Source organism: Mytilus californianus, unplaced genomic scaffold (assembly GCF_021869535.1).
Source record: "Mytilus californianus isolate M0D057914Y unplaced genomic scaffold, xbMytCali1.0.p SCAF_1, whole genome shotgun sequence".
Lineage (NCBI taxonomy): Eukaryota > Metazoa > Mollusca > Bivalvia > Mytilida > Mytilidae > Mytilus > Mytilus californianus.
In genome coordinates, this window is record NW_026262581.1 from 50778653 (window position 1) to 50833674 (window position 55022).

At 32.5% G+C, this 55022-nt stretch overlaps 1 protein-coding gene across 1 annotated transcript; it reads left to right on the forward strand.

Annotated features, from left to right (window-relative positions):
* Positions 1-8613: 8613 nt before the first annotated feature.
* LOC127722718 (uncharacterized) lies at positions 8614-41667 on the forward strand. Its single transcript, XM_052229343.1, has 6 exons — positions 8614-8712; positions 13386-13422; positions 13749-14081; positions 30192-30542; positions 31389-31445; positions 41534-41667. The coding sequence occupies exons 2-6, from the start codon at positions 13386-13388 to the stop codon at positions 41665-41667; spliced, it is 912 nt and encodes a 303-aa protein (XP_052085303.1). The 5' UTR covers positions 8614-8712.
* Positions 41668-55022: the final 13355 nt, after the last annotated feature.

Here is a 55022-nt window from a genome sequence, read left to right on the forward strand (position 1 = left end):
TTTTAAAATAAATAGATATAAGAAGATGTGGTATGAGTGCCAATGAGACAACTCTCCATCCAAGTCAAAATTTATTAAAGTAAACCATTATAGGTCAAAGTAAGGTCTTCAACACGGTGCCTTTGCTCACACCGAACAGCAAGCTATAAAGGGCCCCAAAAATTACTAGTGTAAAACCATTCAAACGGGAAAACCAACGGTCTAATCTATATAAAAAACGAGAAACGAGAAACACCCACGAACCACACCAACAAACGACAACCACTAAACATCAGATTCCTGATCCAGGACAGGTGCAAACAACCGCAGCGGGCCTAAACGCCTCAATGGCACCAAACCCTTACCCTCATCCGAAACAATAGTGTAACATCACAACACAGAAAGACACACTACAAAATATCAACCGAAATGGCTCAACCCAACCAAAAGAAAAATTAACACCAGTGAACACACACCGAACAAACAAATTTGATCTATGATACAATGTAAATACAAAATAAATAAACTAAGGGAAGAATAATTACAGTAACATGTTATACCGCTGTGAAATGTTAAATGTATGTTCATTGATGTATATGAAATAGACTTCTTAATTGTAATACACTGGTAGCAAAGAGGTTTCGTCGATGTTTTAGATATCAGTCATACTTACAACTAGATTCAATTCCCAGTGAAGACACAAACAAATTAAAAAAAGGCAAATTAAACAATTTATTCCACTAGTGATCAGAAATCGGTAAATTAGCTGATTAAAGCTTAATGAAACTAAGTACACAAAAGAAACAATTGAATATTATTTGGTGAGTCCATTTCAGCGACAGATTTAGGAAGCGTTGATTCAAGAAAAAAGAAACCACAGTAAATGAATAGGCTGACGTCACGGCAATTGTTAAAGTGTGTATTTGAGATTAGCAAACAAAGCCATACAACGAGAAAGGCACATAACTCCAACAATTGATGATTTAATATTTGACCTTTGTGGATTTAAAATATTTTTCAAAATGGACCTTTGAAATTGGTATCATCTGTTAGAACTTACACCAGAGTCATTTGTTTTTTAACATTGGTAAAATACGGTTGCCTTTATCAACATGTCGAACAAAGAAGATTCAAAAGACTTAGTTTTTCTCTCACAAAATACGCTTACTACAGCATTATAAGGTATTGACGGGGTGAGAAATATCTCCGATGATATTATTATGTTTGGAGCATCTAAAGAAGAACATGATAGACGATTTGCAACTTTGTTTCGAAGTATTATTTGACCATCAGAAATACAAATTCAACAAAGTCAGTTTATAATTGTATTGGCATATATTTAGTTCAAAAGGATATAAGCTGACCAAGTAACCATAGTTACTTCAGACACAGATATATCTTTTTGATCAACATATTCATCGTGGTGACAGCAAAAGCTAAGTAGTATCATTTTCAGTCATTGCTTCTTGTAACGCATAATATCTCCTGTAAGACGTTTAAGGCGAAGTGTACGTAATATAACTTCTCCACAGATTTTTTTTATATTTTACATGTGGATTCTGCTTGTAAAATTACACCAGAATATAAAATAAAAAAAGGGGGTAACCGTTTTCGTTTTTCAGAGACAAGCTGTTATAACTAACAGTTTGATACGCCAGAAATACAGAGGATATATAGGGAAAATCATAAAAAACGGCAGATATTTTTAGTTTATCATGATTTTCTAATTCGTTGGTCAACAGATTTTTTTTTTAAATTCGAAATGCGATTCAAAAATAAACGACGAATCCATTGGTGCAAAGAAAGTCCTTAGCAACCGTGCTAGTTTTCAAGTTATATTCTCTTGAAGTTTGATTTTTAGCGGAAAATTATAAACTATTCGGCGACGTTATTGATGTCTGCTGTAACGTCACCACAAATTCTACTCTTTAACGCTAGTATACCCATTGTACTGTACAGTATTGTCATACAAATCGTCAGTGTGTGTAACACATTTTCCTAAGTATTGGAAATGCCAAAACAAATAAAAGCGTAATCGGTTCACATGGTTGATAATGATACAAACTGAAAAATGTTTAAGGATATTTCTGCAGTCAAAATAATGCAAATTGGCAAATAAAATATACTGCAAGTGAAAAAAAGTTACTGCATAGACTTTAACTCCATCTTTTCTTGATTAGACAGGGTTCCACATCTTATTTTGAAATATTTGTATTGTTCTAATAATTTTGAATAAAATATCGAGTTGTCCAGATTAGTACAGAATGATTCTATACATATTTGAAAAATTCGGTTATAATATTGGGATCACTTCTTTTCATCCTCACCATTTCCGGCACTATGCGAGGTATTGCGTACACAACCCATTCTATTTGTCAAGTTTACACACGTGCACGTGGTTCTACAATTTTACTTGAAAATTTCCTGTCTCGATAGCTTTCCCTTTTATTTAACTACACGACAAGGCATTATACATGGTATAATGTTTGCTGGAGATTCATTAACAAAGGAAATAATTTCTTGTACCATTATTTCTTAAATTTCCACATGTACGACTCATAAAAAATAAGAAATCTGCAAATGCATATTATCTTGAGAATGGCTGTAATAAGGTCAAAAGAAGAACCCGTATATGAATTTCAGCAAAATAAAACAGATCGGAGTTTTTTATATAACTTCCCGTTGCATAGATCACTGCTTTTGTTATGCCTTACTTAGCATTGTGTATATTGTAATGCTTAAGCCGTATTGTTAAGTCTAAGTCTTAAGCTTTGTGTATTATAGTTATATGCTTTAAATGTGCTGGTGTCATGCTATAAATGTACTGGTGTCATGATATAAATGTACTGGTGTCGTGATATAAATGTACTGGTGTCATGAAATAAATGTACGTATGTAATGCTATACGAATGTACGTATGTAATGCTATACGAATGTACATATGTAATGATATACGAATCTTCGTATGTAATGCTATACGAATGTACCAAGGGCGATGTTATGAGAATGTAATCATACACTATGATGTTAAAAAATGTTTCTAGTGTAAATTCATTAGATTGTATCCAGTATAATGCTATTGGGCACATTTTTTTCTAGTCTTTACTTTTTGACCATTTTTCTCTAATCTGTAAACCCCATTCATACCCTCATTCACGGTAAACCATTCTTACCCTCATTCACGGTAACCTATTCATACCCTCATACATGGTAATTAAAACAAGAAAAAATATACACATATTACTGTACTATAATAGAAAAAGAAGGATATGGGGTATCCATCCACGACACAAAATCAGTACATGCACAGCAAAAAAACACACAATAAGAAAAGGAACAGCGCTTTTATTGCTGTTCTTTATCTCAAATATGAGTATAGGTTTTTGAAAAATACAATATCATTTTATTAATGATTATATATAAGGCACAGACCATTCATCTTTTGTGGAGGGGGAAGGTTTTTTTTAAAGACAAATCGTTGGTTTCCATAAAAAAAATAAGGGGAAAAATACGACATTCAGTTTTAAAAAAAAGCTGTATGCATTGAAAAAAAATCGTTTGTTGTTTAATAAAGTCCGAAAAAGACTGTTCTGAGAAAGACACATTCCCCAGAAACCGTATACAATGTGAGTGTTTGGTAATTTCTTTCCTGATCAGAAGATTTCTCTTGTTAATCAATCTTGATCCTGTAATATTGTATTAGAAATCAACAAATATATTCGTATTAATTCCAATCAGCATGTAGATGTACATGTAGTTTACATAAATGCTTTTGGATATAGACATTACACAAAGGTGTCAATATTTACACACCCACCGAATAGTTGTCATAAATCACGCATGTTGAAGATTGAACTATCAATATTTTTTTTCAAGAAAATTAGGCCCGTGACCCCCTTTTTATGTATATATATATATTTCAGAAGTATTATTTAACGAAATTATCTCTTCGAATTTTAGACAATTCTATCGTTTTATGTTTCTTCAATAAGGAAAACTTAAGTTTCCCTTATATAAACAAAATAAAATACCCTAAATGTAGTTAATTTCAATGTATTGTTACGAAAAAACAAGGTCCGCGATCCCCAGTTTTTATATTGAAATTTGAAATTACGTTGACCGAAAAGTCTTTTACAGAAGCTTACGAAACATTTATCGCCGAAAATTTTGACACCCCATCTGCCTTATTGAATGAAGTGGATATAAGCAATTATAATAGGCAACCATAAGGCCATCAACCATGAGAAAAATCTCTAACGTTTAGTTCGGTTATAAAAGGTCCCGACATAGTAACATTATTTTCTTCACCCTCTCCCTTCTTCCCTATACCTTATACTCTATAATTCTATAATACTAGTAATCTTCAATATTGAGACTTGAGAAGAAAAAATTACTTCAAAATTGTATTCTCCTCTACTTCTGAATGATACACAAAAGAAAAACACAAGAATGCAAATTTCGCTATCCTTTCGAAATTGGAATTTGATCAAGAAAAAAACTGCATGTTCTATTTTTATCATACATGTGTAGTTTCAGTTTCAACCATGGTTCTAAATTACTTTCCCAAAACATTGCGGACGGAATAGAAGACACCTGTTTATTTTCTGCTCCTTGAGAACTGAGATTTGGATGAGATAGATGATTTACTTATTCTGAGATAAATGTCACAGTGCTAAATTATAAGTTTCTGTGTAATGTTTTGTAGACGGAATCTGATTTTTTTGTTCGTTTTTTTTTCTGTAAGCTTTGTCCTTCCACTTATGTATACATGTTAAAAATGTTTCACTTGTGGTCGATTACCCTTTAGTATCGTTTATACATTTCAAACAAATATAAATTATCCTAAAATTTTCAATTGCTTAAAAAACGGGACATGCCAACGACTTTCTAGTTCAACATACATATTTACATGCAATTTACCGGTAATTATTCGTTACCTTCAAGATTACGCTACACTGACACTGTCAATTTCATTCAAATAATATGGTGGGGTCAATTCTGGATCGATTTTAACGAGTGTGATACGACTAGAAGCAGAATTGTCACTAGTGTATTTGTTCATTTTTAATTTCTGTTGAAATAAATACGAGCGGTATTATGTACCCGCATCTTCGTGAGGCTAAAACAAAAACAGTTGCAAACTAACACACAATAGGATACTAATATCTAAGATTTCTGATTGGGGTCAGCTAATTTCTTTGAAATTTTGACATAGCACAGGAATACTTGTTTGGGTTCATGATAGACCGCACAAAGTCATTAAAATGAAGATTTCTCTTTCATGTGCCCATTTCCCGTTCTTGGAGTAGGGGAGATAACTTGCGTAACTAACGACGCACGTTTTGAATCCCGAATTCCGCTAGAGGCGTGCAATTACGTATACTTCCCCTTAAGATCTTTTCAAGTGTTTCGGTACTAAAACATCCTATGGTTTTAATTATTTGAAATTGAGCACACGATTTCTAAAGTGTTATATCTTTAATCGAAAAAAGAATACATTTGAATGCACTTCAGTTCAAGAGCAGTCTTTTTATATACTGAAATGTAAATCAATTAGAATTATAGATTATCGTTGATCATCTCAACGAGATTGATTTTCTCGCTTGAGCCGGTACGGAGAAAGCGAGAAAAGCAATCGAGTTGAGATGACCAATGATAATCTGTTTATCGCTATTTTACCTATGACGACGTTGTCAATTTAAATGTCAATTTCATTACCAACGGCACGTGCCCCCTTAGTTTCTATCGATAATTTTCATATCACTCTACTGTGCTGAGAAAGGAAATTATCAGTCAGTAAGATCAAAGGAAATTTTCATAAAATAGCGATAAAAAAACATCAAGGTAACAAAAAAGATCAATATCGGGTGCGTCGACAGGATAAGCGTCTCCGGCTATGCATGCATTACCCGCCATGCATATTAACGCTTACTAAAAATATAACAATCGGGTATATGATACAATTGGTAAAATAACAGATCAGTGAGTTGAGATACATCATATCGGTCCATCAATTCGTGATGGTGAGAGGAAATTAAAAAAAAAAGATTATGGTTTATTTTGATCCAAGAAGACAACTGTACTTATTGTAGATGCAAGTTCATTAAGTATTTGCGCTTTGCTTACCAAGGAAGGTAAGGAGAACGCATATGCATGATGCGCGCTTATTGGTGTAGAGAAAAGATATAGTTAGACAGAGCGAGATGGACTAGCCATAGTATTGTTACGGTTTAGGGTGTAAGTTGTAGGTTTGTACATATGACTTTTTCTGGCTACTCAGTAAAACACTCCCTTCTACTTTCACGTTCGTCATTTGCCGTTAGCCAACGCGTATATAAAGACATTTAATGAACATTACTTATAATTTTATTTTTGTTGTATGTAGATATTGTTAGTAAGGTCTCTGAGAATGATATAGAGTTCGTATTCACTGTTGACTAGGGGTCCCTTGACTGAACGACAGTTCCCAACTTCTGTTCACCCTTATTTCACACGTTCCGCCTTCACGTCAGTGACCTCATGATCTGAGATCATCATCCAATCAGCATTACGTAATTTGCTTACATTCACTATAGGGGCACGAGACTTTGGTGGGACAGATGTATAAAAGATAGTGCACACAAATCTTCAGGGAGACAGCGGCCCGCTACCAGGGAGTTCACTACTGATACCAAGAAAATTACCAGAGCAAACCAATCACGCCGCAGTCGATGTAACCCGTAAAATACATGTACCTTTGATATTGTATGCATCCCCGTTGGATAAATAGACCTAACCATCATTGACCTAGATGTGTAATACGTTTACTTCGATGTTGACAAACGATTAACGTACCAAAAAAAGGAGATCTTTTTTATATAGTATATTTTATAACTAGTGTGTTTAGAAGGGTTTTTATGTTATTTATACTTGTAGGAGTATTGGAAGTTTTGTATATTATAAAGCTTAAATAAATCTTGTTATCTGTTGTACATGCAATAAGTCAGTCAATGCTAACGAGTTTCTGAGCTACTATTTTTAAACCAGTGCCTTAGCTGTTTTGCCTTTTTCGCTACCATTACCTTGGCCATTTTGCCAGCTACGCTACCAGATATAAATAGTTTGCAACTCAATACCAGGGTTGACAGATATTAGAATTTACAACAATATAGTCACCAGTGTGTTAACCATTTTTTGAACCTGCATATATACCTTTTACTTTCGGGTCACACCTACCTGTATCGTAACAGTATGGATATTGAAAACTTTAATCTTTACACAAATTTACACTCGTTACAGATCATCACCTATTGCGAAATATCTTTAACAACCCAACGCCAGCGAGAAATACAAAGAATGAGATTAAAACTGATAATCTATGATTTCAACGTTCAGATGGTGACATGATTCACATTTCGACCTAGTTATGCTCCCTGAGTGTTCATCTCAAATAGACCAAATTTAAAATTTGATTAGTACATTTAGATAGAGGTTTAAATCATTTCTCGAGAAACTCACGGAAGAGTAACAAAGGGGCAAACCATTGCATAAATGTCCGGATATAAAAACATACGTATGGTAAAGGAAATCCACTCAATACTGTATTTTTACTATGGCAAAATACTTGATCAGGATTACTTTTTCAATCAAGTATGAAATTTCTTCATGACACTTCATCGTAAAAGTGGCACAGCTTAATGCGTAAAAGGAGTTTCAATGAAAACGAAAAGAACGCTTTATATATATCGTGCGTACGACGTTTTTTTCTTAATTTCCCCGGATTGTTCTCCATAGGAGAGCAAAGGCTTCTTTAATACGTTAAGAGCTATATGAAAATTGTATTATATCTTTGACCAGTTTTTGCATGTTCAACCATAGAAAGCATTTTGGCCATTAAAAAGAATAAAATGACAATATTGTCGCTTATAGACCCTAATTATGATTTTAAAATAACAGAAAATAGTACATATGAAAAATGTTTAGATATTTCTATATAAATCAATAGATGATTGAATTAATGTTTTTATTTCCCGTAAAACTTAAGATACACTGTCAAAGAAACATATCTGAATTTAACTTTAAGGTAAAATTATTACGTTCTGTATGAACAATAAAATTTAAATTAACTTGTAGGTACTGACTTTCAAATCTATAACTTTGATAAATTTACATATTGTATTGTAGTATTACAGTATCAATTGTAATCTTATATTACAGATCATAATTATAACATAACGTACTATCATGTTTTAGTAGGATATTTGTGGCTCAATGTTCGTTATTTGTGTAGGATTTTGTAACCGTTGTCTTTTCAACTTTTACCCCGTAGGCATCGTATTTCTTGTCCTTTTTACGACGTATGATTTCTGGTTGCTTTCTGAAACATGTATTTTTTGTCATCTATTCGTTACAGCTACTGAATCCAAAAGAAATGTGTACCTCACTTATATGTATGTTGTCCTTCTTTTCTCTTTCATACGTGTTAACTAACATTTTCTTCTATTGAATATGCATAGCTGTATATATGTTTTAGATATAAATTTCCTTATTTGTCAAGTGGGTTTCGAGGTGTACGGATTAATCCTCGTTCTCTTGCATATACCTTTGCTTAAAATGAAAATAGGGATTTCCCTCAATTATGCAACCATTGATTGTTTATTTTTAAATAAAGACGTCATTTCTGGTGAGTCGGTATTTGTGAACACAATGGTTTGTCTTTCTTAGTGGATTTGAGCAGAATTGGCACTCTCTACAGTGAGTTAACTCAATTCTATACATGTAAAAACTCACATTATGTTGTGAGTATTTAAAATTGGTACTAAAACCATTCTTTACTTTCTAGAAAACTCAGTTCGTCGTATTTGTACGTTGTATGTCGTGCAGATTTCAGTGAATAAAATGGCGAACCTGTTTCATTCTACTGTTTAAGGTCAAAAACGCAGTCGATCAATTCAAATATGATGAGTTATTTTTTTGTAAAGAGGGGTTAGTTTTGTAAAAGTAATAATTGGTGTCACTTTGAGGATTTTTTTGTACTAATTATTTACTGACTTCAGCTATTATTCGATCCTTTGACATATTGATTCTGGAATCTTGCCAAGGATAAACCTGCACGTCATTGATTTACCTTCTGACATGTTTTCTTTTAATTTGCTAAAAGGCTGGTTGTTATTGTAAGTCACCGTATACGCAGATAATATATAGCAACATAATCACATCACAAGGAAACATCCATTTAAAACTGTTCTGTCACTTTAATCCAAAATTGTAAATAGCTATTTCCCTGTGATACTTTATTATATCACAAGTTTAACATATTTTGGTAGGCTTGTACAAAAAAGTGTAATTTAATTTTTATCTCTGAAATGTATACGTCAGCAAATGCTGCATTAGTTCTAGATAAGTTATATTGATAAAATATTTATTAAAATATAAAAATGCTATTTCAAAAGTTTAATTAATTGAGCATGATTCCACGAATCATCTGTATAATCATCTTCACGTGTTTCGAAACTTTTACTGTGAACGTTCTGGGTAAAGGTGAATACAGAAAATAGCTTCGGACACATAAAATATATACTGTGTTGTTTTCATTTTCTAATACTTATTCGATGGCGAAGTAGTATCAGTTACGTATTTGTCTTTCATATTATGCATTCTATAGATTTCAGATATTTCAATTGGTTCTGTGATGTCACGTGCTGATTGTGTATATTTCGTACATGGTGTGTACAAGAGTTGTAGTTACTGACATTGCCCGATTTTAGACAGCCTCTATTATATATTCAAAGTTAGTAATAGATACTCATGGTCTTTTTTACAAGTATCAGATCATATATAGGATATAAATATTACGAAGTAACCTAATATTGTATATACACGGTCATTAAATTTGTTTTGAGGATTCGAGCTACGATCTCATCCATATAAAATTTACTGACAGTGTATATGGAACGGGGACCCAATTATTTGCCCCATTGAAACGCAATGAAAATCATAGTAAATAAATGGGGTGCTATTCAATTAATAATTTTGATAGCCACCTTGGGACTTCTGGTTCATGTTAGGCATTTGTTTTGGAGTTTTTAAGTACAATCTCAGTGCCTCATGACCGGCATTCCGTTGCACAATTTTGTTTTGATTGACAACAAGGTCAGTCCGCCTACTTCCGGGGAAAAATAAAGGCTAGAATTTAGGAAATTTACTCTATGTACTGACGCCAGATTACATTTAAATCAATCAAAATTTTTACAGAAATTCAAACTAGAAAGCCTACCCCTTCAAATAAATCTACATTTAGTTACAGAACTTGTGTAATAATAACACTACACCACTTTAAATAAAAGTTATAATTTTTTTTTAAGAACTACATTCGTGGGTACCGGACTGGTTGCCGTAACTGGGATCCTATTCCATATATCATTTTATGTCACTAACGACATGTGTAATATATACATGATATAATTTGTCTATCTACATAATAACTATATTATTTTGACCTTTTATACAAAACCGAAAACGAAAACAAAGATGATATGATATTTGATTTGATAACTAAAAGTGAAGAACAAATACATGTTGTGACAATCCTAAGAAGAATACTATTTTGATATTATTATCATAGAACAAATGGAAGGTTTTAAGTTAAGAATATCAATGTATGTATCTTTTTGTAAATCTTCTTTCTGACATATTTGCATAAAAAACATATTATTTGCTTCTTGACCAATTACGAGACATGAATTCCTTATGACTAAAAGTTACGATCCTATTAATTATATTTTGAAATTTCGATAGAGATTATCTTTCTACTGCTTTATAAGTTTGGTAGATTTGATGTGATTTTACAGAGGGGTCTATGTCTTTCGGTCAAAACATAACAAGGTTAGATGACCTTAATCCATTAATTAATGTTCCCCCTTATAATCACGGTTTAGGAGTTCATCCAAAAATAAGTTCTGATGTGGAAATCCCATGAACCGTTAACTTTTTTACTGTTATCACAGTCACATATACGGCACTCCAATGTTGAAGACCCTAGTTTTTGCGAATTAGGGAGAAATAGTCACTTACGATATTTGTGGAACCATACGGAGGGTCATAGCTTTTAAAAACAACACCATTTACTTTTTGACAGCTGTTGAAAAGATGTACAAAACAAATATGAGATACAGCAACAAACGACAACCACTGAATTACAGGTTCATGACAGGAACATGTAGAGCATGGAACCCCACCCCCCCCCCCCCTAAAATGGGACAGTGGTATTACAGTAAATTATATAAATGAACTTTCAAAATCAGTATAAAAAGGCTTGACTCATCAAATCGAAACAAAGCACACACAAATAAAAACAACTTACAAAAAAACTTAAGACACAAAGTAGCGATCTGAGAGTACTCGCGGTTACTGAAAGCTAGTTGAAAGCCAATAACAACTATCCAAAATCATTAATAAAATATCAATCAGTACACATTAAATTGATTTAGTGTAAAGACGTCATAAACAGTCAGAGAAAAATATGATCTCTTGTGCAATGCAAAATATAATTATCGCCAGAATGTAGGACCGTAAATATTATTATTTGCATACATTTGTAGCAATAATACTTAGTTATGTTCTAATTTATTGATAACAAAATGTTAATATTGATGAAAACAATATTCAAAGATCTTATTATAATGTTGAATTTAAGACCTTTTTAGAATAATTAATTAAAGAATCGAAAGGTTTACTCGGATAGTATTTTAATTTATGGGCTCTATAAACAACATCATAACAAATAGGATGTGGTATGTCGTTTTATTTTTGTACAGTCAATCTTCTCAACCAAATCTTTTTTTTATATACGAACGAATTTAGTAGATGAGTTAAGTAATCTAAATATAAGGCTGTTCATATTTGTTTGGCTTTTTTCATAACAGTAGCTGAAATCAACACAATTGGAAAGTCAACTCAAATACGAAGTTTAAGAGCTTAAAAACCGAAAATTCCAAAAGATTGTTCTAAATACGGCCAAGGCAATTTATGTCTGAGGTAGAAAAACCTAAGAATTTCGAATGATTCAACATTTTATAAAAACGGGAAATGCATAAAAAGACTGGAACTATACTGGTTGCATCATTTCGGTAGAATTTTGATTGAAGGATAATATATGTATAGCTACACCTGCATCATGATGTGATCTACATCTTCAAATCGACAGTGATTGGAGATTGAGATGTAAAAATAAAGTCAGAAAATACTAAGGGACCAATCAAGAACTTTAAGTCGATAAAGAAATATATACAATCACCAAATGAGAAACAAATCAGTTAAAAACAACAATCTTCAAAATAAATTACAAAAAATCTAAAACATTTAATAACACGAACCCCGCCAAAAAGCGGCAATGAACTCCAGGAACCAGAAGTCATAACAGTTCTGCTCAATTTATGGCATCCTTCGTGTTACTCTTTTTGATTTTTTGTATATGGCATAACCGATAATAATTAGCATTATACAGTTGGAATTTATTAAATAGGAATTTAGCAAATATATTTTGTATCAGACATTATCAAATTTGTAAACCGTCGGTATATGTGAGGTCTATAAATAATTTAATTAACCAAAGATGAAACTTTGAAATGAACAAAAAACAATTTTACGATCAAACAGATGGAAATGATTTTTCCATTGTCTATTGCCGATGTGTTAGCATCATTTCAACAGTACTTTCACAAATGTTTCACAAGGTATCCGTAAGTTGTTTTAAAAATATATAGGTTCGTAATTTTCAACATTTTGCTGTTTGAACATGTGAAAATAAACATAAAATTTCAAAGGTGAAGTTTATCATCTCCTAAAACATGTGTACCCCAATTTTTGACATGTTTACCTATTATGTCTGTTTGTTTTGCTCACACATAGTTGTCAATATAAAGGAATTCTATGCGACTGTCATACCAGTGAATGTTAAGCTAGCTATGAAACCATGTTTAATCCACTATTTTTAACATAAGGAAATGCCTGTACCAAGTCAGGAATATGACAGTTGTTTTCTATTCTTTTGCTGTGTTTTAGCTTTTTATTCTGCCATTTGATAAGTGAATTTCGGTTTTGAATTTTACTTGGAGTTCGGTATTTTTTTTATTTTACTTTTTTCGTATGAGAGCAGTAACTAATTTTCATTTCGACTTTTACTTGGGTTTATGCTGTGTTTTGATAGTTTCATTTTATATGTGTGTGGTGTTTGGCGGCCATTGGTTATCTTTTCAAATTTGTTTTATTGTCCATGATAATTTATGTCCTTGTTTTTGTTATTATTTTTTATAGACAAACCAAGAACTTGTAGGACTTAATTTGTTGATTCATCTATTTATTCATTCATTTATTTATCTTACTATTTGATATCCATAATTGTAACACATTTATTTTGTGTTTTGTAGATGGCTGAATCAGTTCTTTGCAGACGTACACCTGAAAGTAAGTGCATATTTTTTTTCCGGTAAAGTAAATAAATAGATTGAAAAATAAGAATGCTATCATGTTTGATTTTGTAATAAATGAAAATGTTACAAATCACAAAAGGGGAAAATCAGGGAAAATATAACCGCGAATAATTAAATGGTATTGGAATAGATTTTTTAAAAATTACAAAAACTCATTTGAAGTATTCTAAGTATTCTTAAAATTTGCAATAGTGAATTATTTTTTAAAATTAGTTTTGTAATATCACTTTTAATATCGTTAATTTGTATCTAATTTTGGTCCAAATTGGACACCATATATTTATTTAAATTTCTTTTTAGACAGGTCCCAAACTTCTTCAGGAAACAGATTCAGTCATATAAATGCTGCACTTTTAAAAAAACGACATAATTATGATATGCTGTGTAGTGAAATAGAAAATATTCAAAAAATTATGGAATGTTTGCTGCAAAAAGAAACTATCATAGAAGAAGAATTTAGTGAAGTAATTTCTATAGAAAGAAGAGGGCGACGAGTAGCTAAACTTTTAGAAATATTGTTCACAAGGCCGACTGGACAATGGGAAGAAACATTCCTAGACATTCTTGAAGTCACTGGTCAGAGTAATGTTATCAACAGACTAAAAAAACGTACACCTCCCAGTTCACCGAGTGGTATGTTATATCAATTTTGTTTAAGCTTCGTATATTTAAAACACGTTGACTCTTTTTGTATAAAGATTTTGATTGAACGTCAATAACACAATTACCTAATAACACATGTTAGCAAAATTAGTTATAAGCTACATGTATGTTGTCCACGACAATTTACAAGAGCTAACACCATTATACGGAAAGTAACGACCACTAACGTACAAGCTAAGTGAGCATAAATATGACAGAAACGACCAATTGTTTGATTTAAACACCGGATTCTAAAGTTGGAAGACTATTAAGGGATTCCTTTCAGTTAAAATATATATAAGATCCATTTCGTTAGATCTGGTGATCAATTTATTTGGCAATCGCCAGTTAAAGTCAGCAGTGTTTAAGAACATCAGTTGTTCGACCTGTTAGTCAAATGCATTTTGTTAAACAAGACTTTTTCACTATTTTTGGTCTTTTGGAAATTGTTGTTTGTGCTGTATTTAGACCCCTCTATCAAGAAATTTGTTTTACATGCACACGTATAGAAATTGCGGTTTTTGTCCAATGCAATCATAGGTTTGAACGTTGTTTTCAATTTAAACTTTTATATATTTTTTCGTTTGGGCTTGTATTATATTTTCCTTCGGGTTTATATGATCCGTTTATCCTATTTCGACTCTTTGAAATTCAAGAGTCTATCCTAAATTGAGGTAAATTATATGGCCTTTCAAATACCGTTTCGATCCCTAACATCACTGAAGAGACATTAATTGTCGAAATCCGGATATGGTGTACAACTTTTTGCACCTTATGTGGTATACCATCTTTTCCTCAAGTTTATTGTTTTCTGTTTGGTATTAAATTGATATTAAGATCCATTTCGTTAGATCTGGTGATCAATTTATTTGGCAATCGCCAATGGTAGTCAGCAGGGTTTAAGAACATCAGTTGTTCGACCTGTTAGTCAAATGCGTTTTGTTAAAATAGTCTTTTTCACTTTTTTTGGTCTTTTGGAAATTGTTGTTTGTGCTGTATTTAGACCCCTTTGTCAAGAAATTTGTTTTACATGCACACGTATAAAAATTGTGGTTTTTATCCAACGCAATCATAGGTTTGAACGTTGTTTTCAATTTAGACTTTTATATATTTTTTCGTTTGGGCTTGTATTATATTTTCCTTCGGGTTTATATGATCCGTTCATCTATTTCGACTCTTTAAAATTCAAGAGTCTATCCTAAATTGAGGTAAATTATATGGCATTCCAAATACCGTTTTGATCCCTAACTTCACTGAAGAGACATTAATTGTTGAAATCCGGATATGGTGTACAAATTTTTGCACCTTATATTTGTGGTATACCATCTTTTCCTCAAGTTTTTGTTTTCTGTTTGGTATTAAATTAATATTAAGATCCATTTCGTTAGATCTGGTGATCAATTTATTTGGCAATCGCCAATGGCAGTCAGCAGGGTTTAAGAACATCAGTTGTTCGACCTGTTAGTCAAATGCGTTTTGTTGAAATAGACTTTTTCACTTTTTTTGGGTCTTTTGGAAATTGTTGTTTGTGCTTTAATTAGACCCCTCCCTCTTTCAAGAAATTTGTTTTACATGCACACGTATTAAAAGTGCGGTTTTTATCCAACGCAATCATAGGTTTGAACGTTGTTTTCAATTTAGATTTTTATATATTTTTTCGTTTGGGCTTGTATTATATTTTCCTTCGGGTTTATATGATCCATTCATCCTATTTTGACTCTTTAAAATTCAAGAGTGTATCCTAAATTGAGGTAAATTATATGGCATTCCAAATACCGTTTCGATCCCTAACATCACTGAAGAGACATTAATTGTCGAAATCCAAATATGGTGTACAAATTTTTGCACCTTATGTTTGTGGTATACCATCTTTTCCACAAGTTTATTGTTTTTTTGTTTGGTATTAAATTAATATTAAGATCCATTTCGTTAGATCTGGTGATCAATTTATTTGGCAATCGCCAATGGCAGTCAGCAGGGTTTAAGAACATCAGTTGTTCGACCTGTTAGTCAAATGCGTTTTGTTAAAATAGAAATTTTTAATTTTTTGTGGTCTTTTGGAAATTGTTGTTTGTGCTGTAATTAGACCCCTCTTTCAAGAAATTTGTTTTACATGCACACGTATAAAAATTGCGGTTTTTATCTAACGCAATCATAGGTTTGAACGTTGTTTTCAATTCAAACTTTTTTATATTTTTTCGTTTGGGCTTGTATTATATTTTCCTTCGGGTTTATATGATCCATTCATCCTATTTCGACTCTTTAAAATTCAAGAGTGTACCCTAAATTGAGGTAAATTATATGGCATTCCAAATACCGTTTCGATCCCTAACATCACTGAAGAGACATTAATTGTCGAAATCCGTATATGGTGTACAAATTTTTGCACCTTATGTTTGTGGTATACCATCTTTTCCTCAAGTTTATTGTTTTCTGTTTGGTATTAAATTAATATTAAGATCCATTTCGTTAGATCTGGTGATCAATTTATTTGGCAATCGCCAATGGTAGTCAGCAGGGTTTAAGAACATCAGTTGTTCGACCTGTAAGTCAAATGCGTTTTGTTAAAATAGTCTTTTTCACTTTTTTTGGTCTTTTGGAAATTGTTGTTTGTGCTGTATTTAGACCCCTTTGTCAAGAAATTTGTTTTACATGCACACGTATAAAAAGTGCGGTTTTTATCCAACGCAATCATAGGTTTGAACGTTGTTTTCAATTTAGACTTTTATATATTTTTTCGTTTGGGCTTGTATTATATTTTCCTTCGGGTTTATATGATCCGTTCATCTATTTCGACTCTTTAAAATTCAAGAGTCTATCCTAAATTGAGGTAAATTATATGGCATTCCAAATACCGTTTCGATCCCTAACATCACTAAAGAGACATTAATTGTCGAAATCCGGATATGGTGTACACATTTTTGCACCTTATGTTTGTGGTATACCATCTTTTCCTCAAGTTTATTGTTTTCTGTTTGGTATTAAATTAATATTAAGATCCATTTCGTTAGCTCTGGTGATCAATTTATTTGGCAATCGCCAATGGCAGTCAGCAGGGTTTAAGAACATCAGTTGTTCGACCTGGTAGTCAAATGCGTTTTGTTAAAATAGACTTTTTCACTTTTTTTGGTCTTTTGGAAATTGTTGTTTGTGCTGTAATTAGACCCCTCTTTCAAGAAATTCGTTTTACATGCACACGTATAGAAATTGCGGTTTTTATCCAACGCAATCATAGGTTTGAACGTTGTTTTCAATTAAGACTTTTATATATTTTTTCGTTTGGGCTTGTATTATATTTTCCTTCGGGTTTATATGGTCCATTCATCCTATTTCGACTCTTTAAAATTCAAGAGTCTATCCTAAATTGAGGTAAATTATATGGCATTCCAAATACCGTTTCGATCCCTAACATCACTGAAGAGACATTAATTGTCGAAATCCGGATATGGTGTACAAAGTTTTGCACCTTATGTTTGTGGTATACCATCTTTTCCACAAGTTTATTGTTTTTTGTTTGGTATTAAATTAATATTAAGATCCATTTCGTTAGATCTGGTGATCAATTTATTTGGCAATCGCCAATGGCACTCAGCAGGGTTTAAGAACATCAGTTGTTCGACCTGTTAGTCAAATGCGTTTTGTTAAAATAGACTTTTTCACTTTTTTAGGTCTTTTGGAAATTGTTGTTTGTGCTGTATTTAGACCCCTTTGTCAAGAAATTTGTTTTACATGCACATGTATAAAAATTGCGGTTTTTATCCAACGCAATCATAGGTTTGACCGTTGTTATCAATTTAGACATTTATATATATATATATATATATATATATATTTATATTTATATATAAGTCTAGAGATTTGCACAACGATACTAATATAAGATGGTATTATACGAAGATGTTGTTAATAAATCGTGTTGACAAATATTTCGGCTTAACAAATAGCCTTCTTCGGTGTCAATTATTTTAACAATACTGATAATATGTATAAAAATAGCTCAATAATACAGGTAAGTTTTGGTCTATTGATTTAATCCAAAATCCTGAACATCATAATATAAAACAAAACTCAATACTCAAATATACGTGACTGTGTATATTTACAACCCAAAATGAGTGAACAATAAAACTTAGTATTTTTTATTGATGCCGTTTGGATGATGTACATTTAGTTCCTTTATCCAAAAGCTTTCCCGAACCTGTCGCTGGGCATCACTCCAGTGAATGTTCTGTTCAATCACTAGGATCTTCATGCGGTTAAAGTCATCAAGTGTGTGACCAGACTGTCTGAAATGTTGAGAAACTGGGAGAAGTGGCTTCTTAGAGATATCACTCCTATGGCCATTGAGGCGTTTGTGGAAAGGCTGCTTTGACTCACCAACATATTGGAGGCCACAAACCGAACATTCTAGAATGTAAATAACATTCATACTTTTGCAGTTAACATTGCAAAATATCTTATAGTTATTTTCGGTTGCCTTACTGTGAAAAGTTGATGAGTGATGCATCTGTAGGCAGCATTTGCAGCGTTTTTCATCACACGAACGACATTCTCCAGAAGTACTTCTATTATCAGACACTTCAGCCCGCACCAGCAGGTTACGCAGACTATTGGGTTGCCTAAAAGCTATCATGGGAGGCTCGGGAAAAATCTTGGATAGTTTGGAATTCTTTTCAACTGTTTTCCAATGCTCACGAATGACACCGATGCTGTTTTTGAGAGATGGGTGGTAAGTAAGAACACATGGAGTCCTTTTATTTTTCTTTTTATATTTGTATTCTAACAGTTTACTCCTTGGAATAGTTTCCGCTTTCTGAAAGCCTTTTTGGATAGTTTTGTGTTTGTAGCCCCTTCTCTTCAAGCGGGTTTCGAGTTGACGTAGTTGTTTTTTTGTTGTTTCTGAGTTGGAACATATTCGCTTGACTCTGAGTGCCTGACTGTACGGGATGCTCTTAGTACAATGAGCAGGATGGCAACTTTTAGGGGACAGATATTGGTGAGTGTCAGTAGGTTTAGAATATAGATCAGTGGATATGATGCCATCTGTGAGCGAGCTGGAGGTATCGAGGAAGGTGATTTTGGATTTAGATTTCTCATGAGTAAATTTGATACTTGGATGTATGTTGTTGGCATGAGTGATGAATGTATCTAAATCCTCGTCACTTTTATTCCATTTCATATCCACATCATCTATAAATCTAAACCAGGAAAGCGGTTTTTCGATGGAAGATTCAAGGAGTTGTTTTTCTAATTTGCCCATAAATATGTTGGCATATGATGGAGCCATTTTGGTGCCCATAGCAGTTCCATTAACTTGCAGATAATGGTCTCCATCAAAAGTGAAGTTGTTGTTTTTGAGTACCAGCGTGAGCATTTTGACCAGGCATTCAGTAGGTGGATATTTCACTGGTCGGGAATTCCAAACTTCTTTACATGCATCAATGCCATCTGCATGTGGAATATTCGTGTAGAGGGAGGTGACGTCCATAGAGACAAGTGTCGTGTCGGAGGGGAGTGGATTTATGGCCTGCAATTTTCTAAGATAATCGGTAGTATCTTTGATGTGAGATGGTAAGTCCTCAACATGTTGACGAAGATGGAAGTCAACGAATTCCGATATTTTTTCCGTCGGATGACCGTTCGCTGAAACTATAGGTCTTCCTGGGTTATTGGCCTTATGAATTTTAGGTAAAAGATAAAATCTGCCCGGTTTTGGATTTTCTGGTTTCAGATATTCTAGAGTCTTTTCATCGATGAAACCATCGTTGTGCATTTCTACCAAACTATCAGTTATTTCTCTGCTAAAAGATGTAGTAGGATCAGAGTCTAGTTTTTGGTAGAACCTTGCATCGCCAAGTTGTCGTTCAGCCTCTTGAATATAGGCAGATTTATCCATGACAACCACTGCACTGCCTTTGTCTGCAGGTTTAATGACGATATTGTCGTTAGATCGTAAGTTTTTCAGTGCAGTTCGTTCTTCATTGGTAAGATTGTCAAAAGGTTTATTGTTATTTCTAGTATTTCTAATAATGTCCGACTTAAAATTGTCAATAAATGATTCCAAGGTGGCATTTTTGCTCGGTTTAGGGATCCAAGTACTCTTTTTTATAAATTTGTAGTTGTTTTCGTCTTCTGAAATTTCTGAGTCGCTATCCGAGCATCTGTTGTTGTTCTCCTTCGACGCGAAATATTCCTTAATGCGTAGACTTCTGGCAAAATTGTCAAGGTCTTCCGACAATTTAGTTTCATTGACAGGGGCAGGTAAAGGACAGAAATTTAAGCCTCTCGAGAGAAGAGATGTTTCAGCTTCCGTTAACTGGTGTTTGGAAAGATTGACCACAATGTTGGAGGGCGAATCAGTCTCTAGTGACCTACGTTTAAAGCGCCTTACTCGTTTTCTCTTTTTTTCAGATGGTAAAGAAGGATTGATATGTTCGATGCCATCCCTACGGAATTTTCTTTTCTGCCTTTCACTCAAATTTTGAGATTGTATGGTTGTTATGTCTTTAAGGCGAGCACTGATAGCATCACAATTGTCAGATGTGAGATCTTTTTTGCAGCGATTTGAAAGGGTGTTAAATTCGCCAGTAAGAGTTTTCAGATATTCTTCGCAGTGTTGTTTGAGGAGGACCATTAACCGCTTGGAACAATGGTAGAGGGTTTGATCCCATTTGCGAAGTAATGTGTTGGATAAATTGCCAGGTGTTTGTGGCATAAGCTTGATTTGTAGTCCGTTAGGAATACTTTCATTATACACATAATGGGTTAAATTAGATAAGTGGTGTTCAGTTCTAATTTGTTTTTGTTTAATAGCTCTAAGTTGTTTAAAATAATCATTGATGTTCATGATATAAGAGCTGAAAACTTAAATTCACTGGGATTATGTGAATAACATAATACAGGTCATTCAGAGGAAAATAATATAGAAGTCTATAAAAAGGACCAACCAGCAAATTTACTATGTACCGGATCGTCTAGAATAGACGATACTGTGCAGATAAGGAAAAAATATTTATATATATATTTCATGATACGATGCTGCGATTGCTCTCATTGTGTCATAGAACTTCTGACTGTCCCTCTGGTATCTTTCGTCCCTCTTAGCGTATTATTTAAGTCAGTACATTGATTGTCATGTTTATCAAATTAGTTTAACAGAATATATACATTATATTTAAACAAGTAAGAAGATGTGGTATGATTGCCAACGAAACACCTATCCACAGAAGATTAAATGTTGAGATGTAAGCAAAAATAGATCATCGTACAGCATTCAACAATGAAGAAAACCATAACATAAAGTCAGCAATAAGAGGCCCGAAATGATAAATTGTAAAACAATTCACACAAAATACCAACGCCCTGATTTATGAAAAAAATTAAACGCAAAAAATATGACAGACAGCGACAAACGACAACCACTGAATTACAGTCTCCTGACATCGAATAGACAAATACAGAATGTAACATTTTTACATTTAAGGTCAAATTACAGTAAATGGGTCATTTTACAGCTTTTTACAAGATTTTTCATGCAACTGTGATACGTTAAACTTAAACGTAAATCGAAAAAATGTTGCTTTTGTCTCTTTCATTTCTGAAATCTTATTGAATTGATTCTTTCAAAATAGATGTACATGTGTAAAGAAAGCACTTAAAATTGTTGACAAACGTTATCAAAATCACAAATATTTTAAAACTGAAGCATAGACTTTCTATTAAAAATGGATTTGTTCTGGCAACATAAATTTCCGTTTAATTGATATAAAATAATCATATGGTCACTGACTTTGTTTTCGGTGTATAACCAATCTTTTACCGCGTTGTGAGTGAATAAAGCGTACAACGTCATTTTTTCGGTCTTACAACGCAGGAAAGCTACTCTGTTTATAACTTTTCGTGATAATTTTTTCAACAAGATCGCCTCTTTTACTGATGTATACCTAACAAAAAGATCCTTAGGGTAGAGAAATGAATTTTCAAAAGATAATTTTGATAAAGTTTTGATAGATTTTAAGTATATTCTATACAAATCTTGAATTATTTTTAACATTTTCTTTTAAAAATATTTTAGCAAGTATAACATTTAAATTAATAATCATTTCGATATTCAGCGAGTCAAATCTTACTAAAATTTATGAAAAAGTCTATTTGTATGTGAAGTTCTGTTCGTTATTTGTTATTCGATATTCAATATCCAACCGGCCGCCCGCAGCAAGTTCGAAATTCAAATTTTTTCGGTAAAATATAATAAAAACAGGATGTTTAAAAGAATATTTAAAATGAAACTATGGAAAACCATTATAGACATTTTCAAAGCGCTTTTGTATCAAAATATATTGCAAAAGACTACCGGGGCCACATTAAAGACAGTGAAACTTTCTTGATCTTTCAAAGTCTATAAAAGTTGAATTACAGTTAGACCAGGTATATATATTAATACTATAAAAAGAATATCTCTGAAAATTTCATTTTCGATATGAACGGGAGACTTAAAGTGTCACTTTACTGCCAAAAATCAACAAAAATCAACGGAAAAGGGTCAATTGAGTAACATATACCATCCTGATCTTTCAATCGTCATGAAATTATGTACAGAGTAAGGTAATATAAAAAGACAGATACTTTTAAAAGGAATTTGTGGGAACTTTTTGTCAATATCTACGGAGGGCACAAAGAACCAGTTTGATATCATATATTGCAAGATTATCAGGGGCCGCTTTAAAGACAGTAATACTTTCTTGGTCTTTAAAAGTCTTTAAAAAATTTGGGTAACAGATAGGTCAGGCATAGATATTAATACTATAAAAAAAATATCTCTGAAAAATGTCCTTTTCGGTATGCACTGGGGACTTAAAGTGTCAATTTAGCCCTCCGTTTATACCGAAGATGAAATGATCTCGGGAAATCCTATGGATAGGATCTGTATCTATACCTAGTCAAAAGTATAGACAAATTCTATTGACATTCAAAAATCAGGAGGGTTTCACGGTCATTTAAGCGGTCTCCGGTAGTCTTTTGCTTCATATTTTCAATATCAACTAGCACTTTCCCTAAACATCGAAGACAAGATGTTTACTCAAATTTCTTTTGATGTTATTTGTATCTTTATGTTAGCAAACTGTATGCATAATATTATGAAGATTAAAGATTTTACCTAATAACAAGTCAATTCAAACATTTTTTTTTTAATTTTTTGGCTTTCCATTGTTATTTCCATTTCTATATTAAAATGTTACTAGAGTAAAATTGAGAATGGAAATGAGGAATGTATCAAAGAGACAACAACCCGACCAAAGAGCAGAAAAACAGACCAAGGCCACCAAAGGGTCTTCAACAGAGCGAGAAAATTCCGCACCCGGAGGCGGGCTTCAGCTGGCCCCTAAACATAAATGTGTACTAGTTGAGTGAAAATGGACGTCACTCTAAACTCCGAAACATATAAATGAACTAAAATTAAAAAAACAAGACTAACAAAGACCAGAGGCTCCGGACTTGGGACAGGCCCATAAATACAGGGGGGGGGGGTAAACATATTTTGTGAGATTTCAACTCTCCCACTATACCTCTAGCCAAAGTAGAATAAACAAACACACAGCAATACGCATCTTCATCATATGAACATCAAGCACAATCCCTCCCGTGAGGGGTTTAGTATCATACCATCATAAAATATATGAGAAGAACATAACCCGTATCATGCCAACAACTGGTTTTAGAATAAATGTGTTAATTTCCGATACAAAGAGTGAATCAATATTTATTCAAAATATGCCATCTTTAATGAACTGACAACAGTATCGTAACTATATCCCTTCTGAATAAGTCTGTTTAAAGGTTTGGTAAGCTTTTGAGGTGAATGACGACATTTTTGTGCTTTGTAAAGAATATTGCCATAAAAGATTGGAGGTGAAATACCTGAACGTACAAGATGTCTGGATGTTGATTTATATTTACGAATGATGTCCTTGTACCGATGATAAAATTTAGTAAATGTTTTGACTAGTTTGTTATATCGAAAACCCTGGTGTAATAATTTCTTCAGTAATACAGAGATTTCTTTCGTTAAGATCAAATTCATTGTTACATACACGAGCAAATCGAACAAGTTGATACATATTAACACCATAAGATGGTGACAAGGGAACGTTGCCATCTAAAAATTGATAATTAACAATAGGAAATGAAAAATCATCTCTTTTACCGTAAATTTTGGTATTAAGCTTCCCGTTAAAGATATAGATATCAAGATCCAGGAAAGGGCAGTGTTCATTGTCAGTATTAGCTTTATTTAAAGTCAGTTCAGCAGGATAAATCTCTTTAGTGTACATACTGAAGTCGTCAATTTTGAGAGCCAATATATCATCCAAATATCTTAACGTGTTATTAAATTTTTGTATCAGATGTTGTTTCGATGGGTCTTTGCTGATTTCAGTCATAAATTGTAACTCATAACAATACAGAAACAGGTCCGTTTGTTTTCGTATATTGAAATGTCATGTTTTAAAAGTACATTTTTTATTGCATTTTATTGACAAAAATCTAGTTATCACAAATAGGAAATTGTAATTTATGTAAGGCTTTATATTTCAGTAGAAAAAATGAATAATGATTAACGAACCAGCCGATAACTTCACATACATGAATAATGTTATCTATGGTTCGTTGAACTAAACAGCTTGTTGGAATTTCATAGTTTCTTAAAATATACAGACCATTTTAACTTATAAGTCATTGCTTGGATAACGGACGACAGAATTTGTAGGGAAACAGCTTTAATGTGCCCTTGGTGTGATTGCCCGTGTTCCTATTGGCATCGGTTTTGTACTTCTACTACAGTTTGTCCTCATTTGGTAATAATATATTAAAGTCAAAGTTCTTCTTTCAGCCAATTGATCTTATGATATATGACCACGAAAAAAAATTAATCATTTCAATAATAATATTAATGTTTACACATCATAAGAAACTACGAAATATCGCTTAAATGTTTATATAGTAGTCAACTGCGTTTCCTTTTAACATCAAACTTAATTCAAGCGGGCAACAGCTGATTAACGAAAGGAGTAGAGCCAGTAACCCTAATTAATGGCCCTGTAAAGGTTATTATTTTAAACTTCAGTTGTTTGAGTAAATCTGATGTACATGTATTGCTCAATGTATTACTTTTGAAAGTATGATAAAAAAATTGTATGCCTGCTTCATATATTACAAATATATTAGCCTGAAATAGGAAAAGATTTCAGTTTAGTTAATTTTTCCTGAAATTGTCACCTTTGTCACCTTATTTCATGATTTCATATGTAGCGCCACCCATTGCTCATTTATATTTTGGTTGAAAAGTAAACAACATGGTATATGAGCGAGGGGTGGCGTCACTGTTAATTTTGAAACAATGTGTCATAAATTTTGCTAAATTATGCTAAAAATCAGTTTTAATGAAAGTCCCCTACATTTATGATGTCAAAAATACATCACTAATGACGCAAATGGTAACATTTCTTCTCTTACTGAAACAATTGAACATTTTAACAAACGTTTTCATCAAGTTTCACAATATTATTGCAGTTTAAAAATTCTGATTTTTAGGGCCAAAGTTATAGGTTAGTGAATCAACTCCTTTTAGTCCTCAATGCTCTTTAACTTCGTACTTTATTTGGCCTTTTAACATTTTGTGTTCGATCGTCACTGAGAAGCATTTTGTAGTCTGGCATACAAAATTATAAGTCTGGTATCTTGGATGAGTTTTTTTACGCTAGTCATAAAGTTCAAAATGAAAAGTTAATAAATATGCACTTTACTTCCTTTAGTTTCCATGTTCAAATTACATATATGTATTCTTCAAATATATACTCAACCTGCATATCTTGGCATGTTTTAACATGTACAGAATCGTAGATGATATATAACAAAAGTTTGAATAGAACACACTCTATACGACATTCTACCAATAATAAAGACTCACTAAAATAACATGTTACACAAAACATGGAAAGTGCAACTTTCCTGCCGAAAATTTTGATGATTAAATAATATTTTGTACCTTTGATAGTCATGAAGTGTTTTATGCAAATTACACCCCAGTTCTATTGTTTTACTTCATAGTTTCTATTTCTGAAACAAGTGTAAATTGAATAGATCTATTGTTAGGAATAACAATGGATTTTGACCACAGGGTGTGACGAGCGGGGTTTCTGGAAACCCCTGCTTCTACATCCCGAAAACAAAGTCCATTGTTATTCGTTACAATAGAAATTGATTATTTTTTAAATAGCATGAACATAAAAAATTACTAATAGTGTTCACTACAAGTTGTTTCAAGATATTAAAAAACACATTTTAGGAAATTCCAATAGCAAAAAAAATATTAAGCATCTATTTTGAATAAAAAAAATCCTTCAAGGGAAAAATAATTTGATTGATAGCGTTGAAAAACTAAATGAAATTGTTCGCGATTTGCGAGAAAAAAATTTCTGACTCCGACAAAAAACCATACCCCTTCCCTCCCCCCCCCCCCCCCCCCCCCCCCCCCCCAAAAAACCCTTTGAAGTTAAAATGGTTGCTCCCTAAATACTCCTTTGCTTGAAGGTAAAAGTTTTGATCCCAGTCATATGTCTCTATTCTATTTTGCATTGATCTTAAAAAAACAGAGATTCTAACTCCCGGACACCCCCCCCCCCCCCCTGGATCCCGGTCGTCGGGTTTCTAATCCAGACACACCTATCCCTCAGTGTGTCCGAATATGAATGTTTATTCTCGAGAAAGGGGGGGGCTTCTTTTTTTTACAAAACCGTAACATAAAAATACATTTATGATTACCTTCATTAAACTGATACAGGTAAGTACTCTGGGTTATAATATTGCCTTTATCTTTAGTCTCTTCTGCCAAATCCAACGCTTGACTCAAAATGTCGTCCGTCTTATACCCGTCCATACTGACAACTGCATACAAGGAGCATGATGTATTTTTTTTGTAATAAGAATGCACGAAACGGTCAACCTTGAACTTCTGATCCATATTAGCACCCGGATTTAACGGGAATATGCAAAACAGCAACTTTGACATTTGTAAAATCTACTCACTTGCCAAAGTTTGAAAGAACATAGCCAAAGTAAGGTTACTAGTGGGGTTTTAGGTAAAAAAAAATATTTTTCTTATAATTCATGGTTCGATTTTGTCAAAAAATATGCTATCCATTCTTTTTCATTTAATAATCAATGTTAACAAATGTAGGGTTTAGCATTAGGTGTAAGTTAGTTATACATCTCGGGATACGGCGTGTCTGAATAAGAAACACCTCCGGCCTCCGGCCGTCGGGGTTTCTTATCCAGACACACCTATCCCTCGGTGTATAACTATTACTGAAGACTAATGAATATGTTGCATTTGCACATTAGATATACACATATAGATAATACAGTTATGTGCGCAAGTTCTGATTACAAGCCTTAAGCTTAGGATATGTCATGTGATTTATGCGTGCACATTATTCACATTAATGTATGACCACAAAAATCACACAGAATCTAACAAAAACAAATCGCGAAATGACATATAAGAAGACATTAGAAAGAAATTTTCCAATTTAATAAATTGATCTTAAAATTGATTTGATGTTATTTTTTAATCAATAAATTGGTGACGTTTCGTTTAATTTTCTTAAATTTCTAAGGTTGGTTCTTATGGAGCGCTTGCTGTAGAATCTAGGCTGAGATGGACGCCATACTTTCGTTTTCATTACCAAAAACGTTTCCATCAATGATATATATATATTAACTCCTTGTGAACGCAACAAATGAGACCGATTAACAGAAATCTACTATACTTGGTAGAATTATTTCTCATTATCCCTAATTGACCACATTGTACCGTCAATTTCATTCCAATATTTGATGGGAGAATTGGGACTTTTATCATTTTTTTTACTATTGTCCAACAACAATCCCATGTTTGACCAATTGAATAACACCAAAAAATACACCTAAACATGCTATATCAGTTCCTGTTGTACAACTTTATGCTAAACACAAAATTGTATTCCACATTTACACAGCGACTGGGAACATTTCGTTCCCCTCGACTTAGCAATCTTGTGTTATTAGCATGTTTCATACTAACAGTTTGTCACGTAGGATTATTTATCTGTTATTGTGATATTTTGGTTCTTTAGATGTAGAATTTGGTTTGAAGAATCAAAAGGTTTCTCACATATGATTTTTATCTAGATCACATGAACTCCGAACAAATTGAAATCAGTTGTGTTGCCAGGGTTCTGTGCGAGAATCACTTTTCATGATTTTCAAAGTCACGTCAGGTTTAATTTGGGACATTTTAAAAATATTACTAGTGAGTTGAAAGTTGAGACAATCCAACAATCAATCATTTCTTGATAGCGAATCGTGATTTATGAAGTGATAATTTAAATCGTTAAGTTTTTTTTAAGTTGTAACATTCTCTGTGTGAAAATAAAAATACCTGCTTGTTATAGATATCTCTATGGGAGCTATGAAATGGGTTCCGTTAAAGAGATATTTGGGAATTTGAATGTTTACAGATTGAGGCATCTAGGATTATTACTGGACATAAAAAATTTGCAAACAAAGTATCACTTTTTTTAAAAGTTGATGGAAGACTTTTGTGTTTTAGAAGAAATAGACGTAAATTTTGCCTAAATTTCATAAAAATATTGGATGCTTCTCAGATTATGTAGATACCAATAATTATAATATTAGAAACTGTTTGAACAATAGAGTACCGAGATGTCAATTAGAATAATTTATGATCCCCTTTTCTCTTCTTCGAAACGTGCATGGAAATTTCTGGTGTTAGATATTAGTTCAATTTAGTCATCTCCAAATTTCAAACATGTTATCCGTAGATATGATTTTTTTCTCTTTGGTAACATAGAAATAGGAGAGAAAATATGTTGCGCAATAAACTACTACACAGTAGGCCCCAAAAAGCTGATTATTATAAATTTAATTTGGTGAATGATCTTAGCTGTGCTTATAGGCGTACATTTGAAGATTTTATCGATCTTTTCTAAGATTGTTTTAGAAATCAGTTATCCATACATATCCAACACTTAGTTGTTATTTCAATAGAACCTATTTGATTTTGAACAGACAAAACTAGCGTGAAACAAAATACAAACCTTTTCAGAATTATACATAGCTATATACGCCATAAACATTACTAGAACACACCCACACCCGCGACATTGCGGGTCCATAACTGAATTAAAGCATCTGTGCCTTATTTTTAGCCTGGATTTTTAGTATTCGTATTGTCATCTGATAAAGTCATGCTGATTGTAAGGTGCACAGTTTTCTCTGTTTTCAACTTATTCTGTTTGAACCCGTTCTGGTTTTCTTTCTACAATAGACTTACTATATTTTAAATTTATTTTTTTTAACCAAAATTAACAGTGGTATTGAGGTGGAAGAAAACAGACTTGTTAAATAGTGTACTATAGTGTAACATAGATATAAAACAAATACTGGAAGAATTCCAGGTTCTCCTGATAGAGAGTGATTTACAGAAGGTAACAGGTAACTACAACCGGAAGTTACATATACTATTGGTATCAGTATCGAATTCGACCCGAAACTTGTTAATTATTGGTATTATTAATTATGTGGAAAACAAAAGGGCCTGGAATGGTGTAATTTTTATACAGTATATAATTTATTTCTAAAGTTGATTCGTCGTTTTACGTCATGCCGGCTAACAAACTGGACCTCGTTATTTTAGTAGTATAGATTCTTCGATTAATATTGTTATATCTTTAGATGTATTCGTATCGAACTGTCTCCTTCCCGAATCACACCTATAGGTATTTTTTCCGATAATACATTTATTGTTTATATTTATTCTAATTGTACTTAAATGTAAATTTGCTGTCATCTTGAATTTTTGCATATTGTAATTATTTTGAGAGGATGATCATAGTTGTAATATCTCAGTTATATCCAATCCTATTGCTTATTTACACAATAAAATATGTCTAAACTAGATACCACGGCTGTATGTTATTTCCCTGTGTTACTTTATTTAACCGACTTTGATAATCTTTTTCTTTTCTTTCTTTTAATCAACAGCTATACGACCTTTGCGAAATACGAATTTAATGCAAAGAGTATTGCTCATGGAAGAAGACGCAGAAGACTCTATTATAAGAAGATATAGTGTAGAGCGTGTCCAAGCCGCTCGAGATATTTTAGATTCCGATATAGTATCAATATACAAAGGTTCCATATTGTTTATACTTGACCCGTCATCTGAGAAGGCCATTGAAGAACTGTGGGAAAGACACGCCGGCAGTGATAAAATACGTAAATTTCTGAGCATGATTCTAAAAGACTATGAATTCAAAGAAAAATTCAACCGGAAAAGAATAGTTAAAGTTGAGCTTACAGAAGAACCAAATGAATTTCATTGTCGGGTTAGAAGTACGTATATAATATTTTGATAACTTGATCATTTCATCCAGTACATTATAAAAAGAAATTTCATAATCAAGGGAAAAAATTTCACACAACATAAATATCGCGGAGAGACAGAATTTTTTCGATAATTTTGTCCGGATTTTAAGCATTGGTCGATAGTATCGAACTCATTTTTTATGGCAGTGGTGCATTTGGAGTTGTTTTTATTGTCATTAAAACAATCTTTTTATTTTTAATTATATTATGATTATATGCAAATGACAAATTACATTGTCGTTGTGTAAATTCAGTATCTTCAAAATACTATGAATGGTAAACAATATTTAGTGATTTAGATTTCAATGTCCTGGATTTCTTATGCTTCAATCAGACATGTCTAACAATTATATGTTAATATATTATCATTCTAAATTCTATCTTGTTCTAAATTTAAACTAACATGCTGAGTCGGAATTTGAACAAATTAGTTCAAATCAAAAGGTGAAGCGATTAGTTCTCGGGATCAACTGAGTTTATACCATGTGGGTATACGTTAATGATGCAGTAATCCAACAAAAGATATAAAATAAAGTCTCAAATATCAATGTCATGGTTAATGAATACTTATATATTCTTACCCATAATGGCTATGTAGGAAGTTTTCGTTGCATTTTGCTTGAGAACCATACAATATACCTTCCTTCAAGTTGTGATCCGGCTTTATGTAAAGTACATGATAAACCATGGGATGTGTTTTCACATTTATCTCTCATCAACTTCCTGTTTTCCAAACACTTATAGCGAGTGTATCATTAGTGATAAATAGCTCACAGTTCAACTTACTGATATTGTTCTGATTTTTATTTTAAGAGTCAAGTTGCAAGTTCCTGGATTATATATTAGATATCTCACCAAAAGACTGCTCGGGTAAGTCATTGTAGAATGAGTGATATCGTTAAATAGTTGCGTACGTTTCAAACTTTTCTACATTTCTCTTAAGATATTTTTTTTTACTTTTCATTTTTCCCTTTTTTGCGTGCAAACCGTAATGACTATATGTGTCGGTAAATTGGTAAAAATTATAATTTGCATAAAACTTTGTTTGATACAACTGATCAGTAACTTGCAAACCTCTATAAAACATATTCTTTATTAAGTCTCTGATCGAAGCAATTGCATTTATGAATAACTCACGAAAATATAATCAAGATTTGAGTCTATTATTGATTGTTTGATTGGTGTTTTGTGCTATTTCGTGGCAGTCAGTTTCTATTGGTGGATGAATCCAGAGAGGGCCACCGAACTTCGGTGGAAAAACTGACAATTCTAGTCAATTAAGATTGGAGTCGAGCCCACATGCCACATTCTGAATTCGAACTTACAACCTCAGCGATGACAGGCTAGTGATATAGTAGTTCGACTACACAGACCACTCGGCCACCGAGGCCCCTTGTGATTATTACATTAATGTGTAGATGTCTGTGAAGCGTTTTCTTTATTTAAAATTTACATGTACTTAATTAAAAGATTTGAGATATTTCGATAGGCAAGACATTTCCATTCGTTAGTATCATTCTGATGTAACCGGTCGTTTGATCATTCTGTAAGAAAAATGATGTAAACAAAATGAAAAGTGCAGTAAATATAAAAATGAAGATGTGGTATGATTGCCACTGAGACAACTCTCCGCGAGAGACCAAATGACACAGAAATTAACAACTATAGGCCACCGTACGGCCTTCAACAATGAGCAAATGCATCGTACGGCCTTCAACAATGAGTAAATGCACATTTTCACCAGTAAAGTTTTAACTTTTGGAATAAGATTATTTGTTTTTACATTTGATTCACAGAAAATAAATCTGACGATAATCATTGTTGTCCGGTTTATTCCTTGAATGCCTGCATCCTTTGATCTACCGATAAAATACAGGTAAAAATATGGGGCACATTACATTTGCGCGCATTTAGGGATTTATTTATTTTTGCGCGCAGCTTTTGATTACATTTGCGCGCATTCATTTTACAGGTAATACAGGTAAAATAAAAGATAATTCATAATAAATATAACTATAGTTATAATGAATTTTTAACGTATTTGTAAATTTAAATTAAATATTTTGCATATTGAATACTAAAAAATATATACAGTGATTATGTGAAATCCCGTAATAGCTTAAGACATACACGTAACTTAATTGCGAATAAATAGTATTCTGCTACATAATTTTATCGAATAGTGATCGCTTCAACGGTGGGAAATCTAGTGACAAAATATTACCTCCCCTGTAAACACTGAAAACTAAATCATCTCAATGTTTGTCCCATTTTTGCAAGGACGCTATCGATTATGGATTCACGGAAAAACGTTCTGGTAAATAGTGAAAATAGAAATAAAAACAAAACTTCCACTCAATTTTATCATTTTCCTCCTTTAGTAGCAAACGACGAGTACAGCAGTCTATAGAAGCTTTGGAGTAAAATTGGTTTAAAATGTTGCTATGCGAATAAATTCCTTGAGTACCAACTTCAATTAATTTTTGTACTGTCTGTATACCTCTCTTCAATATGATAATTATTCGTATATATATACAGCTAGATCAGAGAAAGTCAGGGAAAAAAATCCAAAGGTATCGATTGATATGCAGCAAAGATTGGCACTTTTAAAATTAAGTTACTAAGCAAATTCAAACAGACCTTGTTTCGATGTAAACATTGAATGTGAATAGATCGAGAAGACCGCAAATACTTGTACAAAACTCGAGACGACCTTTTCTTAAAATTGTATACAAAATAGTAGAAAGATACCTGCTTTATAAAAATAGTAATCTTCAATTTTTAACCTGAACAGACAGACTTTTAAATTTTTATATTCACGAAAAGACAATATTTTTCTATTGAATGTACATTTGACAAGAGCAGACTGGTGTGCTCGATAACTTAGGTGTGAAAAAAATAAGCATACTTTGGGAAATTGTAACATGCTACGGACTTTTTGGAACACTCCAAAAATTGGTGACCCGAAAGATCTTTCAATTTTGTATGTAAATGATTTTTTCCAATTTTGTTTATCAATACGCAGCAAAGATTTGCTTTTTTTAAATTTCAGTTTCACAAGCTTCTAATGCAATTATCTCGATAAATACTGAACATAAAACATCGTGTATTTGCATGTATATTCTCAATAACACAGTTTAACAAATAATTTCTTTAAAATGTACAATTATTTTTTAGAAAACACTTTTGATCAGTATCGTCACCGGTATTGTTTTATTATTGACTTTCTCGACTCTATCATAAAAAGAGTGAATTTTCTTTTGTTTTCGTTCACTTGATAACCCACTGTTATAAATTATTTAAGTCAGTTTGTAAAAAATGCGTCAAGGCACAGACAAAAAAATCGGTGGAAAAATCATGTGTATAAGATGGATTCAGTTTCCGTATCGTCAGCACATCTATGTAATTTTGTGCACGTTACGACACGTAAAATCAGTACTTTTAATCTTTAAAGGCATACGATACAGTAGAGATCCCTCGTTCATTTTTTCTTGAAATTTTGGTAGAAGGTCAATTTCGATGTGTACTTTTGAAATATGCAAAGAAAAATATACCTTCATGACTTACTTTTTGAGATAATTTGGTTTGAAATTTGCATATTTGAAGGAAAAACCCTGAAATTTCATAAATAAGGACTTTTAAGGAAAGTACCAATACTTTTGAACGAACAGTCATATTTTAACCGGGTTTTTTGTAAAATGTTCCCTTGATCCATGGCATCAGCATGTTGTAACAAGTTAACGGTTGAAATAAATAATTATATCCTAAATTCTTTTAATACAAGTGAAATAAAGAAGTTGAAAATATTTTTGCGTCTACACAGAAGTACAGAAAAAATTCTATCGTTGATTTTTTCTTAAAATTTTGGCGGAGCGTTCTTGATACAGAACTTGATCGATTGCAAAAGAAAAAACTGGGGGTCCATGTGCTTGTTTTTTCAATAAAAGCAATAAACCTTAATTTTTATTGGCAAACGGGACGTTTGCCAATAAGGCGCCAAACTACGTTGGAATAAGTTTTATTCGCAACAACGTCGTGAAATCTTTCCCGCCGTTCACTATACTACGTTGTCAATTTCAGTGGTAGAGCCAAGGTGTTTTTTTTAAACCAATGATATTAATCATGAAAATTAATAAAGCTGGCTCCTCGTAAAATAGCATCATATTTGCCAAACCTTTATGAATTGTTACGAAACTTGGATAGAAAAATTATTCTAGTAAATTACTTTTAGAAAAGAAATGTTCGGAAACAAAACAGATATATTTAAGGTCAAGGATCAGTAAATGACCAGTCCATAGATTTTTTTAAAATTTAGAATTCAATTAGATATTGAAAATATACATCAGAAAATTAAAAAAAAAGTATATGTCACCGACTTCGTTTTCGAGAAAAAGCCATTTTTAAAATGGTCCGAGAGGGTACTAAATTACATTTCAAATATATAGGGAAAATCCTTATTTTTCTTCTGCTCTTTTCGGTTTCCTGTGTAAATCACGAGATTCACTCCATAGAATTTTTTTTAAAAATGATGATTTCTTCCTCTATGTCTAACAAATAAGATGATGTGAAAAAAATATATGGTCACCGACTTCGTTTTCCCTCTAGAAACGACGCAACCTCAACATTTTGAAAAAAAAACCATCAAAAATCGTGACGTCTTCATTTTTATTACATAACGTCAAGTTATCATGGTATGAATTTTCAAAGTTCTTGGTGTTGATTACGCATGATGATTATGTGTTTTGTATTGATAGGTTCTTTTTATCATAAGGGTCTGGATAGAGGGTCCTTCATTTATTATTTTTTTATTTTGTACTACCAGTATTGTATTCTTTATTCTTTATATTTAAGCACCTCATCATTCTCTATTCTTATTTTTTTTTTTTGCCTGTTATTCTGCAGTTTTTGCCTTTTATTCTGTATTCCGTAAACCCCAGTCAGACCCTCTTTTATGGACACGTATTTCAAATTAAATTATAACTGTTACAGTTGTAAAAAATGTGATATGTTCATTATCAATAATAATGTTTAAAACAATTACTAATTCAGAAGAAATTACTTTGTAAGTACATGAACGCAAAAATAATAACATAAAAATAGAAATCATCCCAATGTCTTGACTCAAAAAAAGATGTAATATAATTATTTTATCTTTTGTGACTCTGGTTTTTTCAAAAAAAGAAGTTCCGATAGGAGATTGGCAACACCATCAGACCCCTCACGTTCGTAAGACTGTGAAACATATTCCACTGAGAATGAGTGTGGTGCCTGTGCCACTTTCTCAGTGGGAAGCGACACATGTTCTACTAGTTGTTGTAATGCTTGAACATCTCCAACGGCATTATGTGCGTCGTATTTGACACCAAGAATGTCAAATACTAGGCTCTCCTGGTTATAACCTTTACCCGTTTGTTTCCTCTCTGGTAGCACAGTTTTCAGCAAAGATAGCGAGTCAACAGAACCCTTACATTTTTGTTCAAAAATATCAAAGAAAGAATTATTCTCCATGGAATAAACTAAAACTCTCGAATAAAAAGCTTTGCATTGTGTCAGGTAACCAATTGATAAAATCTCTTAGACTATCTTGCAGGTCATCTGTTTGCATTATTTCTCCGTTCCGATATAAGATTTGGCCACTTTTTGAAAAACCGGTAACTTTACAAGCGGAACATTTGATAGCTTCTTTTGGTACTATATAACGACAGAAAGCGTTCTGCTCATATGCTGCTGCAATTTGTATTATGTCTGTACAGTCGTCTGTTTTACAAAGATTATACAATTGTTTAATAGAATTTTACATCGCATATATCGACAAATATTATCATCAATGAATTTTCTACAAATTATTGAAAGAGTGTCATGTGGTTATTAATACATCTGCAAGTTAACAAGTAAAACACGCATACAAACTGACATCTTTGATAATTTCTTTTCGTTCTGTATAAAATTTATTGTATAAATAAAAACGTTAAAGATTACTCCAAAAGTGAGCACGTATATGCTCGAAGTATATATAGAATCAGTACACGATACACAAAATGCAACAAAATAGTGGGGGTATAGTATTAACATGAAACTATACTAAACTAAGGCTTTGATCAATGTGAACTTCAATAAATATGGAAGATACATTAGGAACGGGAAGATAAGAATATAGTGCATCAAATACAACACCCTCTGCATAATTTGACTAGTGATTTTTTTGTTTATTACCAACAACACCGAGATAATACAACGATTAACTTAAGGGTCTATATGAAGTGTGTCTCCTTAACTTCTGTATTCTTTAATAATTTTAATGGCAAATTTCTTTAATTTTGAATATAACGCTTATTCTGTTTAATCCTCAATAAATGATTTTATTGTAAAATTCTTCTAATATTGCATGATTGCTTTATTCTGTACATGGTTCATGTCTTTAACCACTACACATGTATTAACTTATTATTTTATTTTCCATTGTTATTCTTTATACTTTTGCGAACCATTCTTCTCTATCCTTTATTTATTTTTTGGCTCTTTTCTCTATTCAATTTTCAATTCGCCATTATCTTTTATTCTGCAAACCCCTTTTAAATCTTATTATATGTGACAATAAATTAATGTGCATCAGAGAGCAACTGTATTTGACACCAATAAATATAAAAACAAGGTGATGTGGTCTGATTGCCATTGAAACAACTATCCACCAAAGTTCACATGATGTGGATATAAACAATTACAGACTATCGTAGACAACGGACTTAAAAAAGACATAAAACTTATGTCGTTTAGTCGGCTATAAAAAACCCCGATTTGAAAAATGTGAATAAATCCAAACAAGAAAACTAACGGCCTTATGTTTAACAAAACAATTTATATTAATGAAGCTCTTGAAAAGCGTATCAACCCTAAAAAAAGCAACCACACACAGACTGAAACATGACTGAAAATTTTGTCTTTAACATGTTAAATTCCATCTGCACAAATGCACAACATGCACATCATCAGATGTCTTTTCCTTTTCTATTTTTTGTGGCCTGGTGTTATTGTCTGGTTGCTGTATTACTCAAGTACTTTTTTCATTTTACTTTGGGTACTGAAGGTGTGTGTGCATATTTTTTTAGTAGATACACACACATGTATATATTAGTAGTTTGATATCGACATGATCGAAAGAATCTCGTTCTTAACCTTCAAGTTGTATGAGTGAAATAGAATTGAGAATAGATGCGAAACTGTAGCTCTTAGGTCCTTATGTTATTTTTTAGATAGATGGTCCGCAAAAAGTCAAAAAAATAACACAAGGACCTAAGAGCTACGGTTCCGCAGCTAAATTTAGAACAGTTCTATTCTATATTTGAGATGCAACTTTCAGGCTACAAATTTTTATTTGTTTCCAGTTATTTTTTTAACCATTGATATATCAATTACCTTGAGGAAATAACAATACTAATCAGTACTAAGAAAATTCTTTTAGGATCCACTGGATGTTCTTTCATTAGGAAAAATATACCATGTATAACTCATCAAACCATATACTATTTATACATGTATCTATTTAAGGATTTGTGTTCTATTTTTAGCTTCGAAAACTTTTCACAAAATTGCGGACGTGAAAGAAAACACCATTACAAAAAATCGTTAGAAAACAAACTGTAGCGATGAATCTCTATAACGTTTTGTTTATCATCATGTGTTATATTAGTCTTAGCAATTGTGATGTATAAATATTAAATGATTGTTGCAATCGTAAAGAGGGTTAATGTTAATTTAAAATCGTTTTGTGTCATCTGTTTCAAGACTGACTGACGCAGCTGAGAATTGTATGTGGTTCATTCCCTTTTCTGGAATTAGAAAATATTTTTACTTGTTCCGACTGGTGTGGTTATTTTCAAAAATAGGGGATATCTTACCAAGACTAAAAGTTTAGTATTAATGTCCCAAACTTGCATCCCCTTCTTCTTATTTTCTGCTGGACGATATCTTTTCCCAGTGAATATAGCCTTATAGGGTTTCTGTAGGGACGTTTTCTAACATACTACATATAGAATACTTCCGAGATCACACTGTTTTTCCTCATCACAATTATGTAGAAATAGTGGTGAGCTACAGTTTTTACACTGTTTTAACTGGTCGGCGAGATATCCAAGCTCAAACGTTACCACCCTACCTCCCTGACGCAAGTCAAGTTCCCTATTTTCATTTTGAAGATAGTCTTCTTGACTATATTCATATTAATTTTCAAAATTCTGTAGCATTTCTTCATCTTCAATTTTAGCAAACAATTTCATTCTCCTAGAAGTAACATACTTTCCATCAAATAACGTTGTCTCGTCAGAAAGTCGCCGGTTGCAACATTGCTAAATCTGGTCAATGGGACGTAACTCGTACAAAACGTCGCAACATTTCGCGGAATCCGCTAGATGGCGTTCATTTACTGTAACTTGACCTTAATAAAAAAAATTAATTTGCCTCTCTGTCCGACATTAGTCATACAATTCATGTAGACAACACAGCTTGAACATAGTTTTAATTATTCAAAAGGCCCCGACATGACAAAATTATAAAGTTAGGGGGATGATATAGAAATAAGGACATTTGGTATGATTGCAAAAGAGACAACTATCAACCATAGTTCAAATGACGAATATAAACGCTATTAAAGGTCACCCTACGGCCTTCAACACAATAAAAAAAAGAAAAAGAAAAAGCCACACCGTATAGTCAGCTTTAAAAAGCCCCGACATGAAAATGTGAAATAATTCAAACAAGAAAACTAACGACCTACTCTATAGGCATTACATGAACACAAAATCATACCCACATTAAATCGGGTCAGCTTAGTCAATTACAGTGTAGTATAACATTCCATACAGCAGTCGATATTAGAGCATGAAATTTAATGATTCTGTATTAATAGATAAGTTACCTAAGCTTGTCTTCAGGTTTTTTTTTTATTACGGTACATATAATCATTGAATTACTTGTCTGTATTATACCTTCAATCTAGGAGTGAGTGCAACCACATTGATTGTCTGGTCCAACAAATATTTTGTTTCTTATCAGAGAAACTAATTTACAAAAAGACTTCGTATTTGGTCAGTAACTTAACATCAATTAGTTGCAACTCTGGTCTGTCAAATACCTAATTCCTGTGTGCCGATTTTTCTCTCTCAATATGTACACAGAGGATATGCTTAGCACATCAACGGGTGCGTTTTTGTTTTTGGTCTATGATACGGGGCTTATAACTGAGTCATTTTAACTGACAATTCTCCTTCATACACTTATATATTCCACGGGTTAAATTCTAAAAATGTTTTTTAAACTCTTTAATGTACCTTTTCAAAGTCAGGAGCAGTAAGATGCGCTGTCATTATTTATTACGTTTTTTTGTCATTTTGTTGATAGTCTCTGTTAAATTTATCCGTACAATTCTCATTACGATTTAGAGTTAGCCAAATGGTGAAGTAACTATATAAAAAATTTTTTTTGTGTAGTTGGGTTTCTCTCTCATCGATGTCTTATGTGTTTCATATCTCTTATTCATTTTCTATATGAAATAACAGACATACAAAATAAAGAATGTGGATTTGATTTTTTCCCATTCGAAGTTAATATTGTTGACTTCCTTATTAATGAATAAAGGAATAATTATCGTGATTTTGCCGATTTTCATTGCAGGTACTTTTTTCAAATTCGCGCAATCGGGATTATGACGTCAGTGGATTTCCGCAAATGTGACTACATCTAAAGCGACGTCGCGAAATGTAATCGTTCTTATTAGAAACATCGCGAAATTACAACGTTCTGATTAACAACGTCGCGAAAACGACACGAAAAGTTTTAAAAATGTTATTATCTGCCCCTGCTACTGTATCGTATGCCCTTAAATTTACTATGTTTTTACATTTTTATCTGTGTATATTTCCAGGACTACGTGCTTGTGCACAATAAAACCGTCTTATCCTGCCCGAAAATAATGGTTAGATCAAAAAGGAGACTCCTTGATTAAAAAAATAAATACGTATTATCTACCTGTATTTACCTGAGTTTAATTGTAAAAGAATGCGCGCAAATGTGATCAAAAGCTGCGCTCAAACGTAACGATTTTTGCGCGCAAATATAATGGTAATGCGCGCAAATATAATGGTAATGCGCGCAAATATAATGGTAATGCGCGCAAATGTAACGAACCGAAAATATGTTGGCATTCAAGGAAGTGTCTGAATAGAATTAAGCGTAAACAAAACAAACAGTAATTATAATTTGTACAGGTAAGCTTAGTCTCCCAATTAGTATTCAAGGTAACTTGATATTACTTTTTTTTCTGTTTGCAATGTTTAAATATTTTGTTAAAAATGAGGAAATCTTTTTTTTTCCGAAAGGCTGACAATGATAACTAGATTAAGGAGACCCCAAGATTGACTAGGGAACTCTAGGTCTTCCGACCTCCAGTAAAACTCTTTGGTTATGCGGGAAGTATGAATTCACAGTCACGTTCTGTCAGAAGAAGGACGTTAAATCCGATGCCTCGTATAGAGATAAAGTGCCACGCTCCCTGCAGGTTTAAAACCCTTCAACTCTTCGAGGGTTCCGTTGGTGGCCTTTTGCAGCGCAAAATTTCAGCCGCTTTAATTTCAATTTACCCTGATTTTCCAGTCGAATTCCAAATTCCCCGCCTTTCATCCCGTCGACCCCTGTTACAGGATCTATCTATTGTATGTATTGTTAATTTGTTCTCGTCCTGAACATGCATGCAATATATCGAACGAACCAAGTGTGTTTGCCTTCACGAGCCTCACCAGGTTCATTGTACATCGTTCGATTTCAAAACCTGACTCTTGTTATTTACGTGTATTTCTTCACTAGAATGTGCATAATTTAATAATATTGTGAGTAATTTGTGATTTACATTTATAAATTACGGTAATTTTTATATTGTATATTTCTTTAACTTCAATGATTAATTTCAGAGTGCTTTCGTCGAACTGTTGTTGAATGCTATCAAAATTTATTAGATGAAATAGAAACAAAGATGATTCAGAAAACATTCCATGGAAAAGATTCTATTGTCCCTGACTTCATCAAAATAGCCGCTGCTGGATAACTCGGACTAAAACAAAATCGGCCTATCACAAACTCGGACTATCACAAACTCGGACTATAACAAACTCGGCCTACCATTATTTATATGCGGAAATATATTGCACAAACTCGGACTACGATTAGTAGATTGTTTTGTGGGTTTTTTTTTCTCACTTTAATAAAAAACAAACTTTATATATAAGAATTATATACGAATTTTGAGATTATGATAAATATTTTTGAAAAAAACATTGTATAGAAATGTATTAAAATAAAACTTAGCTCCATCATATTAAATATGTGTTATATGAGTTGAATTTGATATGTTTGAATGAGGATAATTAACTTCTTTTTGAAATATTATTGTGATTTTCTCGTATATTGGATATTTAGTTAATCACAATTTCATGTAATTACAGGTAGTTTTGTTCTCACTTGGGTGATTGCATAGGTGTCAATAGTACACGTGTCAGTTGTTAGTTTAAATTATGGTGATTAAAAAGGTGTCAACAATACACGTGGCATGATGTCATATTTCCAGTTGAATCAATTAAGATATGCATATGATAAATTATTTTGAGAGGGACATTATTACAAATTATAATACAGAAATACAAATCAGTGGTAGATTTTCATTATTAAATGAATGTATTCTTAATTTTCTTTTTATACATATCTTGTTAACGTCATTTATATTACTCGCTTCTAAAATGTTCAAAATAAATTACTTAATTAATTGTAAATCATTATTAATTTCAAATTAAGTATTGATAATTAATTTCAAATAAAAACAAAATAAAACATTATACTTATATTCTTCTAGTAGTCCGAGTTTGGTATAGTCCGAGTTTGTTATAGTCCGATTTTGGGAGGCCGATTATGTTATAGGCCGAGTTTGTTATAGTCCGATTTTGTTATAGGCCGAGATATCATGGATTCAAAATAGCCTGTATTGATGAAAAGGAGACGCGAACAAGAAAAGAACGTGCAGAAATATTTTTACAATTTATTTTGGGATACGAACAGTTGTTGATGGATTTCAAGACAATTTTCAATGAGACGTCAAAATTTTGCCTGCCTCAGGTTCCTTGCGAAGCACATGGTGGTAGGTTCTTGCTAAAGCATGTTTCATTTTCTATTTTTTATCATTGTCAATCAATTTCGTGTAATTCATTTACTTTATTTTATTAACTATTTTATTTTTTATTGGTTTTTATACTACCGAAAACATTTATGATAGGTATGACGCTGTTGGCGTCGTCGACGTCGTCCCAAGACATTTGGTTTCCAGACAATAACTTGAGTATTAGTGTATAGATCTCTATGAAATTGTACCACAAGGTTCCATACCAAAAGAATGAAGGTTGGGATTGATTTTTGGGGTTATTGTCTTATCTGTTTAGGAAACAGCAGCCAAAATTGGGCCAAAACAAGCATTTTTCTAACCATGTATTTAAATTTTGGATTTTGGGCCCCGATATCAAATTGGTCCACTTTGAGGTCCAAAGGGTCCAAGATTAAACTTCGATTTCATAAAAAAAATGAATTCTTGGGGTTCTTTGATATGCTGAATTTAACCATGTATTTAGATTTTGAATTTTGGGTCCCGATATCAAATTGCTTCACATTGAGGTCCATAGGGTCCAAAACGAAGCTTTGTTTGATTTCATAAAAAAATTGAATTATTGGAGTTCTCTGATATGCTGAATCTAACCGTGTATTTAGATTTTGGATATTCGACCATAATAGGTGAATGTCCAATATCAAATTGGTCAACATTGAGGTCCATATGGTCCAGAATTAAACTTTGTTTGATTTCATAAAATAATGAATTCTTGGGGTTCTATGGTATGCTGAATCTAACTATGTATTGAGATTTTGGATTTGGGGTCTAAATATCAAATTGTTCACACATTGAGGTCCAAAATTAAACTTTTTTTAGTTTGATTTCAACAGCAAATGCATATATGGAGTTCTTTGATATGTTGAATCTAACTGTGTATTTAGATTTTGAATTTTGGGCCCAGTTTTTAAATTGATCCACATTAAGGTCTGTTAAGAATTGCGCTCACGTTAAACGTACCCTTTTGCGGTGCGGCCGCTATATTTGTGACGTCGCGTTATTGTGATGTACGATTATGTTTATTGAATAACCGATAGCCGATTGCAAATCCAAGAATACATGTAAGTGTTGCCACCGGAAGCATCACTCTTCATTATGCAAAAAGAACTCGTACTCAAATAAACATCCTATTGAAACTGAACAATCGCAAAATAAAGTAGACAGAGACACTTCTATGTTGTATACCGCTAGCGAAGAAAGGTCCACTGTTTTATTGAAAACAGCATTCAGTCCAGTCGTTCACCAAAATACATGTATAGATGCAAGCATACTCTTTGACGAGGGAGCTCAGCGCTCATTTATAACCGAAGAACTAGCAGCTAAATTGGACATTAAAAAAGAGGGGTCTGAAACATTGAGTATAGCTACATTTGGAAGCACTACAAAAAAGGTGAGAAATCTTGACAAAACAACAATTAATCTAAAGTCTGCCGAAGGAGAATTAATCCCTATTAAAGTTTTAATTGTACCAACCATTGCTTCACCACTTCAAAGTCACAACATAAGAATAACGCAGAATTTTCCATATTTACGTGGTCTACAATTAGCACACCCAGTCATGGAAGGAGAGCAATTTGAAATATCCTTATTAATTGGAGGTGATTTTGACTGGGACATAGTTCAAGACAAAATAGTGCGTGGAAACGGTCCAACCGCAGTTAGCTCGAAAATTGGATATTTACTTTCCGGTCCTGTCCCTACACGAACCAGTAATGCATCTTTCTCAATGATGAATATACTAGTATGTCACAAACAAGAAGAGTGCGATCTTGAAAAATTTTGGAAGCTTGAATCGTTGGGAATTGACGCTAAAGAACAAAATGATCCAGAACTGGCTGAATCAATTGAAAATTACATACAAACCTCCATTACGAAGAAAAATGATAAGTATATTACGAAATTACCATGGAGAGAGAATACGCCAGAGCTACCGACAAATGAAGACATCGCAAAACGCAGAACGGAAAGCGTTATTCGTCGCATAAAGAAGGATCCCGAGATGTTCCGAAAGTATGGTGAGATAATTACAGACCAAGAACAAAGAGGATTCATTGAAAAGGTATCCGATGAAAGAACATGCACAAACAAGGTTCATTACATTAATCTACAAGGTCCAAAGGGTTCAAAATTAAACTTTGATTGATTTCAACATAAATTGTATTCTTGGGGTTCTTTGATATGCTGAAACCTACCATATATTTAGATTTTGATTTTGGGTCCCGATATCAAATTGGTCCACATTGGGGTCCAGAATTAAACTTTGTTTGATTTCATTAAAACATAAAAATATTGGGTTCTTTTGGTATGCTGAATCTAACCATTTATTTAGATTTTGGATATTGGACCATAATAGGTAAATGTCCATATTTCGAATTTTTAAGTTCTTAGACAACATTTATTCTGTGTCAGAAACCTATGCTGTGTCAAATATTCCAAATTCAGAACTGTATTGCACAATTAATAGAAATTGCAAGTACATGTAAATTCATAGCTAAAAACAGATACAGCATCAAATTCTAAAGTTTTAGAGAAGAAATTTTGTATAAATATAGTTTGAAATTTACTATTCATTATTAGATATTTTGAAAAAAAATTAAAGGTAAGTTTTATAGATTTTTAAAGACATCGTATTAATGATAAATGATATTGTGGAAATTGCCTTTTTTTACTTTTTTTTTGGTAATTTTTATGAAGAACTTTGTGGTAGGTTTGTTTGTTATTCTGTATGAATCAATTTTTTGAATGCTATTACTATTAATAGTTATAATGCTATTATTATGCTATGATTATTATTATTATTATTATTATAATGCTATTATTATGCTATGATTATTATTATTATTATTATAATGCTATTACTATTACTATAAATAGCTATAATGCTATTATTATGTACTAAAATTTTAATAAGACGCACACCACATATTCTTGGTCCTCATTCCTTTCCACGTTAAAGTTTTAGCTTCAAAACATTTTATGGAAGCGGGATCAATATACCTGTATTCATACATCAGACCGTACTGCACTGGTTACCGGAATTTTGGATACACCAAACAAGGCACTTCTGAGAAACAGGCAATAAATGCCCTCAATTTTAGAATTCATTCATACATTTTTGTATTATTCAAAATTATCAGTAAATTATGTGTTCTACAAGGATCACCAGTCCTTCACCTTTCATCTGATACCTTAATTACTAAAATATATGCTACATAAATTTAGATTTACACCTATGCGTAGGAACTATTTTGTTTTAAATATTTACTACTATCCAGTATGTTCTTTTTTGACCGGGCACAATTAGGTGGTGTTACATCTTACAAAGTCTATCCAAAATTTTGTTTGCAAAGAATCACGCACAAGCCGGTGCTAGGGGCCGTCTAAAACTTGCAGTCAAGTGAAAGTTTTTTTGTTTTTTTGCTCCGTGTTGAAGGCCTCACTGTGACTTTGAGATGAAAAACAACAATAAATGCGCTGTACCTTTTCTTATTGCGTGTTTTTTTTTTTTTGCTGTGCATGTAATGATTTTGTGTCATGGATAGATACACCATATCCTTTGTTTTTCTATTATATATGTATATATTTTTTTTATGAAGCGAACCCCTTTAAAATCTTAGCTAATATTGTCCATTAATAAATAAATAAATTAAATTTTTGGTGTACTTGGATATGCTGAATCTAACTGTGTATTTAGATTTTTGATATTGGACCATTACATGTAAAAGTTCAATTTTAAATTTTTCAGTTCTTTTGGCCACATTCATTCTGTGTAAGAAACCTATGCTGTGTCAAATATTTAATCACAATCCAAATTAAGAGCTGTATCAAGCTTGAATGTAGTGTCCACACTTGCCCCAAATGTTCATGGTTCGAACTCTGTGGTTGTATCAAGCTACGCCCCACGGAACATTTTTTTTATAAATAAGTTTTGAATATCGAGGCAGCAGTTTAACTGCTAAGATTTCACGATTATTGTTATATTGAATTGCGGAATATTTTTTATATATAATATTTACCATGATAGCTTTTTATTATCATTTCAAATTGAAATTTCTTCTTATCTTGTCTGTTTTGCATCATTAGAACATTATTTGCCAATTATGCACAAAAAAATTAAAACGGGGAAATTTTGATATTTGGAAATAAAAAATTCTTAAAACTAAGGGGTTGTGTGGGTTTTTGTAAAACCAAAGTTGTGTATTGTCTAATATTTTTTTTACATCACAGGCGACTATATGGTAAAGTGCCATTTAAGAGAAAAAATAGTACTCCACTTTGAGATATATTTTGACAGATCGGGTAAGTTGATCTTCGTCATAGTAATATATATAAGGCAGAAATGCATATTATGCATTATTTTGGGTCGAAAATTTTTTTAAATCTCGCCTGACCTCAACAATTATGTCCGATTTAGCTAAACAAAAAGGTACAAAACAATCAATCCGATTGACAAATGAAAGGTGGGGGAATGATGCAGAAAATACATGTATGTATTCCGGTCGATTGTTGCTAATTCAACAAAGCTATCGTATTATCTACGATGTATGATTTATCTAGGAGAGAGGCGAAATATACCAAAAAGGACATTCAGACTCATAAATCTAAAAAAAAACCTGACAACGCTATGGAAAGACCAAAAGACAAACAACAGTACATAAAGCACAACATAGAAAACTAAAGACTTAGCAACATGAATATAAAAAAGAAAGATGTGGTATGATTGCCAATGAGACAACTCTCCACAAGAGACCAAATGACACAGAAATTAACAACTATAGTTCACCGTACGGCCTTCAACAATGAACAAAGCCCATACCGCCTTGTCATCTATAAAAGGCCCCGAAATGACAATGTAAAACAACTCAAACGAGAAAACTAACGGTCTAATTTATGTACAAAAAATGAACGAAAAACAAATATGTAACACATAAACAAACGACAACCACTGAATTACAGGCTCCCGACTTGGCACAGGCACATACATACAGAATGTAGCGGGGTTAAACATGTTAGCGGGATCCCAACCCTCCCCCTAACCTGGGACAGTGGTGTAACAGTACAACATAAGAACGAACTATAATCAAAGTACTGAAGTACTGAACATCGGATGACCACAAGTTCTTGAGGATGGTCAAAAGCACTTGTCTCAGAAAAAAACAACATATCTCTTTACCTGAAACTGAGGTTAATGTACAGAGATATATTTTTTTCTGAGACAAGTTCGTGCGTGGATGATGAATAAATGACAGGAAATTCAACTTAACCGTAATAACTATTATATTGTAGTGATACAAATCAGTATACACTGATTTGTTGTTATATATTATATTAAAATGACAGTTACATATATATATATGATTTGCATCCATTTGTTTATCATTCTATTCTACTATTCTAATAATAGTGCAATGCAAGTGCATGGTGGACACTTTTCTGTAAAAATTCGATTTTTCTAAAATTGGATACGAGTAGGCATTCATATTTTCCCGCAAAAACAATTACAGAGTTACCGGTCCTTGCCGGTATTGTCGCAAAACGTTCTTTGAGATATTCTTCCGCATGCTTTAACACAATTTTTCGGTACGTGTGCATTGATATTATCAATGATTTTTTATTTATATATATATATATCTAACTACAAAACATTTTCATATTATTAATTTATGTTGTAAACAAAAATATTTTTATCAGTATTCATTGAAGAGATGTATTTATATCAAACGATAAGGAATGTTATTTTGCACTCGTTTATGTGCGCATATTTATCATGTTTATAGATCGATTACAAACCCAAAACTAATATATATAATGGAAATCTAGGCGATAGCAATACATCGGAATGACCTCAAGGTCATCGCGATGTAAAAATCAGTTGAAAGAGGCTTAACTCATCAGATGGATAAAAATACAAATACTACAATTACAAGTGGACGTGGCCGGGTACTTGTACATCCAAACAACAAAAAGACACTTAGTACAGATCTGAGAGTACTCGCAGTTACTGACAGCTTGTTCAAAGCCACTAACAACTAATAAAAAAATCATGCATCTAAGACTAAATTATCAATCCGTACACATCCAACATCCAATGGATTTAGTGTAAAGACGTCATAAACAGTCAGAGAAAAACACGACCTTGTGCAATGCCAATATACAGGTCGATAGATTGTAGATTCATGAATGTGTATATGTATATAACAATAATATTTAGCTTGCTTTTAATTTACTGATAACAAAATCAATATCAGTACCGATAAAAACAATATTTAATGATCTAATTACAGTGTTGAATTGGTAACCTTTTAGAATGAGTTTATTTAAAAGGATCGATAAGTTTACCAGGATCGTTTCTAAATTTCCGGGCACGGTAAACAATATTGCCGTAAAAATTAGGATGTGCAATCCCGTTTGAAATAAGTTTCTACAGGTACAACCAAACTTCAAAACCAAATCTTTATATCTGTGAAAAAATTTAGTAAAGGTTTTAAGTAATTTGTGGTAACGAACCCCCTCAAACACCGGGGTTGATCTCAGATGGTCCGGAAGGGTAAGCATATCCTGCACCACATGTGACACCCGCCGTGTTGTTCAATTAAGTACAAATCAAGTGATCTGTCTAATTCGGTAGGTCAGATTTGGGGAAAAGAGGACGGGGTTGTAGTTACGACAACTGGAACATATCCGTCGTCATCTATTGAAAAAAAACCAGTTATTCCATAACGGTCAACCAACTCCTGATGTCGTCCGTAAAATTTATGAAGGGACTATTTCAACTTCACCACTTGGATCTCTTGGTTTAATAGCTTTCTTGTGAGCAGCAACCCTCTATCAAGGAAATCATAATTGGATTTTCAAGCCCTCGAATATTGTATTAACTGAGAAATATATACTCCAAATGTAGGCGCTGCTTGAATGTTGCTACATAGAAATGAAAAGTTCACAATTGGGAAGCTTAATCATCTCTTTTGTCGTAAAGTTTTGTTTTCAACCGACCCTCATTGTCTCTTTCTAGATGTAAGTCAAGATACATGATGTATGATAAGTATTTATACTTGACAATAGATCGAGAAAGGAACTGCCGCCTTTAGTCTAGGTCGGCAATAACTGGTTTCCTGCGTTCTAACATCCAACGGACCAGCTTGTCCTATAATGGACTATCAGAAGTCAGAGCTATCTGAGACTCATATGTTTAGAATGTGTTTTCTAAAGACTACAAATTATATGAATTTTTGAAGTTTAAAGTTAGCAGATTTTTGGACGATTAAACCCCTCCATGACCAAACAGGTTATGCATATTTTATAGCGTCGAAAAAAGTGTAAAGAAGTTATATTTGCACATACATTTGCATATAATTGTTCCTTTTTTTATTGTAAGATCATGAAGCTTTATTCTATAGCTTAAATGAATTCATGTGACCATCACAATCAACGGGATTTTACAAATGCAAATCTAGGCTCCTCAACTTGATTGTGACTTTGTAAGGGGTCGATACAATGAATTAATACCTTTCATTATTTTATTATAAGAACATTTTAAATGCAAATCACTGGTTAACACACTTTCTTCTCATATTTCACAATTTCAAAACACGAAGATATATTTCTCCTTAAATTTTCGAATTATTAAGGCGAGGCTTGGTTAGCGATCTGAAATTTGAAATTTAACAGTTGACAGTTGAGAAATATCGCATGAGATACGATGGTATAATCTTTTTCTAAAATGATCTTTTGACAATATGAATTGAAAACTTCATCTAGTTTTCTATTGATTGACAAAAAGACTGTGTTCTTCTTTATAAAAGACGTAATCAGGTTTGGGATGCCACAATATCCAGTTCAGAGTATAAGTCATTGAGTTTTTTTAACAATGTAGATGTGAGATTAAGCAAAAACAAATTATGAAATAATCAACCGGTTGTGGAGTGTATTTATAGACAAAGAATTAGAAAAAAATATACTTTACTCCATAAAACCGGTCTAAAAGATAAAAAAGAAATCGCAATTTTCATTAAAACAATGAGTAGCTTTAAATAAAATTGTGTTTTTTTGTTGTTTTTTTGTTGTTGTTGTTGTTAAGAATGTTTCCTGCTACATGTTCTGTGAAATACTCAATATTTGCCAAATCTATCAAACCTGCCCTTTCAATCTATCTTTCTTCAAAATGAATTGGTCCATGTTAAAAGACTCTATCATATTGTTAGAAGATAAAGGTACTCGTATGAAGCTTTGACATTGTGAGTTTGATATTGGCGGATTATGAAAATGGTCCTTGGTTTTCTCAATTGAATTTTTTCATATTTTTCATGTCGGGGCCTTTTATAGCCAACTATACGGTGTCGGTTTTTCACATTGTTGAAGACCGTACAGTTGCCTATAATTGCTTACATTTATTCATTTGAACTTTGATAGATAGTTGTCTCATTGGCAATCATACCACATCTCCCTTTTTTATATCTTATATGAATTATATCACGGGAAATCTGTACCACTCCTTTAGCATATCTGTATCCTTGTTTTTTTCAAAGTTTGATCGGTAAAGAAATATTTAAATTCAATGAAAGTCTATGAAGTCACTACAAACCAGTTCAAAAAAGAACGTCGCATTCAAGGGAAGACAAAATAACAATACAAACTCGGTATACTTCTTCCGTTAAAAAAGATACAACGCCCGACTTTGTTTTAAGATATCTTAATTTCAAACTAAAATCATTTTTGAATTAAAAAAAAAAAATCTCCTTTATAACATTTTTATGATAATTTAATTTTATAGGATACAAAATTCGTAAATGCTTGCTTCACAACATTTTCCCTCAACATTTTCCTTAAACATCAATCAGCTTTCTATAAGAATGACATTTTAAGTCAGAATGAGTAACGGAAGATGAAAGACAAGTCTTCTGTCAATCCAGATTCAGATTGTGGCGGATATCAAGTTTGTCCGATAACAAGGTCTAGGACAAAACGGTCACTGTGACCTTGACCTTATCCACAAGTGTTAAGAAGACCAATTGATTATGGTGGTGACACTTTGTAAAGTTAAGTTTTGTCCCCCGCTTGATACAAAAGATAGTCTGATGTGTCAAAGTACCTGTTTTCTTAGAGAAGTTTCAGATAGCGACGGGAAAATAGAAATGTTCATCGTAAAAATACAGTAAGTATAAGAGTTTAAATATATTTTTCCATAGGAGTTTAGAATAAGTATTGTAATCATTCTTTATTTTCCCTGTTTCAGAGAATACAATGATAGTCAACAGTATATCCAGTAAAATCGATAGTCCCATGAAATTTCCAACAGAAGATGATTTGTCATGTCAAAAGTGAGAATGAAATTTAAATATGTTATCAATGCTGAAAATGAAAGTATCTCTTTTTTTAGTACGGCTTTTACTTTGAGTTTGAGGATCAGACGCAGATCTGTGCAAAGTATTGTTTCCTTCTATAAGAAATATTTAAAATTGTCCACTTTAAACGTGCATACTTAGACTCTTTATTTCATTTTTGCAATGCCAATGTAATTGTTGTTCATATGCCTAGCAGTTTTTTGTCCCCCGCGCAACGCGTTGCGGGGGACGTGAAATACCGGGCGTCCGTCTGTCCGGTCTTGTTAGCACTCTCACGTGTACAATTCTTGCCAGAATTTCATGAAACTTAAATCATAGGTTTATATTAGCAATGTCTTGGTCGAATTTAAAAATCAGTGCAGATCAATAATTTTTAATAGAGTTATGCTCCTTGAAAATATTGATTATATGGAAAATTACAATGTTATCGCTCTCATGCGTTCAATTCTTGTCAGAATTTTATGAAACTTATATCATAGGTTTATATCAACAATGTCTTTGACACTTTCGAAAATAAGTTCCTATCAAATATTTTTAACGAGTTATGCCCTTTCGAAATATAAATTACAATGGAAATCACATTGCATTTGCTCTGAAGCCTTCATTTCTCCTAAGATATTAATAAAACGTTTTAAGGAACAAAAAAAAAGTGTTTTTTTTTCGTTATTGCTTTGTACCATGGATAGATAAAATATGTGCAACGCGGGGGACATTGGAACTCTGTTCTTTTTTTATTTATTTGCTTTAGTTTCTAAGCCGTTAAAGTATTTCCTACACTAATAGAATAATTTCATAGCTATTAGTTACAAACATTCATTACACGAATTGAAGCCGTTTTATTGTCTACTTTTTGACATAGAATAAGTGAAAGTCCGTTCCGACTGAGAAGTCAGTCTGAATTTTTCTGTCTGTTAAACCTTCCGAATCTACCTAGCGTCTACGTCCGCGACGGGGTTCAATGTGAGATCGATAAGTTTGATCACCACTTAAATTTTCCGCTATTCATTTTTAATAAAGAAAACATCTAATTACGTTTCATTTGGCAAAATACCTACGATGACATTTTTTTTACTACATCATTACAATAATTTCTATATTATTATGATTTATTTCAGAGTCCAACAATGTATGTTAAATCTTGCGGAAGCAGGCAGTGGTGACATACCAGGAAACGGTATTATATTAGTAAAATTAACAAAAATGTATTTAATGCAATATGTCTGCATTTCATCTAAATGTATCATTGATCATCATTGGTGTTGGAAAAAATAAAAGATAGACAAATAATCAATCACACTACATAAAAAGATTCACAAACTAGGTTTTGAACCCATTAACTTCGTATGGTAAACTTCGAATGAACAAAATTTCAAATATCTTGTAAGCTTAAAACTTGTCATTAATAAATACATAGATACGAAAACGAATTCGAATACTTTATCTAAATTTACGCCAAGAACAGATAACATTTTACACATAAAATAAAAATAAAAACCAGTGTACAGTGTAAAAGTATACACTTACTGGCTATGATAACAATAAACTTTTTATTGTTCGAATAGCCGGTAAGTAAGTTTTTTATTATTCAAAAAGTACAGGAAAGTGTTTGATTCCTGTAAATAGTCATTTAACGGGAAGCTGTTTGCTGCCAGTAAATAGTTAATACACAGTAAATATATTTTGATACTATTAACCAGTAAATAGTCTTTTTCAGACGATTTCGTAAAAATAGTAAATTTAACCGTCTATATACTTTTAAAATGAAAATACACACTGAGGTATAAAAAAACACCGTAAGGAATAAGTAGTTGATTACAATATACAGCAAGGGTAATTAAGAAAGAATTTATGGTTCATTCAACCTATGCCAACATTTTGAAATTTAGGTATAAAATTGTATGAAAAAATGTTGGCATAGGTTGAATAATTTGTAACGGATTAAACGTTATAACAACATAAATTGATCAGGAGCTAATGTTCATTATTGAATCCTACAATATTGACTCAGACAGAGAATTGTACAAAGTTCACTATGATTATCTCAAAAGCCATACACTTATTAAAACGAAGAAGATATGATGCTGCATCTGCATACATAACTGCTGAGTACTCAGTCTGGATTATTGTAACCTCAATAACTGCTTGCTGTTTCTTCAGTAGATTTACTTTGTGGTTGTCATGATTGTACCAATTTGGTAGTTTTGTAGGTATGTTATTGCGAGTATTTTAATGTTGCTGGACAATTACGTGTAGTGCATATCATGTATATGTTATCATATAGTCTGGATTTAACTCTGAACTGGTACCCACTGTGGATTAGATTCTGCTGCCTAGTCTATTGGAAACAAACTGAATATCTATATCTAAAACATTTGGTCTTAGATGCATGATTTTTTTTATTAGTTGTTAGTGGCTTTGAACTAGCTGTCAGTAACTGCGAGTACTCTCAGATCTGTACTTAGTGTCTTTTGGTTGTTGGGATATACAAGTACCCGTCCACGTCCACTCTGTGTTTTTGTTAGATGTATTTCTATTTGTATCAATCGGATGAGTTAAAAAATTTTTCAACTGATTTTTATAGTTCGTTCTTATGTTGTACTGTTACACCACTGTCCCAGGTTAGGGTGAGGTTTGGGATCCCGCATGTTTAACTGTATGTATGTGCCTGTCAAATATTTTTAAATAAAAAAACAAACCGGCACCAAGCACGTATTTCTAAAGTAAAACTAAGTAAATAAAGGCTGCACTTTTTTACTAGAAAGCCGCTGTTTAATAAATGAAATTTAAAAAAAAAATTATTTGATACTTATTTTAAATTTCATTTTGTTAAATTAATTCGATTTAATGCTATTTGTTTTTTATCTAATAATGGCGTTATAATTGTATATAGTGTTGCTTTTTTATTTGTATGTT

Bases quoted from the DNA above. Each gene is read 5' to 3' on its own strand.
- LOC127722718 (XM_052229343.1), top strand. From the start codon at position 13,386: ATGGCTGAATCAGTTCTTTGCAGACGTACACCTGAAA. The intron at 13,423-13,748 runs GTAAGTGCATAT...ATTTCTTTTTAG, and splicing joins TTGCAGACGTACACCTGAAA to ACAGGTCCCAAACTTCTTCA. The intron at 31,446-41,533 runs GTAAGTCATTGT...GATTAATTTCAG, and splicing joins CTCACCAAAAGACTGCTCGG to AGTGCTTTCGTCGAACTGTT.